The following is a 72,089-nucleotide window of genomic DNA, read 5'->3' as shown; positions in this document are numbered from 1 at the left end:
AGACAAGGAAGAAGAAGGCGGTGGGTATGAGATTGTTGCCAACAAAATATCTTTAGTGGCTACTGTCTTGAGAGAGAAAAATGAAGTGAGAGAGAGAGAGAGAGTGTGTGTGTGTGTGTATGTGTGTGTGTGAGAGAGAGAGAGAGAGAAAGAGATGAGGTGAATTAGTTAGGTGGTATTTGCAAACTAATGATTAGTATGGGGTCACCGAGAGACCTCTTCAAAATTTTCAAAATGATCTTTTAAAACCTAAAATTACAAGTTCATGCCCTTGAAATGTAAAAAAAAAATAGTTACGGTGGATCATTTAAATCAATAAACTAAAGTTTGTTGGACTAGAGTGACAACAACCCTTTTTTTTATTAACAAAAAAAACTTTAAAATCTTTAAAATAATTACTTATTATTTCATTCCATCAAACATCTAATTACTAAGATCTTTTATTTTTATTTTATTTTAATAAATTTAATAAAGATTTAGTATAATTTAATTTATTTTTTAAATCCTTTTTTGGCATTTTTTAAAAATGCATCAGAAAATCCAAATTTGAATATTTGACCCGGTTTTGACTTTGCATTAATCTTTATACCAAACCCGGATTTATACCAGTTTTGACTGTTGAGAAAAACTGTTATATGACAGTTTTGACAGTTTTTCAGACAAGGAATGTATATAACCAATTTTTAGTCAGTTTTCTGGTACTCACGAAAATTACACCATCTCATTCTCTCTTTCTTTCTCTTTGATTTTATCTGAGTGTTATCCAATTGAGAATTTGGGAGTACCACCCAAATACTTCGATTTGAAAGTGATTATCACGATTCTCAGATTTCCAAGTGCCACTAAACCATATTTCTAACAAAAGATGGTCCCAATAAAAAGGACAAAATCGGCGATTTTAACCAAACCGCATGTAATTTACTCTTTTTGTTAATAGGAGCTCTTTGATTTTTATCTTTGTACTCGTCGTTTCTTTTTCTTTTAGGTGTTATTGGTTTTCATCCATGTGATAAGCTTTCACTTCAAAATAGTAGTACGGCTAAAAGTTATTAAAATCAAAATCTTACCTAAGATCGTTTTACGGGATGCAAGATCGTAATCGTAAGATCGGATCGGGATCCAAAGATTATACCAAAATGAGCTCATATTCAAATAGTTCGCAAGATAGTGTAATCAACTTTAACTTATTAATCACCACCTATATCACATGGATCACTGCATGATGGGGAAGGACAAAGGTCCTAAACACGAAATCATTTGATTAAAATCTATACATTTGAAAAAAAAATGAATCTTGATGAGCGATACTTACTTTGTTGCTCAACTTCTCGATTTCTTTCGTATCAATCACGACGATTTTCTTGTTCACGAAGGCAAAATCGGTCCAAATAAAGACCCTAAATTCTCAATTGCCATAAATCGCTCTTAAATCCCCTGACAAGTTCTACTTTTCCCCACTCAATAGCTCCGATTTCTCTTTCTTTTCTCTGTAAATCAAATTTTCGGTGATTATTTCTTGATTAACTCGAAAGAAACTTAAAGGGTTAAGCATGGAGACACCACAGTCATCACAATGAATCACAATATCACAAGCTATGGCTATGGATTTCGAGAACAACAAAAGCAACAACACTAGTGTAACCATAGCATCATGTGAGTTTTCTATCATAATTTGATCTCGTTTTTCAATAGTTACATAAATGGGTTTCGTGTTTTGATTTTTTCGTCTCTGTTTTAGTAGATGAAAACAACGAAGCTATGAAGGATGTTGAAACTGTGAAAACCGTAGTCATCACGAAGAATCAAAAGCTATGCCTATGGTTTTTGAGAACAGCAAAAGCAACAACACTAGTGTTTTAATCTCGTTTTTCAATAATTACTCAATTGGGTTTCGTGTTTTGATTTTTTCGTCTTTGTTTTAGTAGATGAAAATGACTAATCTATGAAGGATGTTGAAGTTGTCGAAACTAGACTAGAGAAATTATCTACGAACCACTTGTTGTGATGCACCCACGTGTTTATGGAAATGTAGGGAAATGATCCACCGACTACAAAAAAGGAAGGGATGATGGTGTGTTACATGGTGGTGGATGATGATGGGAACGTTGATGGATGAAGACAAGGAAGAAGAAGGCGGTGGGTATGAGATTGTTGCCAACAAAATATCTTTAGTGGCTACTGTCTTGAGAGAGAAAAATGAAGTGAGAGAGAGAGAGAGTGTGTGTGTGTGTATGTGTGTGTGTGTGAGAGAGAGAGAGAGAGAAAGAGATGAGGTGAATTAGTTAGGTGGTATTTGCAAACTGATGATTAGTATGGGGTCACCGAGAGACCTCTTCAAAATTTTCAAAATGATCTTTTAAAACCTAAAATTACAAGTTCATGCCCTTGAAATGTAAAAAAAAAATAGTTACGGTGGATCATTTAAATCAATATACTAAAGTTTGTTGGACTAGAGTGACAACAACCCTTTTTTTTATTAACAAAAAAAACTGAAAAATCTTTAAAATAATTACTTATTATTTCATTCCATCAAACATCTAATTACTAAGATCTTTTATTTTTATTTTATTTTAATAAATTTAATAAAGATTTAGTATAATTTATTTTATTTTTTAAATCCTTTTTTGGCATTTTAATCGAATATATATATATATATATATATATATATATATATATATATATAGAGAGAGAGAGAGAGAGAGAGAGAGTGTGTGTGTGTGTGTGTGTGTGTGTGTGTGTGTGTGTGTGTGTGTGTGTGTGTCTGGAGGACGTGTGCACCATTTTTTCTCAGAGTTGAGTTGTTTTGAACCTTCATCATCACATGGTCTCGAATGTCGTTATCTTCATCGTCTTCAAGTTCCGATCTAACGGTTTCGAACGTCGTCGCCTTCATCATCTCTAGGTTTCGAATGTTATCGCCTTCATCATCTCTGGGTTCCGATCTAAGAGTACTAGTGGTAGTCGGCTGGTGGTGGTTCTTGAGTTATTACCTGTGGTAGGTGGAGGTATTGGAGGTTAGAGAGGTGATAAGGAAGAGAGACAGAGAGAGAGAGAGAGAGAAGAAAGAAGTAGTGGTTTCGGCAATTTTTGGTGGCGGTGGGTAATGGATGGATGTCATGGGGTGAACAAAGGTGATTGGTGGCCTGAAGTGACTGTAGTTGGAAATGGGTGACCGGAGGTGGTTGGTGGCCAGAAGTGACTGTAGTCCGAAGTGGTTGATGGCTAAAGGGGTTGGAACAAATTTAAAGGGATGTTTCCTCTTTTTAAAATTATAAATAATAAAAAATAGTAGATGAGTTATAAATAATTCAAAAATAAATGAAAATGAAAAAAAGGATAGGGCAAGATAGTCATTTTAAATCTGTGATGGATGTAAGGTGCACCTTTGAACGATATGAGAGACGATCCGACTTAATTTTGAAAATACGGATTAAACGTGCATTTTGACATATACACGAGGGACAATTGTAATTTACCCTTCCTTTTTTTAACAACTAAAAATATTTTTTAAAGTTTTTTTTGAACTTAGGATTGTTTTTAACTTTCTGGCGTTTTGTTTATTTATCCAAAAACCAGCACTTCAAAAAACAAAATCATTTGAATCAAAATCCATAACTATTTTTTATGAAGCGTTCCAAAAATTAAGAGTAAAAATTTCCATTTTTAAATTAATAAAACTATTATCCAAAACATCATCATAAAAATCATGGTGGAACGATTCAGAACGATGTGATGTGTGCACTGAAATCATCCTGGGCTCTTCCTCTTCGAACCAGGAGTACCTGAAAACATAAACTGAAAATCGTAAGCACAAAGCTTAGTGAGTTCCCTAAAATACCATATACCATACGTAAGAAACATATATTGGGCCCAGCCCATCATCAAACCCCGTCCGGCATCGAGCCCCACTCGGTATACAGATTTATCAGTCATTGGGCCCTGCCCAGTATACATACAAACATATACACAGATAAACACATAAAAAATGCAATAATCACAGAGATAAATAGCATACATAATGATCATTGGGCCCCAGAACAGTAAACATATAAACACATAACCTATGCAAGACTAATGCCGGCATCTAGCATCCTAAACATAACAAACCATGGGCCGACATTGGTGCTTTCGACCGGTTAAACACAGTGAGGAAACTCACCTCTAGCTGCTGAAACACTCAAACGAATCTCGGTCTGCTAGTCCGGAAAATCCGTGTGCTGACATCATCAAAATAATATCCAATTAATAATTGGATCTTGACCCATAACCAGGGTAAAAGACCATTTTACCCTTTCTCTTAACTGGCCCAAAACCAAGACCCAACCCAACTACTTAAAAGGCCCAAATCCAAAATGGCAACCCAAAGCCCAATATGGCCCAATCTTCCAAATTGGGCACAAAACTCATCATAGGCTTAAATCCAAAGAAGCCCAATATGCTAGAAAAAGCCCAAAGTCAGAACTCTAATGGCCCAAAAAGGCCCAATCTTAAAAGTCCCAAGAATGGCCTAAATCCATGACCGCCAAGCCCATACATCCATCTGCTGAGTACCTGGGGCGTACTCAGCTTGTACACCCAGCGTACACCTCAGACTCCCAAACCACTTCATTAATCACTTAAACAGTTAAGACCTTTTTCCAAACTCTCAGATCTGGTCCCTAAGGGTGACTTAATACGTAAAGTTGGCAACTTTACACTCATGCAAGGCTTAATGAGACCCAACACTCAAAAACAAGCTTAATAAAGCTCTTAACACTTGCATAGACCAATATCTTTCATAAAGTTTGCATTTTTATGAACAAGGGGGATTCATGGAGCTAATATCTAACATCTATTGCTTCTGGAGTAGATCAAAAGATTAACTTTAACTCAAAAGACTCAAAAATGCCTAATTAATACCATAAAATAGATCTAGCACAAATGACCATCAAGGTGAGAGCTTTTTACCTCAAAAGGATTGAAAATATGAAGCTAACTTTGGATCTACAAGATCAAGTTATTCCTCCAAGTCTTCCTCTTCTTCTTCTTCACAACAAAACGCCAACAAACTCACTTTCAAGCTCAAATCTCACCAAATGCACTTAGGGTTTCGTTTTCAGGGTAAAGGGAGATGGAGACTGGTCAATAAATGTCCAAGAGGTGGTTTAAGTTGTTTAAATAGGGTGCAAACCCTAAAAGTTAGGGTTTGCCCAAACCATGCATATGCCCAACGTGCTCCCACATACGCCCAACAAACGTGGGTGAAGTGTGTGACCAGTCAAGATGCAAGTACACTATGCGTACTCAGAGAATATTCCCCATGTACTCTCTCCAATAACCAAAATGAAAAGAATTTTGCAATAAGCGCTAAAAGGAAACTTACCACATTACGATTGTTACAATTCTCCCTCACTTGAATCAGACTTCACCCTCAAAGTCTGTTGCCCCAAAAAACTTTGGGTAATGCTCCCTCATATCGCCATCTAGCTCCCACGTCCATTTTGAACCTTTGTGATGCTGCCACTGAACTTTCACCAACTCCACAACCTTGTTCCTCAAGTTTTTCGTCTTTCGGTTAAGAATCTCCAGTGGTCTCTGATATAATTCAGGAGATCATCCACATGAATATCCTCCAATGGAACCATCGCGAAATCATCCACTAAACACTTCTGCAACTGAGAGAAATGGAATGTGCTATGGATCTAACTAAGCTCCTTGGGAAGATCCAAGCGATAAGTAACCTGGCCCAGCCGGGCGAAAACCCTGAAAGGACCGATGTACTTGGGGCCTAATTTTCCCTTTTTCCTAAATCGGATGACACCTTTCCAAGGTGACACTTTCAGGAGAACCATGTCCCCAACTTGGAACTATAGATCTGATCGGTGCTTGTTGGCATAGCTCTTCTGCCAAATCTAAGTTGTTTGGAGTCTACACTGAACCTGCTTAATCAACTTGGTAGTCTTGAGTACCACTTCAGTACTCCCCATGACGTGCTGACCGACCTCAACCCAATATATCGGGTTCCTGCATTAACTCTCATAGATCATCTCAAAAGGAGGTCGATCAATGTTGGCGTGATAATTGTTGTTATACGAAAACTCTGCCAAATGGAGATACGTATCCCAACTCCTACCGAAATCCAAAACACACGCCCGAAGCATATCCTCCAATATCTGAATAGTCTGCTCGCTCTGACCTTCATTATGCGGGTGGAAAGTCGTACTGAAATGGAGATGAGTACCCAACTCTTCGTGGAATCTCTTCCAAAATTTGGAAGTGAACTAGACGTCCCTATCTGAAACCACCAAAACTGGTACCCCATGTCGTGCTGCGACTTCCATGATGTATACTTTAGCCAACTTCTCCGCAGAGATACTCTCCTGAATCGGGATAAAAGGCGACCTCTTGGTCAATCGATCTATGATGACCCAAATCAAATACACTTTGCACGCAGTCCGAGGCAACTTCGTAATGAACTCCGTGATAATCTCCTCACATTTCTAAATGAGAATATCTAACGACTGCATCTTACCGTGAGGTCATTGATGCTTGGCCTTAACTTTTCTACAAGTCAAGCATCTCTCCACATACCAAGCTACATCTCGCTTCATGCATGGACACATATAAACAAGATGAAGATCTCTATAAATCTTCGTCGCCCCAAGATGAATGGATAATCTCGACTTGTGTGCCTCCTCCATCAGAACCTGACTCACACCACCCAATACGGAATTCATACTCTCCGATGAAGAGTCAATAACCCTCGACTATCATAATAAAAGGAAGCCACCTGATCCACTATGTGCTCACTTTTCCAGTGTTCTTCCTTCATAGCCTCGATCTGAGCCTCTAGAATCCACTCCAAAAGCGGAGTGATCACGGCCATCCTAAAAAAATATCCATGATCGGAGAAGCGACCACCTTGTGGCTAGGAGCATCGGCCACCACATTAGCCTTCCCCAGATGGTAAAGGTGTTGGGTTTTGAGCATTCTAACACCTCCTAAGTGTACATGCAACCCTAATAAACCTTGGATCTATGTTTGTCTAATATACATGCAAATAATTAATTTTTCCAAGGTTTATATCCTAGCTAGCATGGCATGGGGAACATGAATCAAATAAAGCTAGAAGAAATACTTACCTTGAAGTTGTAGTTGATTGCTTGGAGTTTTTGAGCCTAGCACCAATAGTGTGGATGCCTCAAGTGGAAATCACAAATCACCACAAACTTGGAACTTTGAGAGAATAGTCACTACTATCTTGAAATTTGCCCTCACCTCAACAAGTGTCAACTAGTATCATTTCAAGAATCAAAGCCTCCTTTATATAGTGTGGAGGATAAGGGTTACATCCCTAAAACCCATGTCTCTTCATTTCCATAAGATCCATGGGTTAAAGCTCCATGGAGTATCCATGGACTTTTCCATGCAAGCCTAGCCCATTCCAAATAAGCTTTAGCTCACACTATATAAATATAGAAGCCCATATTTAATTAGTAATATCTTTGTTCTCTAAATTAATCCTAGATTAATTATAGATCACTACTAATTAAATAATATGATCTTATATTAATATATTAGAACTTATAATATATTAATAAATCATAACTTGTACTATTCTCAAATATTATCCATAAATTGTTCGGGTGAAGTGCAACCCAAATGGACCATGCCGGGTCGGGTCAAGTACATACCAAATATAGTTATGAACTTAGACACTATATCCAACAGTCTCCCACTTGGAAAAGTCTAATAACTATAGTTGCAAGTATGACTTCAGGAACCGATCAGCAATCGTAGCTCTTTAAACTCTGTTGAACTAGAACGCGCCATTTAAGATAAGTGATCACATAATCCTCTATTCTAGATATCAGCCGGACAAATACATGGAACATGGTCTTGCTTATTGTCCAGCATTTGTTTCCCGATTTCCGATTTGTTTGACATAGAACTTGACTAAACACATCAGTTTAGTTCTGACCGGGCCCGGTACATAGGTCAAAACAAAATCATCGAGGGGCCCAGATATCAGCTTCTAATCCAAGAAGGAATAGATAAACTTCAACTCATATGTTTGTTCTACCACTCATTGAATTACACACAAAAGCACGTTTTATAACATCAAGTTACCAATGCGTTTTCGTACAATCAATGCATAACCAACTTGTAAGTAACAAATCATATCTCTAGGTTTGAAGACTTATATGATATTACCGTCTCACGATCACTCGAGATAGAATTCCATGAAGTGATTCCAGTGAGTGTGGGTTGAGTCCAATGCTCAAAACTTATGAGCACTCATGATTGTTGTAGCCATGTCCAACACCTTAGACCTCTGCAACCAATCATGACAGTCTTGATTCATACCTACTTCCGACATATGACCGACTGTGGAGGTTTGAATAATATGATATACCAAACATAATTATTCTGGAAGTCAAAACATGCAAAAAGAAATAAAGTAAACGATTGACAAGAGATAGCAACACTTTACTCATAAATAAAACACCTTTTATTCATCATCAAATGTCAATTACACTTTACAAATTTCATAATTTATCTAACTACTAAAACTTATATCATCCTTCAGCCCTATGCTCCGAGCATGCTGGAGATGCTTAACCCTACTCAGTCCCTTCGTGAGGGGATCTGCTGGGTTCTCATCCGATGATACCCTCTTCGCCACGAGGATTCCTTCTTCTATTCGATGTCTGATGAAGTGATATTTTCTGTCAATGTGTCTGGATCTCCCATGATCTCTTGGATCCTTGGCTAAGGCAACCGCACTATTGCTGTCACAGAAAATCTCCATCGGCTCTTTTATAGCTGGTATAACTCCAAGGTCTCTGATGAAGTTCTTTAGCCATATAGCCTCCTTTGTTGCCTCGCTTGCTGCTATATACTCTGATTCACAAGTGGAATCAGCCACTGTCTCCTGCTTGGAACTCTTCCAAGTGATTGCTCCTCCGTTTAAGGTAAAGACCCAGCCCGACTGAGAGCTGAAATTATCCCTATCAGTCTGGAAGCTAGCATCACTATACCCTACAACTCTCAATTCATCACTCCCACCGAAGGTAAGGACCCAGTCCTTAGTCCTTCGCAGGTACTTGAGGATATTCTTTACCGCAGTCCAGTGTTCCTTGCAGGGTTCCCCTGATACCTGCTAACCATGCTCAAAGCAACGGCTACATCAGGTCGAGTACACGTCATAGCATACATGATCGATCCTACAGCAGAAGCATAAGGTATTCGATTCATTTCTGCTATCTCAACCTCAGTACTAGGGTTTTCTGTCTTACTCAATCTGGCATTACTCTGAATGGGTAACTCACCTTTCTTGGAGTTATGCATGATGAATCTTTTCAACACTTTGTCCACATAGGTGCTTTGACTAAGTCCAATTAGTCTTTTACTCCGGTCTCTCAAGATCCTTATCCCTAGAATATAGGCAGCTTCTCCTAGGTCCTTCATAAAGAAACACTTCCCAAGCCAGGACTTAACTTCCTGCAAAGTTGGGATGTCATTTCCTATGAGTAGTATGTCATCCACATACAATACCAAGAAGCTGACTATACTCCCACTAGCCTTGACATAAACACAAGATTCATCTTCACTCCTAGAAAATCCAAATTCCCTGACCTTTTCATCAAAGCAAAGATTCCATCTGCGAGGTGCTTGCTTCAATCCATAAATGGATTTCTCAAGCTTACACACTCTATTAGGGTACTCGTTGCTGACAAAACCCTCTGGCTGACTCATGTAAACATCTTCAGACAACTTTCGATTAAGGAAAGCAGTTTTGACATCCATTTTCCATATTTCATAGTCATGAAATGCAGCTATGGCTAACAGAACCCGAATAGACTTAATCTTGGCTACTGGAGAAAAGGTCTCATTATAGTCCACTCGAGGAATTTGAGATAAGCCCTTTGCAACCAGTCTATCCTTATAAGTGTGTACTTTACCATCCAGGTCGGTCTTCTTCTTGAAGACCCATTTGCACCCTACAGTCTTACGACCTGGTACATTCTCAACCAAGTTCCAAACTTGATTGTCATACATGGATTTTATCTCGCTATCCATAGCCTCTTTCCATTTCGCACACTCAGGGCCTGCCATGGCTTCCACGTAACTGTTAGGTTCATCCATACCTACTAGTGTCTCATCACTAATAAGTGTCTTACCTTCCGCAGTAATATGAAAACCATAGTAGTGCTCAGGTGCATTCCTAACTCTCGTGGAACGTCTCAGAGGTACAGAATCGTCAAATGGCTCAATAGGAGTTTCCTCCTCAAGTTGAGGGCTAGGGTTTGAAGTTCCTTCACCACTTGACTCTTGAAGTTCTTCAAGGTCAATTTGCCTCCCACTATCTCCTTGGCTTATAAATTCTCTCTCACGAAAGACTCCTCTTCTTGCTACAAAGACCACATTATCACTAGGTCTATAAAAGAGGTAACCAAAGGATCTTTGTGGGTAGCCGACGAAAATACACCTCTCGCTTCGGGGTTCTAGCTTATCATGAGACTCGCGCCTCATAAAAGCTTCGCAACCCCAAATCTTGATGTGGTCTAGTTTGGGTACTTTACCAGTCCACATCTCGTGAGGAGTTTTGGCAACTTTCTTTGTAGGGACTAGATTAAGGATATGGGCGGCAGTCTCTAAGGCATACCCCCAAAATGAGATTGGTAGCGAAGCTCGACTCATCATGAAACGAACCATATCCAACAAGTTTCGATTACGCCTCTCAGCTACACCATTCAACTGTGGTGTCCTGGGTGGTGTCAATTGTGAGACTATCCCACATTCCCTTAGATAGTCAAGGAACTCTGAACTAAGATACTCACCACCACGATCGGATCGAAGCATCTTAATGTTCCTGCCCAGTTGATTCTCGACTTCCTGTTTAAATTCCTTAAACCTTTTGAAAGTCTCTGACTTATGCTTGATTAAGTAGACATATCCATATCTACTGTAATCATCGGTAAAAGTCAAATAATAACGATTAGCATCCCATGTGGCATGTTTGAATGGTCCACACACATCCGTGTGTACAAGGTCCAACAAACCTTCACCCCTCTCACACGAGCCTGTGAAGGGTGACTTTGTCATTTTTCCAAGTAAGCATGATTCGCACCTATCATCTGACTTTAGGTCAAATGACTCCAAGACTCCATCCTTTTAGAGTTGGCCTATGCGCTTCTTGCTTATATGTCCAAGTCGACAATGCCATAACGATGCTTTATCCAAGTTATTATTATTAATAGAATCAATACACATCACATTATTTCCTAAGTTATCAACCACAGATACTGTTTCATACACGCCATCACAAGGTAATGCTTTAAAATAAAGAACATTATTAAAGAAAGCATCAATAGAACCAACTTCAATATTAAATGAAAAGGTAAACCTTGTTTATACAATGCATGAAAGGAAATAATATTTCTTGCCATTTCTGGCGAATAACTACATTTATTCAAATCTAAACTAAACCCACTACTTAGCGACAAAGTATAAACTTCAATCTTGGTGACAGGTGTAACTTTCCTATTCCCAATGATTAAGTTTATTCTTCCTTGCTCCACATTCTCACTTCTTCTTAGTCCCTGCATGTCACAACAAATATGAATACCACAACCGGTATCAAGGACCCAAGATTTAGAATGGGGTGAGTTATTAGAAATGATAGTGTGAATACCTGCATGGTACTTTGGGCAGTTCCGCTTCCAATGTGCCTTTTCATGGCAATAGAAGCATTCAGCCTCTTTTGAGTCAAAAGAAGGAGTGATGAAACCTTTCTTGGTTCCACTTGAAGAAGAGCCATCAAGGGTCCTAACCTTGGTACCCTTCGAAGAACACTTTCTCTTCTTCCCTCATCCTTTCCCGATTGCCAAGACAGGGGCGGAGTTGGTAGAAGTAGGAGTAGTAACAACCGCCTTACCCTTAAGACCACTTTCCGCAGTCTTTAAGAGTCCTTGAAGTTTGCTGAGTGTGACCTCTTCCTTGTTCATGTGGTATGTCATGCGGAATTGATCATAACATGAAGGTAAGGAGTGCAAAATGATATCTATTGCAAGCTCCTCAGGGAAGTTCACATTTAGCTTCAGCAAACGGTCCACAAATCTTTGCATTTTCTGCATGTGGCCCGTGATGGGTTCACCATCCTTCATGCGAGTTGTTATCATGGAGGAGATGATTTCATACCTCTCTTGACGAGCACTTTGATGGTATCTTTCCATCAAGTCTTGGTGCATTTCATAGGGGTAGAAATCTTCATAGGATTTTTGGAGATACACGGTCATAGTGGCCATCATGATGCATGCCACTTTTGTGGCATCCCTTTCATGTGCCCTAAACTCAGCGATCTCTTGAGGAGTAGCAACTGTCTCATCAATCTCCTTAAGCTCCTTATCGAGGACATATTCCTTGTCCTCGTAGCGAGTAATCATTCTGATGTTTCTGATCCATTCATTAAAGTTGGATCCATCAAAAGTGACTTTCCCACATAAGTTCATAAGAGTAAAGGAGCCATTGGGATTAGAGCCAGAAGCAGTAGTGTTTGCAGACATCTGAAAATGAAGAAAGAAGGTTTTAGTTTAGATATAGAGATAGTCCTTAATAAAACACCCAAATGTAGTATTAAGGCTAGGATCCAATCACAATATATTATAACTTAGAAGAGGTATGTCGTGGTATAAGTAATAACATATTTGAAAGGTAGGTGAATGACGATTCACCAATTTCCACCAACAAACGAAATAGTAAATATTAAGTTTTTGATTTGGTGCTTAGAAATTCCTAGATTCTTTTGGGATTCAATGAACTTTTCGAAGGCATGTTTCAATCTCGAGTGTGCCCTCCAAGTTTTGTGACTGGGATGCCGAGGATCACAAAAAGAGGTGTGAAGTAACCATGCAAATTACTTGGTACCCTTAATAAATTACCCCTCAATCGATGTGCCGGTTAACCACACACGCTCCATCGATACTATGATAAATATTAAGTCACCCTTTACCTACCTTGTTAAGTCCAAGTTAGTGTGCCGGTTAACCACACACGCTCCACTAACGACTTAGACAAAGTGTAAAGTGTAATTTCATGGATTAGCACCTTATTCACATTTTTCCTAAAGTAACTAAGATTGGGAATTTCATAAAACATTTAGTTACTTTATAATATTCATCATACTTTTAATGAGAATTTATAAGTCCTCGTCTTACCCGTTCGGCTAACGACCCTCCACCAGTCAAGCAAGCAGTGGGTGAGAGTGGACACCCATTAAGTTGCCATTTTATAGGCAACAACCTTATACCCACCTTATAGACCGGCTTCTTGAATGAGGCGTACTAGCGGTAAGACTAATTTGTTCTTATACATATATATAATTATTAAATCATAATAATATAAGTATAAGGGTTGAATTTTAACTTTTAAAATTCTAAGGGTTGGAACTAAAGATTAACTTGACTTTACTTGTTCCAAAACTTGAGGGCAAGTTTTGTAAACTTTCAAAACTTTTCATTTCTTGTAACTTATGAGTTTAATAGAGTAATAAAATGAAGACTCTTCATTTTTCTAACTCTTGTGTTCTTTTAATGGTTTTTTAATCCAAGTGACTTTTGGTTTTCCATAACTTGAGGACAAGTTATGGGCTCCATTAAAACACATTATGATCAAAATTAATCTACCACATAGGTTACAAATAATTCCTATGATCATCTAAACTTCATAAGAACAAGAACATGAATATGAACACTTTCATGAATCAAAAATTACACATAAAACTTTTGTAATTTTGATAACTAGTTGTTGTAAATGAATTAGCAAAGACATTACACCATCTAAAACAAGTTTTCAAGTACCAAAACAGTTTACGGTAATGTTTCTAATCCATTTCCGGCAACTAAAGTCGAAAATCTGCACTCTATCGACCCTACTCGCCGAGTGCATGAACCTACTCGATGAGTAGGTTGAAGATACAAGTGAACTCGACGAGTCCAGCAGTCAGACAGCAAGTTTTTCGACTTTTTCCAAAATATTGCAACAAGTATCAAACAAACAAGTCTAGGCTCTGATACCACTGTTGGGTTTTGAGCATTCTAACACTTCCTAAGTGTACATGCAACCCTAATAAACCCTGGATCTATGTTTGTCTAAGATACATGAAAATAATTAATTTTTCCATGGTTTATATCCTAGCTAGCATGGCATGGGGAACATGAATCAAATAAAGCTAGAAGAAATACTTACCTTGAAGTTGTAGTTGATTGCTTGGAGTTTTTGAGCCTAGCACCAATAGTTTGGATGCCTCAAGTGGAAATCACAAATCACCACAAACTTGGAACTTTGAGAGAATAGTCACTACTATCTTGAAATTTGCCCTCACCTCAACAAGTGTCAACTAGTATCATTTCAAGAATCAAAGCCTCCTTTATATAGTGTGGAGGATAAGGGTTACATCCCTAAAACCCATGTCTCTTCATTTCCATAAGATCCATGGGTTAAAGCTCCATGGAGTATCCATGGACTTTTCCATGCAAGCCTAGCCCATTCCAAATAAGCTTTAGCTCACACTATATAAATATAGAAGCCCATATTTAATTAGTAATATCTTTGTTCTCTAAATTAATCCTAGATTAATTATAGATCACTACTAATTAAATAATATGATCTTATATTAATATATTAGAACTTATAATATATTAATAAATCATAACTTGTACTATTCTCAAATATTATCCATAAATTGTTCGGGTGAAGTGCAACCCAAATGGACCATGCCGGGTCGGGTCAAGTACATACCAAATATAGTTATGAACTTAGACACTATATCCAACAAAAGGATCTCATAATCATAATCCTTCACCACATCTAACCACCCACGATGCCTCATGTTCATATTCGGCTGATCCATCATATACCTCAGGCTCTTGTGATCCGTGTAAATAGTACAACGGACCCCACAGAGGTAATGTTGCCAAATCTTGAGGGAAAAGACCACAGCCCCCAGCTCTAAATCATGCATCAGATAATTCACCTCATGAGGCTTTAGTTGCCTTGAAGTGTAAGCGTTCACACGGTCCCTCTACATCAGAACTGCACAGAAACTCGTAATCTAAGAATCACAATAAACCACGAAGTCCTCAATACCATCTGGAAGGGGCAAAATCGGCACCTCACACAATATTTACTTCAGAGTCTTAAAAGTTGTCTGCTACTCAAGCCCCTAGCGAAAAGTGATGGTCTTCTTCGTCAACTAAGTCATAGGAATCGCTATCTTATAGAAATCATGAATGAATCTTAGATAGTAACCTTCTAAACCAAGGAAAATCTGAATCTCATATGGAGACCTCGGAACCTCCCATCTCATCATGGCCTCGACCTTGGCCGGATCAACCAGAATACCGTTATGGTTGATAAGGTGCATCAGAAACTGCACCTTGTGCAACTAGAACTCACACTTAGAGAACTTTGCATAAAGTCTCTCCCTCCTCAGAGTCTCCAAAACCTTCCTCAAGTGCTCGTCATGCAGCTCCTGGATCTTAGAATGGACCAAGATATCATCAATGAATACAATCATAGACTGATCCAGCATCGACTTGCATACGCGGTTCATGAGGTGTATGAACACGGTTGGAGCATTGGTGAGCCCGAAGGGAATCACCACGAACTCGTAATGACCATGACGAGTTCGAAAGGCCGTCTTTTGTACATCCTCTCTGACCTTCATCTGATGGTAAGCCGAACACAACTCAATCTTGCAAAACCAAGATACACCATGGAGCTCGTCAAACAAATCATCAATCGTAAGGAGTGCATAATGGTTCTTCATCGTTAGTTTATTAAACTCTCGGTAATCAATACACATCGGATGATACCCATCATTCTTCTTCACAAATAGGATCCGTGCTCCCTATGGTGAACTGCTTGGACAATTGAACCTCTTTTCTATCAGCTCCTGCAGATGTGCAGACAACTCCTGCATCTCAGGAGGAGCTAACTGATACGATGCATTGGCTATCGTAGCCGCACCAGGAACCAGGTCAATCCTAAACTCCACTTGCCTCTCTTGAGGCAATCCAATAAGATCCTCTGAAAACACATACGGGTACTCCCGTACAATCGACACATCATCCACGATTGCCTTACCCTTATCGTGGGTGTCCATTACATAGGCTATAAATCAAGAACAACCTTGATGAAGATAACACCTATCCTTAGCCGTTGAACATAGAATTGGACCATGCTGATCTCTCTCTCTCTCCCTGAACCAGCAACTCTCCCCCAATTAGGGTCCGAATATGCACTAACTACTGATCAAAATTGATCACCGCCCCATTGGGGCTCAACCATTCCATCCCTATGATAACATTGTTCATGCGTTAAGGAATGTGAACCAAATCAATCGGATACTACTCGTTGAACATCTGAAGAACACAACCCTGATGAACCCTCAACATCCGGTTAGATCGATCATCTGCAATCTCAACATCTAAAGAAAAATCCAACTCCCCCAGAGCTCCAGCAAACCTCTTACAAAGCGCAAGTGATACAAAAGATCGGGTAGCCCTCGAATCAAACAATATCAATGCAGAGATACCATTCACGAGGAACGATCATAAAATAAAACACACAATTATAAGCAGGAAATACAACATAAAATAAAACACAAAATTTAAATATTTCAAAATTAAACTTTTAATCAAAATTTTAAACTCCAAAACTTGAGGGCAAGTTTTGAAACTTTTCAAAACTATCTAGATCAAATTACAAATAATTCAATTTATCAAATAATTGGTAATTATCTAAATTTTACCTAATTCAATTTCTTTCAAGATAATTCAAATCAAAACTACAAATAATTAATATTTATCTTATAAAACAAGTAAGTATCTAAATTTTGACAATTATCTACTATTTTGGTAAGGATAATCACACAAAATCAATAAAAATTGGATTTTATTAATTAGAAACGTTTTTGGTAATTATCCTACAGCAAAATAGGTCAATATCCCACAAAATCAGCCATCTGCAACTCTGACTCATCGAGTCAGCACTGGACTCGACGAGTTCAGTCATGGACTCAACGAGTCCAACCCCCATAAAACAAAATTTTGCGATTTAAAGCTTGAATGATTATGAAATACATCAAATACATTATACAAATAACCTAGGCTTTGATACCACTGATGGGCTTTGAGCAAAACATCAATCCTATGGTGTACATGCAAACCCTAAAGCTTTGGATCTAGTTTGTCTAATGAACATGCAATAATCATCCAAAGCTCATAAACCCTAGATCTAGCATACAATAATCAAATCAACATATGACTTAGAGTTTAAATCTTACCTTGATTGTTATATAGCAATAACAATCTCAATTCCTCTTGATCTTGACTCTTGAAAGCTTAGTGCCTCAAATGTTGCACCTCTAATGGAATCACAAACACCATGAGCAACAAGATGAACAATGAGAGAGGGAGGAGGCACCAAAAACGTCCTATGGTTTCTCTTAGAAGGTTAGGGACGTTTTTGGCTTGCCAAGGGTTCCTTTCATACTTAGGCTATTAGGGTTATCAAACAAGGAAATTCTAATTTGACTGCTTAAGCTCCAAGCAACCCATGGACTCCCTCCTTAGAAGCCTTGGACGAATTCTAATGGGTTTCCCCATAGATTTCATCCACTCCAACTTCTATGGAGTCCATTAGCCAATTTATGCAATTATTTTATAATTACAATATCAGTCCCCTTTATTTAATTAATTTCTTTTAACCACAAAATTAATTCTTAATTAATTCTTGACTAATATTAATTAAACAATATATGATTTTTTTCCTTTAATATATTATTCACATAATATATTAATAAATCATAATTAATCCTTTTTCTCCTTAGTTCATCCTATCAGTTTCTATGGTGAAGGCAACCCAAAAGGACCATGCTCGTAATCGGGTCAAGTACATACCAAAATAGTTATGAGCATAGACACCTAATCCAACAGATGCTACCACTGGTCCTGTTGGTGCCAAACTTGGAAAATAGACCTTATTGTGGCTCATCTGATTGCAATGGAAGAAAATCAGATCAGATATTGGGGTGGTGATGGTAGTAGTAGTAGCAGTATAATCCCTACAAATATAACTCGTTCGACCGCACTTGAAGCAGCCAAAACCACCAACCCTGCACGCCCCATTGTGCATTTTGCCACACTTTCCATAGCGGCTCTAGCCATGTTGGCCTCTCGATCTCGAATCAAATACCTTTGGACTGTTACCCAATCCCCCTGAAACCTGAGCCTGATCCGACTTCCTCTTCCTCTCCATCTCAAGATCAATCTCCCTCTCTCTGGCTCTCGCAATCATATCCTCTAGTGTCTTGCAACTAGATCAGCTCACAAACTGCCAAATATCACTCATCAACATCTCATGGTATCTTGCCTTCTTCATCTCCTCGTCTGTCACATACTTCAGAACCAACAATGCCCTCTCACGGAACATCGTGGTGATCTCATTCACCGTCTTAGTAGTATGATGAAGGTCCTGGAACTCCCTCGCCAATTTTTGCACCTCAATCATTGGTGCAAACTCAACACTGAATCTAGTCACAAAACCATCCCATGTCATCCAATCAACCGCCTCATTACCAACGGAGTGCCTGACATCCTTCCACCAATCTCGAGATCTATTTTTGAGACTATAGGAAGCTAGTATGACTTTTGCCCCTATCAGGACAACTTCTAGTATGGAAGTCATTACCGACATCAGCTAACCAATGCCTGCTCGCTATCGAGTCCTTCTACTCGAAGTACTCCAGAGCCCCAAATGCCTGAAACCCCCTGAAATTCAACGAACGTGCCCCAATTAAAGCCATCATCTTAGAACGGAAAGAGCCTAAGTGCTCCTCCAACACCTGCATGATACCCTCCTTGCGGGTAGTCTCAGATGAAATGAACTCCCATGTCTGATCGTCCAACTGCCAAACTCCAAAACCCGATCATGAACCCTCACCAGCACCAGAATCACCAATCAGTATGCCTCGAAGAGTCACCATACTAAAAATATACCATATAAACCATTATAATATGCATTAATATATATCGAGGAGTCTCATACTCTACCAGTTTCCTAGTTGCATCGCAGTTCTCCTTGACTCGAGTACAAATCCTCTTCTTCCAGTAGTACGGGCCCATATTACCTTCCACATCTATCCATACTTTCTTCAAGGATCGCTTTAAATCCTCCAAGTCACTCCTTATGCACACATACAATCCTCCAGAAAACAAGGCTCCCAACACTAAATCTCTTCATAGGTTTTTGTAGGGAAATCACAACACCACTCTCTGTTATCAGCTACAGAAGGAATTCCTACTAGCACCCTCTAACTAGCTCACTAACACAATTACATATCACTAACACCAGATAATTCCCCGAATGAAAGGCCTCACACTAAAATGGTTGGACTCAAACAAGAGCTGCTCCATAGAGTTGAAACCTAACCTTCTAAAATTATTTAGTTTCCGTAATATGTAACTTAGCATATACGATTACTAGTTGGCTGAAGTTAGTGAAAACTCCTAAAAAGCACAAAGAAAGAAACATTTGAGAATTGAGTAATCGTAATCAAGCATAACCTAATCAGGCCATCTTATTACTGGCTCATCAGTACTAGCATGCAAGTCTATAAGCTCATAAAACAGGCATATAAAGGCATATCTCCTAGCATTCTATCATGCAAATCCTGAGCAGATCCTTAGCTCTAACTAACACGCGATTCACAAATTCATAAATCAAAGCATATCATAAAATATGTATGGGTATTTTGGGAAAACTTACTCGAGCTCGGTCGATTGAATGCATCACACCTTTTTTTTATTAGAAACCCTTTTAAAAAAAAACATTTCTTTTTGAAAAAATCTACCAAACCCCCAGTTTGTGTTGAGATACACCCGAGAGTATATCTGAATCATTCAAACTAAGGCTGTAATACCAACTTATAACATCCCAAAAATTAAGACTAAAAATTTCCATTTTTGAATTAATAAAACTATCATCCAAAACATCATCATAAAAATCATGGTGGAACAAGTGTATCAACAACATCAGAGTAACATACAATGCAGAATGAGGTGGTGTGTGCACTGCAATCATCTCAGACTCTTCCCCTTCAAACCAGAAGTACCTGAAAACATAAACTGAAAACCATAAGCACAAAGTTGAGTGAGCTTCCCAAAATACCATATATCATACATAATAAACATATATTGGGCCCCGTTTGGCATTGGGTCCCACTCGGTATACAGATCTGTTAAACATCGGGCACCGCCCGGTAAACATATAAACACATAACACATGCAATAATCACAAAGATAAATAACATACAAAATGGTCATTTGGCGCCGCCCGGCATCGGGCCCCACCCGATAAACATATAAACACATAACATATGCAAGATCCATGCAGACATATAGCATCCTAAACTTAGCAAACCATGGGACGGGATTGGTTTCTTCGATCCGCTAATCACAGTGAGAAACTCACCTCTAGTTGTTGAAACACATAAATGAATTTTGTTCTGCTGGTCCAGAAAATCCCCGTACTGACATCATCAAAATAATATCTGATTAAGAATTAGATCTCAACGACTACCCATAATCGTCTCTTGTTCATAAGGTAAAGCAACCTCTTTTTTGTAACTTACTGCATGTGGATCTCTATGCACTGTGTAATGAACATTAATAATAAATACATCTTCTATCTTGTACTTGTTTGAAATCCTATATACCTTTAATATCTTACATGGACCACTTCCATTAACAACTAAGTTTCCAATTGTTACTAAGTTTCTGATTTTTTTAGAACAAAGGAACCGATAAGTAAGCCAATGTCATTAAATTTACTCTAACCTACAAATCCACTGACATCAACAACTCCATTTTATATTCATAAAACGACTTTCTATACATATCAACCAATGAGTGTTACAAAATTTTATCACCTCTGATGAAGAACAAATCAATGCGTACCCAATAACATCTAACCCCGCAACGCGGGGAGCTTTCCTAATTAACTATTAAAATCATTCAAATATATCATCAATAAAAAATAGTTATTAGGGTTTCGTGTTTTTAATTTGTGTCTAATAAATAAGAAAATATAATTTTAGGTAAGTTTCTTTTTATTTATTTAGAATGTTATTTAATCTAATTTTAATAAATGTAAAGACAAAACAAAGAAAAATATTATAAATACATTAGCTTTTAATAAATTAATGATATTTATTAAATAAAACAAATACAAATATAATTAATCTAATAGTTAAGATAACTAATCTAGTTTTAATAAGTTATATTAAATTAATTAAAATAAAACTAATAATAAATTATAGTATAAACATTAAGTAATAAAAAGTAAAAAATTTATTTTATAATATATTGATTATATTAATTCAAAAAACCTAATAATAAGATTTTTTTAGCACCATCCTTATTTAAATTTTTCTTGTAAAAACATCAAGTAAGCAAGAAGAATAATTTACGTGAATAGTTTTTTGAGTAAATTACACGAATGGTCCTATGGTTTGGGGTAATTTGCATTTTTGGTCCATAACTTATTTTTTTAACTTGAAAGGTCCCTACTGTTTGTTATTGATATATGTTTGGTCCCTATTGTTTGTTTTTGTTACACGTTTGGTACCTATCTTATATAAAAAGACCATTATTTAAATAGAGAAAAAAAAATAGGGTAGGTAAGGTAATGTGAGAGAGTGGGGTTGGGGTGTGTTTATTTAAATAAATTAAAAAATCAAGGAAAAAATAGACTTTTTATGTAAGACAGGACCAAGCGTGTAAAAAAAATAAACAGTAGGGACCTTTCGAGTTAGAAAAATAAGTTAAGGACCAAACGATCAAGTTACCCTAAACCATAGAGACCATTCGTGTAATTTACACTAGTTTTATTCTATATTTTGGGTAATTGGAATTACATGGAATGCATATTTGCATTATTAGAATATTCAGTGTTATTTGTTTTTTCGAAGTGAAAATATCTTAAGTTTGTCGACCACCTCTGCAACCCTATGTAGCAAAAGAGGTGGATCAAATTGCTACAACATGTAATAAAAAGTTTGTTTGTTTTTTCATGTCTACAGACTGCTACAATAATTTGAAATAAGGTGTGAAGAGTTTTGAAGCAGATGGTCTAGTGTTGCGCCACGCAGCACACGGAAAACGATTTTTAAGTTACAAGTCTTCTAAAAAAACAAACAGCTGCAAACGACCAAGTGATGCGCGTGTGCTGTGCGGTGCAACAATAAGTGGTCAGAAGTGGTTTTTTAGAAAACAAGAAACACCTTAGTGTATGTATAGCCACAATAGTTTTGAATAGCGTTTATTAGTTATTTAGCCCATGTATGTTTGTGGCCCATTTATGTTTTGTAAATCAGTATATATTTTCATATTTGAATGCAAAGGTAATCATCACAATTTCATGGTATCAGAATACACTAACAATTACAATAAATAGCGACTACGTTTCATCTCCGTTACATATTGTGAATATATAGAAATATTAAAGGTACGTACAAAGTGGTTGAGTAGGCGTGCTACGTTTACTTTATTTGTTTCATCTACCACCATTTTACTGATTTTGAATAGCTAGAAAATCAAGATTTACAGTGAAATGACTAAATACTTATTTGACACATTTTGTTCATTTGGTCACTACTGGGGCTCAGCAAGGAGACCCAATGGGACCACTTATTTTTGCCCTTGTATTGCACTCGCTCTTGCATAATATTAGAGACAATTTCAAGCTTTTTCTCCATGCATGGTACCTTGATGATGACACACTTATTGGAGATTCGGAGGAGGTGGCCAAAGCGTTAGACATCATTACGGTGATTGGCCCAAAATTGGGCCTTCAGCTGAATATCAATAACACCAAACTCTTTTGTCCCTCGTATGATGGTAGGAAGCTACGTGAGGGGCTATTCCCGACTGGCATCGGGAGGCCACATTTGGGGGTAAAACTTCTTCGGGGAGTTGTTAGTAGAGATGCTAGTTTCATTAGCAGCTTAGCCATAAAGAAAGCCAAAAACGTTGTGAATTTGATGCACCTTCTTCCACAATTGTCTGACCCCCATAGTGAGCTCCTACTACTTTGGTCTTGTATCGGTAGTGTTAAGCTTTTCTTTGGGCTGAGGACGTGCCAACCCGTTCACATGGAGGAGGTTGCAATATTCTTTGATAATGGATTGCGCAGGGTGATTGAGGACATTGTTGTCACACCCCCGAACCAGACGGCGGAAACGTCCGGGGGCTGTTGTGACTCAATTGAATACCATCACAATGAATATACATGAAACATAACATCATACATCACCAAGCATTGGAATAATACAACTGGTAGCGTTTACATTTAGTACATTGTTCCCTAACATTACATGCCCAAAAAGTAGATTGTTCGGTACTAATTTAACAAGCAGCAAAACGTCACTGAGTACACTTATCCCTTCGACTTATCTGTTACCTGAGAATACAAGTATTTTGAAAAACGTCAACATATGAAATGTTGGTGAGTTCATAAGTAATGTTTGAAATCCAATGTTTGTATCGTTTCGAAAACCACCAGAAAATCCGATATTTTCTGAAAATAGTATGGTAAAAAAAAATGTGAAGATCCGTAAGTATGCTTGTTTGTTTTCTATAGATGTAAGCGTACGGGTTGTAAAATTCGGCATGAAATTCGTAAGTGTATTAGTTGAAAACCCTAGGAAAACCCGACGTTTTCCTATCACTTTGCTTTACTTAGTTTGTGTACTGTTATTTCGTTGCGTTAGAGGTATTCGTTGAGCTCTGGAGGCATTGAGTATACAATGGGTGGTGAATTGTTGTGACGTCCGTTGATGAAAACGTCCAGTCGACAACCTTACAAGTGATCCCTTAGGCGTCACTCGCAGTTATTCACACAACTCAATCCTCCCGGACTTGTGTAGTCCCACGACCGGAGGGAAGGAGAGAAGGTGCGAAACCCTTGGTATTTCCCCGCGTCGTTCAAGACTATTGCAATTGCGAAGGGCCCGAAGCCCAACCCGCAATCGTGAGTTACCGACTTTACTAGCAGCACTGAAGGACCCTTGGGGACCAGCAGCATGTTTGCCATTGAAAGTCCTTTTACGTTATGTCGGATCGGTAAAACCCAACACTTCGTAAGAGAGAGGTCTTCGGGCCTTAAGATCAGGTCATTGGGCTAGCTAGGCTCAACAAACAAGATTTTACACTTTGGGGCCCAAAGATGGTGCGTAGACGTCTGTGCACACTCGCATGTATAGTGACTTCCCAATCGTTATTAGTTATGAATCGTAATGTCGTAATGTCATAGTATCGTCGTGTTAGTAGTTTCAGATTTTTATTGGTTCGAGACCGAACCAATTCGTTTGACAACGACTTTTGGTCTTGTAATGTATTGTATTTCGTCGATAGTCGTGGTACCATCATTTGGTCAAATTGCATGTATTGAACTAGCCTTGAGAATTTTCTGTTTTCAGTCCCTCTTTGATTGTAAAATTTACTTTTTCAACCCCTTTATTTAAATACTTTACGGTTTGGTACTTAAATCAATTTTCTTGACATTTTAATACCAAAAAATTTTGAAATAAATATTTTCCATCATATTTTTCATAGAAAACAGCTTAAGCCCCTGAAATTTCAGTTTTCTCGGTTATAACCCATCCTTTTCGCAAGTTTGACAATTTTGGCCCAAATTGTAAAATTTTTGCAACTTTAGTCCCCTTTAAATTTAAAAAGCATTTTAAACCTTTGAAAAGGACTTGGAACACATATAGTCCACTGTTTTACAGAAAAATACAGTTTTGGCCCTCCAAAACAGAAAATTTCGCATAATCGGCCTCATTGGGCCGAAAATGTCATTTTTAGCCCATTAAGCTTTGAATTTATGTTTTTAACCCTCCAAATGGTATATTTTCAGAAAACACATTATGTAAACTGTTTTGACTCATCTCACCCATCAGATTTCGAAATATTTCATTTTAGACCCTTCAACTTTGTATTTTTAACATTTTATGTCAAAAAAAATGAGTCAAAACAGTTTACATAATGTGTTTTCAGTGTCATCTGGAATGCTCTCGCCTTTGGCTTTGGCGGAATGTTGGGTCTTGCTGCCTCCTTCTTCTTCGGACAATCCCTTGAGATGTGCCCCTCCTCACCGCAACCATAACAAACATTGTTGGTGAAGGTGCATTCGTTGGCATAATGCCCTGGCTTTCCACATTTGAAGCATGTGGTTTCCCCACCACACTTCCCATGATGCTTCTTCTTGCACTTGTCGCACCATTTCGCCTCTACCTTTCCTCCACTTCCTCTCGAACTAGACTTCGAGAATTTACTTTTCTTGCTGGACCCTGAAAATCCATCGATTTTCCTTTTCTCACCAACCTCTGACCTTTCTAGACCTTTTCCCTGATCTGGGTCTCAACATTTCTAGCAGCCCAGATGGCGGCTTTCAATGTGGTTGCTTGCTTAACCATTGGACCATAGTCCGCTGGTAGTCCAAGGGCAAACTTGTTGACCTTAGAGAGTTCTGTAGGCACCAAATATGGGATAAACTTCATCTTTTCCATGAAACTTGTAGCGTATTCAGTAACGCTCAATTTCCCTTTCTTCAAATTCTGAAACTCATTACTGATTTCCAGAAGGTCCTGCTCGGAGCAGTATTGTAGCTTTAGTTGTTCCACAAAGTCTTCCCAAGACATTTTGCTTGCTTCTCCCTTGGGCATAGAGTCAGCTAACAGCTTCCACCAACTCAACACGCCAGATTTTAGCAGAGGGATCGCAAGAGCGGTCTTCTGCCTGTTGCTGCATTCGCAACTTTCAAACATAGTCTCCATTTCGGAGACCCAGTCCATAACTTGCACCGGCGTCGGGCTTCCGGATAGGCATGGTGGTTTGGATGCCATGAAATCCTTATACTTGCACCCACGACCATCATTTCCTCCATACTGGTTATTGCGTCTAACCACTGGTTGTTCGTCTTGACCAATGATCCCACTAAAGTTTTCTCCTTCAGACTGCCCTCCATTATCCTCGGGCTCTTCCGCTTGAATTGACGGTTCTTCACGATTCTGCCTAAGCAGGCGTCTTGTTTCTTCCATCTGACGATCTAACATCATTTGAATAATCATTTGTACACCAACCATTATTATCGGCTCAGGTGCAGCAGCTACGACAGGTACTTGTTCGATTACATGCGGTTGATTCCTGTTTTCATTAGCATTTCCAACTCTGCTTCTTGTTCTCACCATTTTGATCTATACACCGAATAATTTCACCTTATTACTCCAAACGATTACATGCTAGTTTTAATATCGTACATATACGCTTAGAATCCTAAACACATAAACCTTCAGATCCGGTTGGCAATAAACCGTAGATCCGAACAAATAATATCATATATGGCAACATATAACATTTAGCACATAAAAGCATTTTAGGCAACTTTCCTAAAATAAACTAGTGCTCGTGTCTAAAAATTTATCAGACACACACCTAACAATCTCCACTTAGCATCCTAAGTTTAAGTTTAGAAATCCTACGAATTCTTAATTCGCTTAAACTAATGCTCTGATACCAACTGTGACATCCCCAAAATCTCGGCCAGAAAAGACCGATTTCATTTATGCTTTTTAAAATAATTTTCAGAGTAAATCCTTTTAATTTTAAAAGAGATGCGAAATTTGTTCCCAAAAACAAAACATGATAAAATAGATATTTATCAAAACATTTCATAAAGAAATATGATTTCATTTCATAATCAAAAGTCGGGATGTCATGTTCCGATACAGGTCATAAAGCATAAACGATAACATTACAAGTCGTTCAACAAATATATACATATACAGACTTGTAAACAAAAACAACTTGATGTTCGCCCATCTTAAACTCTTGCGCCACTTCCTGTAAAATAAATCAACTGAGTGGGTCAGGATTGGGAGCCTGGTGAGCATATAGGGTTTTCAACCCACAATAATTATATTTAATTTCAACAATCAACAATAAACCCGATTACCCATTCCCGTTATCCTCACCTTACGTTCCTAAAAATAACGTCTATTATAAGGAACCTAATTTAGGATTTTTCATCGGGACGGACATTACTGCAGAGGGGTTTCCTCAACAATAAGTATCCTAAAGGCAACCATGTGGGGGATAGAGTACACCGGTGAACACGTCGTTCACAACACCTACAGGTAATGAGCCTACTAGTATTCCACAGGACAGTCTAGAATAGTCCGTGGTCGTCATCCATACTCTGCTGAATGACTAGAATAACACCAATAACACCGAGGCCTCTCATCTGTTTATTACACACCAATTACCTACCCATGTTCTACCCAACATATTAGTAGATAAAAATATACATTTTTATACATTGTTTAAAAACTTGTATAACATGCATTAAGCAATACATATTCCACATAACAGATGAGGCATACACACATAACACGTATTTCATAGAGAATACATCAGATCTATAAGATAGAAGAGAGTGAATATACACTCACACGTATAACAACCAAATATATACACATAACACGTATTTTATAGGAAATACTTCATAATATTGCGTTGGAATGAAAATAACTACACACTCACTTGATCAGAAGATGATCGGGCAGCACTACGGCTTGCAGAAGAGGTTTTTCTCCGTAGATCTGGAAGATCTTCACAAAACCGGGCTCCTCACGGGCAGCGTTTCGGCTCGAGAAGAACGCTCTTCGGGATCCTCGGGGCTTCGGATCTTGCTTCGGGGCTCGGGAATGATACCGGGGCTTTGGGGCATAAACGACATGCAAAACGAGGCAAAACTTAGAGAGAGGGAAGAGTTTGAACAAGAGAAAATGGCTGAATTCGAGTTCTATTTATAGGCTGCTGGGTCTGGGATTACGCGGGGCGTAATCTCAAATTACGTGGGGCGTACTCAGTACGCGGGGCGTACTTTGACGTCACTGCGTGCGTCGACTGGTGGCACTCGAGTATTGGTCAGACAAGTTGCATCCGACTGAGTACGCAGGGCGTACTCAAATTACGCGGGGCGTAATTGACTTGTCAAACTTCTAAATTGCGTAACTTTCGCATACGAGCTCCGTTTTCGATGTTCTTTATATCCACGCGAAGGTCAAACCATACTCTACAACTTTCATTTAGACTCCGTCGGCTAATTTTGACTTTTATTTTTATTATTTATTTTTAGAAGGCCGGGACAGAAAAACTTCGTTATAAATTCATAACTTCTTCGTCTGACGTCCGTCCTCGCCTAACTTGTCATCGTTTCGCTACTAACAACGAGATCTTCGTTTCTCATTTAGATTGTTTCGGCTAAAAACCGCTCGATCTCAAATCGAGTATTCGGGCTGCATACTGCCACGTCGAAACTTCAGAAAATCATAACTTCCTCATACGAAGTCAGATTTGGGCGTTCCTTTTATGCACGCTCTCGGTTTAACGAAATCTACGACTTTCGTTTAGATCGCTAAGGCTAAATATCGCTCTATCTTAAATTCATATTTTACGTCACTCGGCGTCGTACCGGTTCTGTCTCGAAACTTCGACAGGTCATAACTTCTTCGTTATAACTCGGATTTTGGCATTCCTTATATCTCCGGAATCCTTGTTTCAACCACTACAACTTTATGCAAAGATGTCAGGCTTATCTCACACTTTAATTTTGACGCTTATTTTATTCTTAATTCATTAAATTATAAAAATTAGGAAAATACACACATAAATCACATAATTCAAATAATTCACAAATAATACATTCTTATTATTTCAAGTTGAGTTACAAGGTTAACCTAGACTATTATATTGTTAAAAATGGCAAGCCTAGAAACACGGGCGTTACATGCAACAAACTCTTTGCAGAAATTGGCCAAAATACCCCTTAACCACCTGATGCTATTTTGGCACTAATGTATTTCCAATTTTACCCTTTTTTGTAGCATACATGTATTATAAAGGTAGCAGTGTGATGGTTAATTTTATTGGGTTGTGATTGCTATTTTATGGTTTATTTACATTTTAGTTTGTAATAATTTAATCATTTTTAACAAGAAAGTTAAAAGGAAGATTTTCCACCTTGAATAACGAAAAGTGGTTGGATAATGGAATGGTTATATTACCGTAGATGGTGTTCAACACTAAAAGGTCATGCCTATTTTAGGACCAGCACCTATAAAGCTAGAAGACCATTGTTATCTTTTTGCTACTTTGAGTATTTTCAGTAAAATACAATAAAGATTTTGTTCTTATTCTTCTTTTGAATATCATTTGATTGGCAGGTCATAGCAGGTCTTGACACTTCCTGATAAACATATTAACATAATCTGATAAACATATAAACATATTTTTAAATTCTAATATGTAATAAACATAATCTAAGCAATAAACATAATCTGGTATGTAAAATTTCGGATTTCTGGGACAAATCGGAAAAATCCAATTCCGATTCAAGGCTTTGAACAAAAAGAAAAGTAGAAATCAGGCATTTACTAGAAAGTCATGCTTTTACCAGAAAATCACACTATGGTTACTGATTCTGATTTCTGAATCGTTAAGCCTGAACGTAAATCACAGAGATGGTTGTTATTCATTATATTTTTCTTTGTGCATCTTCTCACTTTTGGCAGTGCGTCTTGTGGGTGGTCTACAAATTTTCATTCCTTCACCCTTGGGCCAACCTGTAGGCTATAAGTGTATAGTTTAAAAAAAAATTAAAAGAACGGGCCCCTAAAAATTTTAGGCCCTGTACAGCTGTACATGGTGCCCCTGCTCTAAACCGATCATGCTTCCGGGGTTCAAATACAGGCACGATATGGTTAGGGATGTTTTGTTTGACACATTTAAGCGTGCTAGAGTTTCTGCTAAGAAAGAAGCACATGTTAATTTCTTGACTGACCCGACAGAAGGAATGTCAACCCTCAAACCGACTAACATTGATTTTTGGATGGGTCGGGGAAAAACATGCATGTGTGGACCTTACAGGGGTATCCCCTCTTCTGGGCTTCAGGGCTGGGGGTTTCACAGCAGGACAGGCTGCTTTAAAAGCTCCTACAAGAAAAGTCACCAAACATGAGAAATCGTACATGTAAAATCAACACTTGTTCATACAATTTGCATTTGATACATTTGGTTTCCTCTCGTCGGATGCGGTCGAGTTTCTTAATAGAATACAACGGATCATGCATAGCAATGTTCTATCCCCTAAATCTATGGATGTTGTTTTTAAAAGAATTAGATTTACCATATAAAAAGGCTTAACGGCGCAGCTTGTTGCCCGTTTGTCATCTCACTATTGTACCATGATAATTAAAGAAAACTATTTGATAATAAATATATAACATAGAAAAACATTCATTACTATGATAGCTTAGATACAAAATAATATCTTAAAAATCATGAATCTAACTCATTTTCAGAAGAAAATTACCATTTCTTGATTCATATTACAAGATCCCCACAATCAAAATTAGCCATCTTAAGAAAAGCACTAGGTGTATATTTTGAAAACCACACTTTCCTCAAGAAACTCATCATTATACCCTTACTCTCTTGCATAAACCCCACACAATAAGCAACACTAATCAAACTAAAACTTCTCCACCTCCTTTCCTTTCCATATTTCTTCAACCCCTTTTCAATCCTCTCAAACTCATCATCTTTTCCATCAACTTTTTTCAAAAGAGCCTCCCCAATACATCTTCCAAGGACCACCGAGTCTTCTAATGATGAACACCCACCTTGACCTATATCAGGAGTCATCGGATGAAGGGCATCCCCAGCTACACAAACATTGTCTTTCACTATGTCTCCAAATAAAACATTCCATGGTAATCTGAACTTTAATGGCGACAAAGATATGCTAGTTATCAATGTTCTTTCCACCACGTCTTGCGCTTCTTGAGGCATCTTGTTGATCCGACTCAATACAAATTGCTTCATTTTTATAGGGTTTTCATACCAATCTTCTTCATCTATAAGAAAAAAGTGATTCTTGAATCTTGACTCTAAATATAAGTATATATAATATGTTTTATAACTCATATTCAAAAACGACTTACAAGATGGAACTTGAGATGGGGTGAAGGTGCAAAACCAGTAGACAGTCTTGTCATCAACGGGAAGAAAACCATAGCGTACACCACCTCCAAAGTTGACATGAAACATAGGATCAAAACCCGACCCATTTGGGAACTCAACCAAGCCCCGAATAGCTGACCTCCCCACACTTACGGGTGACCCGAGACCCAACCATTTTGCCACCACTGAGTTAACTCCATCGCATCCAATCAAGACCTATACATTGATACATTAATGAATGAGATATATATATATATATATATATATATATATATATATATATATATATATATATATATATATATATATATATATATGATTCATCAAAGTAAAACCGTTTAAAGAAAATATTACTTTGGTTTTGAGAATGGTGCCATCGGCTAAGTGCACGAGCTTGAAGCGATCGTGTTCATCAATGGTGACGACCTTGGAAGAGTATCTAATGGTGCCTGGTGGAAGCTCCTTGACTAATGTCTCCATTAAATCCTTTCTCTTAACACATCGGCTTTCATAACCTTTGCTATAAATTAATCGAGATTAATTTACAGTCACTAGAGTTTATATATAGAAAGAAATACCACACACATAAATAAATCTCTGAAAAAACGTAATGTGAAATGATTTGAATTGTGTCGTTATCATAAATATATAAATAACTCACAATTTTCCATCTTTGTCGAGAGCTTGCTGTGAAGTAAAAAGACCAGTATCAGGAGATGCGATCTTGAATCTGGAACAACAAAACTGAGTTGATTATAGAATTACTGGAATAACCCTGGTTATAATGACTATTTTACCCTTTCATTTGGGTAGACTTTTGTCTGAGGGAATCCCCGATTCCAACCGCATCGAGTGCCTTCCAAGCATTGGTCCATAGTGTAAGGGCGAATCCGGTAATTCGCAAGCTCTCTGATGACTCCAACACCAAGCTCTTCAAACCCAATCTTGATGAAAGAAAAAGAAAACAAGGTGAACATTTGAAGCGCAAATTCAAATACATGAATACTGTACAAGTAACTAAGAAACAAAGGAAAGAGCTTTTATGAATTGCTTCAATCAGTGGTGAGTGAGTGAGTTTTCCCGATGGTGGCGATTGGATGAGTTGCAGGGTACAAGTGAGTGAAGCGTGCAAAAGAGATGGTAGAATTTGAATACCTGTGAAGAGACAAGGCAGTTGTGAGACCAGCTAACCCAGCACCAACAATCACTATATCTTCATCTTCATAAACCTCCATCTTTGTTCTGTTGATTTCTGACTTTCTGTAGTGTTTTTTTGTTTGTATTAGAGGAAAGGTGAAATCATTTGAGGTGGAGGACTGGAGGAGAAAGTGTATGTGTTTCTGCCTTTATATATATTACGAGACGTGACCAAATAGAACACTTCAATCCCCTATTCAATATTGTATTATGATCATATATATATGATATGTGAGGTGCCCGGCAGGCGGCGGGTCCTCATTTTCTAGCAGGATATATGACATACGTCATACGATACGTAACTCCCAAGGCAATCAAAATTCATAAAAATAACTAGAAAGGTTACCCCGCTAAGCCAGGCTAAAAGCTTTCAATGTTGTTTTCGAATCGATAAATATGACAGACATAGAAAATGTAAGGATAACAAGCCCGGGCTTTGCCCCGGACCGTTTTGTTCACGTTTTTATGAGAAAATGTAAAAGTTTTGACTGCAAGGACTAGAAGTGTGAAAATGGCTAAAGAATTAAAGCGTTAAAATTAGCAAGTTTTTAGAAAATAGATCAAAGTTGTCGAACCGTTAAAGTTTTGTGGCCAACTTTAAATATTAAAAGGTTCCTAAATAGAAAATGGATCAAAGTTGTCAAACCGTTAAAGTTTTGTAGTCAAACTTTAAATATTAAAAAGTTCCTAAAAAATGTAAAATATCGATTATAAGGACCAAAAGTGTCAAAATGGCTAAAAATGAAAACCAAAGTTGTCAAACCGTTCAAGTTTCGTGGTCAAACTTTAAATATTAAAAGGTTCTTAAATAGAAAATGGATCAAAGTTGTCAAACCGTTAAAAAATATCGATTACAAAGACCAAAAGTGTCAAAATGGCTAAAAAATGAGGACCAAAGTTGTCAAACCGTTTAAGTTTTGTGGCCAAACTTTAAATATTAAAAGGTTCCTAAATAGAAAAGGGATCAAAGTTGTCAAACCGTTAAAAAATATCGATTACAAAGACCAAAAGTATCAAAATGGCTAAAAAATGAGGACCAAAGTTATCAAACCGTTAAAGTTTTGTGGTCAAACTTTAAATATTAAAAGGTTCCTAAATAGAAAAAGGATCAAAGTTGTTAAACCATTAAAAAATATCGATTACAAAGACCAAAAGTTTCAAAATGGCTAAAAAATGAGGACCAAAGTTATCAAACCGTTAAAGTTTTGTGGTCAAACTTTAAATATTAAAAGGTTCCTAAATAGAAAAATGATCAAAGTTGTTAAACCGTTAAAAAATATCGATTACAAAGACCAAAAGTATCAAAATGGCTAAAAAATGAGGACCAAAGTTATCAAACCGTTAAAGTTTTTTGTGGTCAAACTTTAAATATTAAAAGGTTCCTAAATAGAAAAGGGATCAAAGTTGTCAAACCGTTAAAAAATATCGATTACAAAGACCAAAAGTGTCAAAATGGCTAAAAAATGAGGACCAAAGTTGTCAAACCGTTAAAGTTTTGTGGTCAAACTTTAAATATTAAAAGGTTCGTAAATAGAAAAGGGATCAAAGTTGTCAAACCGTTAAAAAATATCGATTACAAAGACCAAAAGTATCAAAATGGCTAAAAAATGAAGACCAAAGTTGTCAAACCGTTAAAGTTTTGTGATCAAACTTTAAATATTAAAAGGTTCCTAAATAGAAAAATGATCAAAGTTGTTAAACCGTTAAAAAATATCGATTACAAAGACCAAAAGTGTCAAAATGGCTAAAAAATGAGGATCAAAGTTATCAAACCGTTAAAATTTTGTGGTCAAACTTTAAATATTAAAAGATTCCTAAATAGAAAAATGATCAAAGTTGTTAAACCGTTAAAAAATATCGATTACAAAGACCAAAAGTATTAAAATGGCTAAAAAATGAGGACCAAAGTTATCAAACCGTTAAAGTTTTGTGGTCAAACTTTAAATATTAAAAGGTTCCTAAATAGAAAAGAGATCAAAGTTGTCAAACCGTTAAAGTTTTGTGGCCAAACTTTAAATATTAAAAGGTTCCTAAAAAATATAAAAATATCAATTACAATGACCAAAAGTATCAAAATAACTAAAAAATAAAGATCAAAGTTGCCAAATTACAGTTACCAATTTTACCAAAAAAAACAATATAAAATGCAGGAACTAAAATAAATAAAAAATATGAAAGTTCACTATTCATAAGAAACAATTTCCATTATATATATATATATATATATATATATATATATATATATATATATATATATATATATATATATATATATATATATATATATATATATATATATATATATATATATATATATATATATCATTCTTAACAGTTTTTACCCATCTAAAACATGAACGTAACTTCTTAAGAGCTAAAGGGGTTGTGCCCCACTATTTTTTTTAAGTAGTCCATATACTATTAAAAAATTTATATATTAGGCTTACAACTAAAAAAATATTGTGGCCCACTGTTTTATTATATTTCCAGCCCTCCAACTCAAAGGTTCAATGTCCGACACATTCTAAAATCAATCAAATCAAAATTTTAATATTTGATTTGACATTGCTTTTTTCTTTTTTGTTGTGTTTTTTTTCAATTTTTTTTGTTAATTATTATTATTATTATTATAAATTTTGCATAAAATTTTAACATCCAGAAAACAATTTAAATTTGATCAGCTATATAAAATCGGTTTTTTAAATATTTTTTTATATTTTAATATTAACATTATTAATTTTATAAACTTCGAACAACGTTTTATAAATCGGACATTATAAATTCGAATGCTTATATAAAATCGGAAGCATTGAATAGTGTTCGACTAAATGGTATCAATCTGCATAACGCAACACACAATTATAATACCGTACCAATTAATATACATAATTAATAGGGATTAAACTTTATTTTTGTTCCAACTTTATATAGTCGTTCAAATTTATAATGTTCGATTTATAAAATGTTGTTCGCAATTTTTAATAATAAAAAAAATATTAATATTAATATTAAAATATAAAAATATATTTAAAACTAATTTTATATAGACGTTCGAATTTATAATGTCGTCTGAAAGTTAAACTTTTGTGCGAATTTATAATTATAATAATAATAATAATAATAATAATAATAATAATATTATTATTATTAATAAAAAATTAAAAACAATAAATAAATAAATAAATAAAAAACAACAACAAAAAACAAAAAATCAAATCAGATGATGGAATTTGAAAATTAGAGGGGTACTTAAAAAATCTCCTAATCATATTTACCCCTAAAGTCATTCAAATTAAAATTTTGATATTTGATTTGACATCATTTTTTTTTATCCATTGTTATTTTTATTTTTCTCCTATTTTGTTTGTTTAGTTATTTTAATTCTTTTTTAATTTATATTATTATTATTATTATTAATTTTATTTTTTATACGAAATTTATAATAATAATAATAATAATAATAATAAAATATAATAATAATAATAATAATAATAATAATAATAATAATAATAATAATAAATTAAAAAGAATTAAAAACAACAAATTTAACAAAATAAGGAAAAAATTGACAAAAAATCAAATCAGGTGTGTGAAATTGGAAAATGATAAGGGTATTTATAGAAAACCCCTAATAATAATAGTAATAAAAATAATAAATTGTTATTATTAATATTATTATTATTATTATTATTATTATTATTATTATTATTATTATTAAATAAAATTTAATAAAAAAACTTTTAGTTTTTAAAATATATTAATTTTAGTATAATGTTAGGGAATACTACAATGTTGATTTTTATGATTTTATTTTCTTGTATAGTTAGACATTTAAAATTAGTTTTAATACCATTTTATAATAGTTTTATAGTTTGCCAAATAAATTTTCATTAATAAAAATATTAAATAAAAAATCAAACAATATCCCACTCCTACTTGTCCCTATCCCCTACCATTTTGAGTTCCCCTTCTTAACTAGGGATGTTAAAAAGAATCATGGAATCTTGTTCCTCCCCTTTCATTTAACATTCTCCTATGTTTAACCTGACGACACACTATTGTCGGTCTTTCTTTCCCTTCTAATATACACCACGCCATCCCTTTAACATTCTCTTTTCGTGATTGAATAACTCAAAAAAAGGAAAACACGTAAGGATGGTAAGGGGGAAAAAATAGTAGTTCTACAATTGCTTAGTATACTATGATTTTGGTATGAGGAGACCATCAACGATGTCTTGAACGGCAGTAATAGTGGTTGTTTCATACAATAAAAAAACTCTTGCATACATTGATTTTTTTCCAGACATTGCAAAAGATAGGTTACAAATAATACCATTCGTGAAATTGTCTTATTATTAATGAAAGTACATTGATAAAACAAGCTGAAAATAGAAAGTACGGTGCTATATTTCATTAAATCGTTCATGCCTTATACATCTATAGTAGCCCAAACTCAAGAAATAAAAGTAAAACTCAAACTTTCAAATAGACTTAATTTTATTCCTCCTCATTACTTATCTCATTTGCTTCCCAACTCAAACTTTTCCATTTCGCTTTCTAAACTTATTATAATTTTTTTCGGTTCCAATCTCTTACTATGAACCTTTAAAATGTTTCAATAAAACAAAATATTTTTAAGGTTTAAACTTTAACCCGAAACCCGATATGAAATCGATACGAAAATAAAAGAGTTGACATACACGACACGATAATTAAACGGATCGGGTTAGGGTTAAGACTTTCAACTCAAATATAACATGTTTAATTATATATAATTTTTTATAAATTTCATATTATAAATATTTTAAATATTATATGTTTGTAATGGCCCAAATTCAAAAATTAAAAGTAAAATTCAAACTTTTAAAATAACTTAATTTCACTCTCTTCGTTACATATCTCATTTATTTCCCAACTCTAATTCATTCCATTTTTCTTTCTAAACATATTATAATTTTTATTTTATTTTTTCTATAAGGTTTAGACTTTAACTCAAAACCAAACACAAAATCATAACAAAAATAAACGGATTAACACGACACGATAACTAAACGGATAGGCAAATAAACAGACTGACACGACATGATAACTAAACAGATAGGCTTAAAGTCAAACGCTTTCAACTACACGTTTGTGAGGTCTAGTATCAACCCAACTATAACTTATACATGAAACATATATATACCATTACACCAACAAGTTCGTTTAAGAAAACAAACCACGATAAATTCATAATATATTGGGTTTTTTTTATAACACAATATTTGTTGATTTCTTAAACCTGTTAAACTTTAAGTTTAAAACACGTTACCTTCGATCTAAGGTAGCAAATATGACGAAATTTGAAGTCACGCAATCAACTACTAGTGTTATTTTTAGATTATGTGAGGTTAAAATACTATTTAGCAAATCAAGAGTCGAAATTGCATGGTTGCAATACTAGAAAATCAAACGCATGAACTACAAATCCTACAGCCAAAAATCAAGAACAAAAATTACAATAAAAATTGAAAAAATCAAATAACAATAAAAAAAAAGTACTAAAACTTAGTCTACACTTTTGGTACAAACTCATTTCCTAAGTCAAATTATCCCAAACTTTTAATTAAAAAAAAAATTCAAAAACCAAACATAGAAATGCCAGGCATCATCATCCAAACATTCATCATAAAAGAAAACATAGCCACCTTTTTTTTAATCACCACCACCAACACCTGCACCTTGATTTGGCCTGTTTGACCTGAACCCACGTCCCCTGCCACGTGTCCCCCTCCCACGACCACGCCCTATTCCATCCAAAAACATTAATCAACCATAGTAATTTACATTTTTCGTCCCTTCGTTTCATTATACTTTTCAATTTGGGACCAAAACTAAGAACTTCAACAACAGAAAGGGTAAATTTGTCAAAAAAAATAACATACCTCGAAACTCTTGATTATACCCTCCAACATCTTGTTGATTATCCATATAAGCATTATTATTATTATTAATATTATTAATATCATTATTATTATTGTAACCACCACCACCCCTTCCACGACCACGAAAATTACGTCCTCTACCCCTGGGAGACTCTTGATTGTTGTACCCACCAAAATCTTGTTGGTTGTTTTCCATGTAAGGGCCATTGTTGTAGCCACCCCTACCACGCCCACGGAAATTACGACCCCTACCCCTGGGAGACTCTTGGTTGTTGTACCCTCCTACTTCCTGTTGAGTGTCCATGTAAGGGGCATTATTGTAATTTCCCCTTCCACGCCCACGGAACCCACGTCCCCTTCCCCTTCCCCTCCCCCTGGGTGGATACCCACCAGGACCATCCCAACCCCCATCATCATACTCATCTGGTCCGTAACCATTTCCTGTTTATCATTTAACAAAATAAAGAAATAGCAATTTACTTTATAATCTTTTAACAAATATTTTTTAAAAAAAAATATATTATTTATTTTTTACCTGGTGCGGGTCTAGAACGCCCTCTCCCCCTTCCACCACGACCTCTGCCCCTTGCAGTTGGTGATCCTTCTATAAAAATTAAAATAATCAAAATATAAATATTCTAAAAAGTTAATAATATTATGACATGTATAATATAAATTTATACCTCCATCATATTCAAATTCAGTTGCCACCTTGACCTGGTCAGCTGGCAATGGTGGTTGATATCTGAAAAAAGGTTAACCAAGTAAATTTTTAAGGGATAATTTATAAATAATGATAATGCAAAAGGAAAAAAGAAAAAAAAAATGAATTGTTATTTGTTAACTAACTCACCCAATAGATGATGTATTGAGCTCCTTCTTGGAGAGAGTTATAGTGATCATTGAAACATGTCTTGTGGTCTCGAGACTGAGAAAAGAAAAAAGTTTAGAAATTTATGAAATGTGGAGAAGTGGAATATTGAAAGTGTGTTTTTTTAAGAAGTGTGTGTGAATGTTGGCTTACGGAAGTAATCCTTCCTCTAAAGGTTCCCATGTGTCAGTTATGTCTGTGGATCCAATGGATGTGTTTTGATGAAGCCCAACAATTCGCCTCTAAACATATATGATGAAAGAAGATGGTGATAAATAGTAAAAATTTGGAGAATGTAATATAAGTGTGTAGATAAAAAAAAAAAAAAAAAAAAAAAAGTGGAAACCTTTATCAATTCCACAATAGTAACAGTCTTGTTGATGGCTCTTCCCATTGCTTTAAATACAATCTCTGATGATCCTTTTTCCTGGAAAGCACATAAATCATAAGATTTAAGTTCATAGTAATTAGTAAGTACTATTTACATACATCAAAGTTTATAAAACTTGAAAAAGATGAAGGTATTAGTGAACTAGAAGATGCTGTGAGTTTAACATTCATGAAGAGTTTACCTGAAGCAATGTCATTGCATAGGTGATATAGCTTCGCATCCTTCCTTGGCTAGTAATTCGGATCTCATTCTCATCAATTGGTTGCTCTGCTCTAGGCTTCTCAACCTTCTGATAACGATCCATCCTTCAAAGAAGAAACATTTACAGACATTGAACACAAATTAGATAAAGCGTCTCCAAATCAATCTAGGGTTTTCTCAACAACTATAAAAGGGTCAAAGAATAGATAATAGTTAGGTTAAGCACACAGCAAACAATTGATTGTTGATAAATCTTAGGAGCAAACATATACATCGACAAAAAATTGAGTCTTTTAACTTTTACATAAAGTAAAAATTGCAGCTAATGAACTTTGTAATTAGTATAGATATGTACAGATACGATCAGCGCGAGTAATGAAACATCAGAATTACATTCCTCCAATTTATAATTACATACAGCATAACCGCAAAAAACTAGGGTTTTCGGTTTTCTCATACACCAAAATGAAAAAATTAGAAACAAAACACAATCAAAGGGAAAATCAACGACTAGTTGTTGCCAAAATAAACCGAAAGACAAATAATTTAGAGGATTGAATCTGTTAAGTTGAATGAAAACAATATAAATCAGTAATCAGCGCTTACTTGTCAGATATTCGAGATTAAATCATCAACGGTTACCTTTTGTTTATTGGACGATTTGGATAAGACAGTACAGCTCCTTCCTAATGAAGAGCCCTCTTCTCCGGCTTCAATTTTCTTCGTTTAAGCCCTAAACCGTATGGCTGTGGAGTTTTTCTGTATTTATATCACCTGTGCCCTAAACTCTTATCTAAACCGTTGAACCGGGGTCGGTTACATTATAACTTTGGGCCGAGCTTTGATCAGAAATTTTGGACCGGGCCGAAATCTAATGGAAAATGGGGTTAGCATTAAGCCCAAATCTGTGTAGGATTTCATTTTCTTATCAATGGTTACATTTCATAATTCCATTTTTGGTTTTTGGATTTAAAATAGTCTATCAAAATTAAAAAATAAATAGATTATGTATTACGAGGGAGAGAATTATTAGTGATTTAATATCATCAATATTATTTAAGTGTAATATAATTAAATTTGTTGACAAAAAGTGATCATTATGAATATGGAACAAGTTAGGATGGTGTAGGAGTGCACATTTGTTCAAGTTTGCTAATATTCAAAGTACACTGTTATTTACGGGCAAACCCCTAAACGAACGGGGGTCTGGGGGCAACGCCTCTGGGAGCGGGGTCCAAGGGGCGGCAGCCCCTAGCGAGGTCCAAGGGGCAGACCCCCTGGCTCAGCGCGGAAATTTTTTATATAGGATATGTTACTATATAAAAATGCATCAGAAAAAAAAAAATTCTTCAGAAAATTGACCATTGGTTTGACCTTTATCCAAATACCCGTTTTTTATGTTAGTTCTTATGGTGTTATGACAGTTTCAAACATATATCATAAATCCGTTTTTTGGTCATTTTTTAGTACATCTTGAAGAATATTTTCACAAACATTCTCTGAATTTCATCCAATTGAATGTTCAATCTGTACCATCGCAATACTTCAATTTGATAGTGAATCGCGGCTTTCATAGAATCCAAGCAATCAGTTCATCCCCTATTTGTAACAAGAACTAGGGTACACAGAACTAAATTGTAAGGGTGTTAATTTGGAGAGTCGTATTATGTTTTTATATGACAAGACACGGTAGTTTATATAACACAACATGAAACGATATTAATAACTTTTAATTAACACGGAAAACGATACAATTAAAACAAAAAGATAACATAAATTAATCATTACTTTATTTAATTCATATATAAAAACGCAGTAAATACATGCTAATATTATCTCAATTTATTGTTTAATTTTCTTATCAATGTTTACATTCCATAATTCAATTTCTGGTTTTTGATTTAAAATAGTCTATTAAAATTAAAAACTAAATAGATTATGTATTATGAGGGAGAGAACTAGGGTACATGGAACTAAACTGTAAGGGTGTTAATTTCTAGTCGTATTGTGTTTTTATATGACAAAGCACAGTAGTTTATATAACACGACGTAAAACGATATTTGTAACTTTTAATTAACATGAAAATGATAGAATTAAAGCACATCAAAGATAACATGAATCAATCCTTATTTTATTTAATTCATATTTACTCATAAAAACACAACAATTACATGTTAATATTATATCAATTTCGTGTTTAATTTTGAAAACGACATGACACGACACGACATTGTTTTTTTACTTTCAACATAAACACAAATTTGAATTTCAGTTTTGTTTCATGACGTATGTATTTGTCGTTTTGTTCCGTGTCATCAATTGACATCCCTACCAAACTATAACCATTAAATTAAATTGATAATGTCATTGGTTAGGAAATATTTTAAAAACAATTTGGTGATGCTTAAAACTACTAGTGAAATAGTTCATTTGGATCAAACCTTTAGGTGAAACCGAAAAATACTGAAACGGAAAGGGCATGATGCGTCAAACGTCCTATCACATTTTGTGCTTTGTGTTTTGCATATGTCTCGAGTTGAGTCCATTCCTTTGGTCTCCTTAACTTTTATCCTTTATATTAAGACACTTAAGGTTCATTGTGAGCTTAGAATGATGATTTGACCCATAAAAGGGTATATTGATATTTCTTACAACATTGGATTTGGATTGATGATAACATAGTAGGGTAGTATGATAATATGATTGGTTATGATATATTTGAAAAACAATTTGGTGATGCTTAAAAATAATAGTGAAATAGTTCATAGTTCAAACTTTCTTTTGAAACTGTCAAATACTGAAATGGGAAGGGCATGACGTGTTAGATGTCATGTCCCGTTTACCGCTTTCTGTTTTGCTCATGTCGCCAGTTGGGTTTATTCATTTGGTCTCCTTATGTAACATCCTCATTTTCACGGTCAGAAAAGTCCGATTTGTTTATGCTTTTTTTTATAAAATCAGAGTAATCTTTTAAAGAAAACAGTTGCGGAATTTGTTCCCAAAACAAAATATGATAAAAATTATCAAAGCATTTCTTTAAAGAAATGTATTTTCATTATATAACAAAATCTCGGGATGTCATGTTCAATACAGACCAAAAGCATAAACATAACAAAATAGACCTTACAACAGTTATTCATAACTACTGGCCTATAATCTAAAATCTCTCGTCAAGTCCACCAACTTATACTCTTGTGTCATTACCTGTAATGCAAAGAAAACTGAGTGGGTCAGGCTTTGGAGCCTGGTGGGCATATAGGGTTTTCAACCCACAATAATATAATTATTATATTTAATTATCAAACAATCAATTCAAATACCCACCCCCATTATCTCCATTTATTTCTTAAAGATTATCCTAAGAACCAATTACCCTTCTCTCATTCATTCCTAAGGATTGCCCTAAGGAACTGACACAAAGTCTAGTGTTACCAAGGTTGTTAGATTACCTCTGGTGAACACACAATTCACAATAATTAATGAACACCTAGTTCAAGAACACCTAATGAACACTTAGTTCCAATATTACCCAATGAACACCTAGTTCACAAACACTTAATGAACACTTAGTTCAATTATCCCTGATGAACACTAAGTTCAAATATCTAATGAACACTTAGTTCAAATATCTCTGGTGAACCTAATCACCTAAGGAACACAGAGAATGAAAGCTCTTAGTTCAAACAACGTGATAATAAAGTATATCTCGATCCTGCGAAACCACTAATGTTATAAAGACATATAAATTATATTTCTAAAACAATATATCCCATCCCGTCGATCCCCCACATACTGACCCTATACAATGATCTTACGAGATCTAGCCTAAGGAATCGATATGAACCACAAACTGACGAAGCTGCTTCAGAAATTCCCTGGCAGCAAAAGAGGATCAATAAAGACATCAAATGAGGGGAATGGAATAAGTTTCACCACGAACCTTCGTTCGTAAAAGAAAGAACCACAAGACATTTTAAGTCAGGGGTAGTTATCTAGATAACAATGCCTAGGTGTGGTCCAACTATCATGAGGTATTATACCCCCAGACTCTACCTATCCCAACATCGAACTTTGTCTAGCAGTGGCTTGAATACGTGAGGTATTTCACCCCCAGACGCACCATATCCATCAATATAACACCAAACATACCTATCAGTGGTCTATTACCGACACACTTTATTAGGCAGTCTACGAAGTTCCCTTAATTACTTCGTGAAAGAAAACGATGACATATGAAGCTCGGTCGATCACCTCATAAGAGAAACGCTGACTCCAAACCTCTCTCAAAATAAAAGTATGTGGAAATACTACTAGAGTACTCCCGTACGCTCCCGTAACCGACACACAAAATTGTCAAAAAGACTTTGTACATGATAGTACTTCTGGAACATTATATTACTCTGATATGCGAAAGAATCGTACCCGAGAACATAATAGTACCCTGGCACAAGCAGCACCCAAGACACAAAGCTTTGAAAAATACTTTGTACATAAAATGTACTTCTGTACGTAGGACGTACTCCACCGATCATAAATCTCGCAACGCACGTACTCTTAATAAGAGACTACCCAATGTCCAAACTTAGTTGAACTAAACATCCCATTTAAGTCTTAACCCATCCCTAGGCAAACCTACAATACTTATAATCAATTTTCGATACTATCTTCATTTAGGAAAAAGACTAACTAGTGTATACTTAACACAAAGTTTTAAGTAATAATATATATATATATATATATATATATATATATATATATATATATATATATATACATCTGAACACATATTGAACCAAAACTGATTCGTATGTTGTATATCATCAAATATATCTAACACGTATTTCGGAAAATAACAAATACTTCACATACATATGTATATTTCATACTTTGATCAATTCTTGTATTAAAATCACGTTCCTAAAAGGGACTATACACATGATACCTTATCGAATGAACACGTAATTCAAAAATACATAATTCGTACTCCCGGATCTAAAATTAACCTCTTGATCTGATCCATACTCTCGAATCTAAAACTAATCTTTTGATCTGATCCATACGCTCAGATCTAAAACTAACCTCCTGATCTGATCCATACATCCAGATCTAAAACAAGTTTATCTCTTTATTCTTTTATCTCATTGTCCAACCCATATTTTATCACCTACCAACAACCCCATCTACTCATGTTCTACCCAACATATTTTTAGATACAAAATACATATATAGTTTAACTCATTAAAACTTATACACTTCATCCATTCCACAATCATCTCAAATAAAAAACAATATATTATACATATAGCACGTATTTCATAGCAAATACTTAATATTTATGTGTTAGAAGAAAGTAACCACACACTCACTTGATTAGAAGATGATCGGACAACATTACGGCTTGTAGAAGGAGTATTCTTCGGTAGATCTGGAAGATTTTCACAAAAACCGGGCTCCTCACGGGCAGAGCTGCGGCTCGGGAATCACACTTCTCGGGATCTTCGGGGCCTTGGGACTTGCTTCAGGGCTTGGGAATGATACCGGGGCTTCGGGATATTTCTTGCATGAAAAACGATGCAAAAACGCGAGAAAAATGGAAGAAATGAGCAAAGAAGTCGGTTTCCCTCGACACCCTTTTATAGGGGACTGAAACACGAATTACGTTGGGCGTAATGGGGATAAGAACGCTGACTCTCCCCCCTTCCGGATAATATCAAATTTATATTTAAATTAAATATCGAAAATATTTAATAAACTTCAAAACTTAATATCTTTCTTATATGAACACCGTTTTCGACGTTCTTTATATCCCCGTGTAGGTGAGACTACGCTCTACAACTTTTGTTTAGACTCCGTTGGCTAATTTTGACTTTATTTTTATTATTTATTTTTAGTAGGCCGGAACAGAAAAACTCCGTTATAAATTCATAACTTCTTCATCCGACGTCCGTTTTCGCATATCTTTTTATCGTTTTACTACTATTAACGAGATCTTCGATTCTTGTTTAGATCGTTTCGGCTAAAAAGCTCTCGATCTCAAATCAAGTATTCGGGTTGCATACCGCTAAGTCGAAACTTAGAAAAATCATAACTTTCTCATACGAAATCAGATTTGGACGTTCTTTTTATGCCCGTTCATGGTTTAACGAACTCTATGAATTTCGTTTAGATTGATAAGGCTAAATATCACTCTAACGTAAATTCACTTTTTACGTCATTCAACGTCGTGCCGGTTCTGCCGCGAAACTTCGACAGGTTATAACTTCTTCGTTATAACTCGGATTTCGGTGTTATTTATATGCACGGAAACCTTGTAATATATACTATAACTTAGTTAAGATTATTCATTCTAAATAATCTTTCATCAAAAATTCATTTTTGACGCCTATCGTCTCTAAATTAACTAGTCCGGATCTACGGACGTTACACCTTAGCTTTCATCCTTCATATTAGGATACTTAAGGTTCATTGTGAGCTTAGAATGGTGAGATGACCCATAGAAGGGTATATTGATCTTCTTATAACATTATAAAGTCATATCATATTTTATTTTATTTTTACGATAAAAAATTGAATTTGACAAATGTAATATGATATAGTAAATTACTTATTTTTATTACTATAAAAATATTTAAAAAAAATATGTACATCTACATTAGTTTTGCGAGCATATAAAAAATGTAACTTTATAAAACATAAATAATCTTTGGTTTTCAATAATAAAGTCATATTATATTTAAAATCATTCGTTTTAATTAGTTATTATCACCAATAATTTTGAATAATAATTGTAAACTCATTTTATCAAAATCAATTATAAAAAATTATACCATGTCATTTACAACAAAATAAGCGATAGAAAATAACATAACATGTAATTAATAGAATAAAATACATGTTAATTAATGTTATCTTGGATAGAAAATAGACTGTCTTAACACAAAAAGAAAAAGACAACATAAAGATACATACATATTACCAACATCAATTGTTCTAACAGATAAACAGGTCAAATTTCTCTTTTTATGCACTCAACATGAATTTAGTTGCATTTACATTTGGAAAAGTTACAATTACTCTCTTACATCCATGAAACCACCCGCGTAACTCCTCAAACCTTAGCAAAATAATCTATCATTTTGTGTTGACATATATGTAATATGATTTTGTGTTGACATATATGTAATATGAAAGCTACAATGTTCTTACATATGCTAAATATTCACTTTAAGGCATCAATTAAATAAAATAATTTGAAGAGTTTTGAGAGTTACACATCACAACATTTCAATTAATCATAAATTAAACTGTATATGTTGAATAGTCTTAGGAGTTTCAAATGCATGAGATTCAACAAAAAATATTTGTTTTATAAGATATATAGATGATGATGATTTTAGGTGGTTGACTTAGAAGCATAATATTTAAAGAAATATACTTAAATATGGAAGAGTGTGGTATTGCTATCATTAGACTAAGGTGAGTTGCCGGGAATACACATCCCTAATCTTACTTTTATGATTTTATAAGTTTTGTTGGTTTTCGTTATATGATATTATGTATAAGCATTGATTGTTATGTGAACTATATGTGCATTCATGAAATGACATTTTGTGGAATGATTTGATTATAAATGCAAAAAGGTTATATTTTTGGAATTGTTATGATCATCTTACTTATGCATATCATGATAGGATGAGTTGTGACTATAAGATCTTAGGTATCAAATTTGACAAGTGTTTTGTATTGTTTGATGTGAGTTGATTTCTAGATAACCCTAAAGTGCACAAGTTAAGGCTAGACGCCCCTTGTGTGACCTATGTGGATGGCCCTAGTGCTCGTATGTGGATATAAGTGTAAAAGTCAACAATTTCTTCTAGCATGAGCTCTTCATATCCGGTCATCAAACTTTGTTGTTATATGTTACTGCAAAGGTTAGCAGTTTCGTCTGGCATGAGCTTTATTCATCCGATGTTTGTTAGTGAGTTGAACTTATGAGATTAACAAATATGTGTGTGTAGTTGCATGCATTGCATCATACATATTGTTATGAATTTGTTATCCTTTTGTATTTTGTTGGACTTATAAGTCCGCTTTTTTAAAACTAAAATGTTTAACTACATTTTTTTGGGCAAGACCTTTGATTTGATTTGGAGTTATTGAACCCAAGTTTTTTTTGTTTGATTTGAACTAATATTGTTTGAAATCAAACTTTTGGTCATATAGACCCGTTATCGATGTGGGTTTTTAAACCATAAGTGCTATTTGTGTTTTAAACTGATTTATTTAGAGCTGGTTTGAGTAATATTAGATTGTTATCCTTTACGTTAAATGAACCAATCTCAGGTAACTTAGTGGACAAATATATTGTTTAACTTATTTTGATGTGTTTATATTTAAGACCACAACTTAAGTTAGGGATTAGTTTAGACTATTATAAGGTCACGGAATGTGTGGTGAGCTTGAATCATATTTTGATATGTTTACCAATATTGCTAGTTTTCACATTTGAATTAAGTTTACTATTTTGGGACATTCCGCAAACTCAAATTCTAAATATTTTTAGGAAAACCTTAAGTACGACTTTAAATAGATTATAGCGAGTAGCGACATTCAAGGTGTTTGGTAAGGACAAAGATGCATACTTATCAACAAAGAAGTGGATTACATACAACAATAATTCTTATATTTAATATACAGATTAAACTTGACAGATTCATATTGTTGGTTAAAAGTATAATCATAAATGTGTAGAATAAATACAAACTTATTAACCAAGCACATACAACACTAACTTACGTTAAACAAAAAGTAAGATGCAAAATTATGTTTGATAGTCCTAAAGTTTTAAAGGTTCTAGAAAATAATTTAAAATTTCACATTTAACATCTCAAACTTGTATATAACTTATAAAATGAAAAGGGACATGAATAAGAAAAGGCATAGATTACCTTATTTGGTTATTTTCCTTTGACGTGATGTTGATTGTTGATACTTGGGTATCATTAGTCAAAAGTCCTTACTCTTATAGTCCTTAGAAGGTTGTAACACTAAAAATACTATAACTTAAACTTTTATACACATCAACCTATTGAAGGAATTCGTTTTTTTACCAAACTACACGCTCCTTCTAAATTAACTTTTTTCATAGTGTTTCGGAATTTTTATAAAAATATAACTAGTTTCCAAGGTTCCTCGATAACATATCTCAAATGTCTTTAGTATCATTGTCACATGTCAAAGCATAAAAGTGGCATTTAAAGTTCACGTCACGTAAGCCATGATCATATTGTCTCTAAAATGTCCATTAGTCGAATTCAAATTGATTGGGACATCGTACAACTAATTAAGCACAATAAAATAAAAACAATACAAATACACATACAACCAAAATTTAAAATTAAAGAAAAATCCAACTTTTATCACACTACTAGCTTTTTTACATTCAAACCGACCAAGGCAATTTGTTTGACTTGAAAGTTACCAAGTCAATTTGTATCATATGAGATTATGCCAAGCTAATGTGTGATTTAGTTTAAGATATCAAATGACCAAGGTAGATTGTGCCAAAGCCAAAGTGTGTCTATAGTAATTGTGTTCAACTTGAGCCCTCCAAAGTCACTTGATGTTATGACTACTCAAGGAGGAATCGACCAAAATTAGTTCGAAGTGACATGATCACTTTAAACTAATTAGACATTCTACATCGCGTCTTGCAAAACTAAATTGCAATACCACATCACAAGAATCATATGTTATGTGTATTTTGTCTTTCACGTTTTGCAAGACTTGCAAATTTTAATTGTATCAATATTTTAATATAAAAAAACTAGTAATTCAACATTAAAACCTATTAATTTTTCTTTCCAAAACGATAAATGATAGCGAGTTGGCATTTGTTTTGCAAGATATTAGCATCGATGTGAGTGCTCTTATAACTGTTACCTAATAATTCATAATTGTTTAGAACATAGTTATTTTTTAACCATCATTTCATAGCATTTATACATTTCACGGGTACTATATGTATATATACTAATTATATACCATGTTTTGGGTCGCTAAGATCTCGAACATTCTTCTTTGTCTATACAATAAGTTGCCATTTGTTTGAATCATCCTACATACACAATTCGTTCGTGATATACAAAAATATATAGGACCGAATTATTATATAAACACATTAAACGAACACCATGCACACAAAATTTAGAAACATTGATTATCACACACCTAAGTTTTTCCTCTCACTTTCAAGAAAAACATGTATATAGGGAGTAAATTTCAATAATTTGGAAAAAGAAAGCTTTCACTGTTATTTCCAATAAAGGTGAATAAAGTACGCGTAAGAAGGTGAGTCATGGGGGAAATATGATAAAATAAGATTTTGGAAGAGTAGAAATTTGCATAATGCAGAAGTTCAGGGACTAATTTTTAATATTTCGAAATGATTACATAAACATCGATAAAAAAGAAGAGAGAATTGTAGAAAAAGGTTAATGGTGGGTGTCCAAGAATAATATATGTTTTGGAAAATAAGCCGCTTTACCACCATTTTATTCAAAAGGTGTCATTGATTTCACCCCTTTAAAAACACAAATGCAACGGTTATCGTAATTTTATGATTTTCAACTTATTATATATAGATAAAAATCATTATTAGTATATTAACTTGTCTCAAAATTTATGTCATAGAGACAAAGACATTTTAAAAATAATTCCTAAACTAAAACAAGTTCATTAAAAATATACTTTTTGTGTAGCTTCTTTTTATCTTTTATTAAAGTTGAAAAAGTAATATGTTTTTTTAAAGAAAAGTAACATATGAATATTTGTTTGAAGTTAAAGTGGGGGAATATTAAAAAAGCAAACTCCAAAATGAACGGCGCGTAACATACACACACATAAAATAAACTAACGGCTCACTGCATTTCTGCCGTTTTTATTTCAATTTATGCAAACGGTAAAGTCAACGCCGTTAGATCAAAAAAGAGACACGAAAGCATGGTGTTCTCGTGAGATTTCTTGTACCTCACGCTACACGTCACCGTTTTGCCAATTAGCTATTTATATTATAATTTCAAATATGTAAAATAATTATTATTATTTCCTTTTTAATTATCCTTGAAAACGTGAAACGAATTCAAACCACAATTTTTTTTTTTTTTTTTTGTTATAACTCAAAAACACATAATTTTGTTTTTGTTATTTTATTGTTTTCCCTTTATTTTTATAACTTTCGGTACTTCGAATTCAAATATTTTCAAATGATAAGAGTTCAAAACCAATAAAAAAACATATATATATTCAAAAAAAAAAAAATTGGTCACCCAAAAAATTAAGCCATGTACAGCCCCTCAACGCCCCCATAATAACTTTAGACGTATGGGAGCGGGCAACACTTTTAGGTGTAATTCCGACGTGGACGAAAAAAAACAGCGTTATATGACGCTATGTACCCCCGCCCCTTGTGTTTTTTTGTGTTATGATAAGAGATGTTATGGTGGTAAGATGGAGAAAATGAAGTATTTGATTGGAACGGTCACATTTTTTACTGTTTCCAAAGGGTCACGATTATTTAAAAAAATCCTTATTAATATAAATACACAACATTTTTATCTCCATTTTACCTACAAAAACTCAACAAATTATTTCAATAATTCATATTTCTCTTAATTTCATTTTATTTTCTAGTGCTCTGTTTAATTAAAAAAATGGATCATTTTGATCCGTTTCATCGATACAATCATGATATGAATAAGGATGATATGTTTATGGGTATGATGTACCGATGTGTTACGGACATGCTACCCCTAGAGCCAACTCCACTACTGACCAGACATGCGACGTTGAACAGAGATCGTGAAGAATGGCATAGACGTCTATTAGACGATTATTTTGCGGATAATTGTGTCTACCAACCTAGTGATTTTTAAAAAAAAATGTTTCGTTTGTGGAAAAATGTGTTTCAACGAATAGTCAATGCAATGGAAAGCAGGTACCATAATTATAGTTGTTTTAAAAATTAAATACATGTTTCTTAGATTGTTAAATAATTGTTTACAAAATTAAATATATGCTCTTTAGATTATTAAATAATTGTTTTAAAATTAAATTTATGTTTAGGTATGAATATTTCCAAATGAGGTATGATGCGACATGTAAACGAGGTTTTACATGGTTGCAAAAACGTGTTGCTGCAATCAAGCTTATGACTTTGGGGAGTTTCCCGACTCTATTGATGACTATATGAGAATGTCAGAACGAGCTACACGATAAAGTTTGTATAGATTTGCGAGAGGTGTTATCGAAACCTTCGGTGATAAATACTTGCGCAAACCTTCATTAAATGACATGCAACAACTATATACTGCACATGAAAAACGTCATGGTTTTTCGGGTATGCTTGGAAGCATTGATTGCAAAAAGTAGATATAGAGAAATTGTCATGTGGCGTTCAAATGTCAATACAAAAGTGGTCATTTTGGATCGTCTTCGTTAGCATTATAGGCTATTGCATCACAATACTTATGGATTTGACATGTTTTTTTTCCAGAGTTGCGGGTTTTAACAACGACGTAAACGTTCTTGATCAATCACCAATATTTCAGGACTTTCTGACAGGAAATGCATCAGATGCTACTTTCACAGTAAATGCACATAAGTATAAGTTCGGGTATTACCTCACGAATGGAATATACCCACCATATTCTACGTTTATGAAGGCGTTTCGATACCCGATAGAACCAAGAGACAAATTTTTCAAGAGAAGATAAGAAGAAGCATGTAAGGACTTGAAACTTGCTTTCGGATTTCTGAAAGAAAAACGACACATAGTTGAATATATGACATGACTATATAAGTTGGACACTCGTAGAGATATTATGTATGCATATGTATGCACGTATCGTAATGCATAACATGATGATTGAAGATAAATGACAAAACAACATAGAGTATCTGGACACATTCAATTTCAAACAGGAACAACATAATACTTACATAGAGTCGTTGATATTCAAGAACAACGAAAACCCAAACAACTTCGAGAAGACTTGACAAATCATATTTACTATAGCACTGAAAATGACTAATTTAGATAATTTTTTTTTTTGGATTTTAGTTTTTTAAATGTTTTTATCATTAGTTGTAATTTTGTTTTATGTCGTTTTTAATTTGAGATTTAAAATTTTATTTATACTTTTTAAATGTTATTTTTAATTTATATGACAATTACAAATATTATGACATAAATAAAAAAAAATGGAAATATACAAACTAAAAACGTCAAAAATTTTAAAAAATAAAATAAAAAATAATGGGTATTATTATATGTTATTTAGTTGGATTGTACCAAAAAAGAGGTGAGTGTGGGCAACGCCCACACGAGTTACTAGGCTAAAAAATAAAAAACGCCGTCACCAAATGTGATAGTGGTAACGAGAATTAACGCAAAATCATTTAACATGTAATAACAAGAGAGATGAGCGGTGTTTATTGACGTTATCACGTGTTATGAGGCACAATAACGGGAGTGAGCGCACTCCGAGTAGTCTAAATGTCACTCTTAACCACCTTTACCCTTTAAAGTCAATCATATCAAAATTTTGACATTTGATTTGACATCATTTTTTTCTCTTTTGATATAAAATCGTGTGTGTGTATATATATATATATATATATATATATATATATATATATATATATATAATTTGTTTTTCTAATAGGGACAAACTTTGTTTTTGTTCTGATTTTTTTTACACAAGTTATTACCACGTAATTGTAATACTGCATCAATTAATAGGGACAAATTTTGTTTTTGTTCCGATTTTATATAGTCATTCGAATTTATAATGTTCGATTTATTAAATGTTGTTCGAAATTTATAATAATAATAACAATAATAATATTAATATTAAAATATATAAAATATTTAAAAACAATTTTATATAGACGTTCGAATTTATAATATGGTCCGAATGTTAAAATTTTATACAAAATATATAACAACAACAACAACAAGAATAACTAAAAAAATTAAAAGCAACAAAAAAAGACAAAAAAAAAAAAGACAAAAGACAAAAAAATCAAATCGGGGGAGGGATGGAACACCCATATATGACTAGAATGATAATATGACATTTTTTAGGTGTGATAATATACAATAGTATGTTGTCCACTAGGGATGAAAGTGGGTCCAAACCGGGACCGAATGGACCCGGATACGGAAAACCCTGAACCGGTAATGAGATTTTGAAGAACCGGAAACCGGACCGGTATGTAGGAACCGGTTCCGGGTAAAGTGCGTCTAGAACCGGAAAACCCGAAAACATCAAAGTTAGTAGGTTGGAACTAGATAAAGTGAGTTTAGAACCAGAAAAAACAGAAGTTTTTTGGTAATTACTTACTACTTAGTGGGTTGAACTTTAAAATTTTTCATATTGATATCCTGACTTTGGGGGACTGTAACTCATTGAATATTATACCAAAATTAACAAAATCATAGTCTATAATCATGTTCAAACTCTAAAATACATTTAGGAAAAAACCGCATGTCAATTCAACTTTAAACGAATGAGATATGCATATGTTAACATTTTTACAGAATACAAAATAAAAACAAATAGCTAAAAAGTTAAAAATTTCCAGTTTTGATATTCTGACTTTGGAGGACTGTAAATCATTAAATATTAAACAAAAAATGATAAAATTATAGTATAAAATCATGTACAAACTGTAAACTACAAGTTGGAAAAAGTCACATGTCAATTCGACTTCAAACGAATTAGATATACATGTTTTAAAACTTTCACCGAATACAAAAAAAAAAAAAACTAAAAAATTAAAAACTTCCAGCTTTGATATCTCGACTTTGGGGGACTGTAAATCATTGAATATAAAATTAAAAATGAAAAATTTATAGTTTAAAATATATGTTGGAAAAAATCGCATGCTAATCGGAGTTGAAACGAATGAGATATGCATCTTTTAAACGTTTCACAAAAACCGGTTTCGGTTCCAAACACAGGTTCCAATTTTTAGACCCGGTTTACCCGGATCCGACGAACCCAAACCCGGATTATCCGGATAAAGTCAAATTTTAAACTGGGAACCGGAACCGGTTTTATATATTCCGGTTCTAACGGTTCCGGTTCCGATTCCGGTTTTCCGATTCAAAATCGCATCCCTATTGTCCACGTCTAAACGATCTTAAAACTATAAAAACTAATTAGTTTATTTAATTTATTAAAGAAATAAAATTAAATATCTTGAGCTGCTTTTTTCCTCTCCATCAAATTCACGTCTTTTTCTATTCATGTATGTTTTTTTCTCTTTCATCAAAAAAACCCCCCATTAACCATGTGTTTCCCATTTCTATCTTTGCATGTTTTTCAAATGAAAGAGAGAAAAAATATACATTCAAGGTTTCTTGTTTTCTTAGAATAGAATTTTTTATATTTGGTTCAGCCTACTTTTCCCAATATCGTGTGCCTGGCGTTTTTTTGAACATTAAACAGGTTAATTGTTGTTTTTATACTATTATCAGGTAACAAAGTCATTGAATCAGGGTAAATGAAATTTAAAAAAACATTATATTTAAAGTACTTTCGGATTAACCATTGCTTTTTTACCCAATAAATACAGCTGCAACATTTTTTTCGATCCAACAAATGTCTAAAATATAGTTGTTCTTATGTGATTTGTCCCGTAATAAATATTTAAATCGCATGTATTGTAAAAAATCAATGATTTATTAGGAAAATATCTAAAATATAGTTGTTCTTATGTGATTTGTCCCTAGAATTTTATAAAATAATCATTTTGCTTTCAAATTAAAAAAAATAAATTCAACACTCCAAAAGATGCTATGCTATGGTTTTGTTTTGGTAAAACTTGTTTTTATGATAAATTCATACATCCTCTAATATTTTTTAAAATCTACATTGTTGTCCCAACAAATATCATTCCAATTTTGACGACCTCATCATCGTTGACATCCGTGCATTTTGTGTATTCTATTTCATACTTTTTCATAGAAAAACACAAATTTTCAATCAACTTTTAAAAGCACAAGTCCTTTATGGTCACAAATATTTTAATGTGCTTATAGTTTTATGGTGAATTAACATTTTAATCGATTTATATACCAATAAATTTGTCGGAAACCACACTATAGAAATTGTTGTTATAGCGAGGAAGGCTATATGGATGATATTGTGCCACATTATATATGTCTCTACAACTCAACAACACTTGGGACGGATGTTAATGAAGAAATTTTAACAATTATAACTAATCTACACTATTAACCTTTATATGATATTGTATTCAATTTTATTTGATTTTGTATCATACTTTGAATAGTTGTTTTTATTAAACTTTGAAACAAAATATATATAAGTTTCTAGTGAGTAGTTTGAGTTGTGAAATTCGTATCGAGTGTGATGAGTGTGGTTTGTTGGTGAATTAATTACTGTGGAAAAAGGAAAAAAAACGACGGGAGAGGTGGGGTCCATTTAGTTTTTTATTAAATATATATATCATTAAATAAATATTGTATGAGGAAAAAATATAAATATAAGAAATAACAAAATTAATGATGACAATCATTTGAAAGACTTCCCCAGTTGTATACTGCAATATACTGAGTTGTAATTTACTATTTCCATCACTTTCCCAGGAAACTTACCCTCGGTGCGCACCCTACCCCCTACCCTACCCCTCCCCCACCCCCCCTTCCGCCCTTTAAAACCCTTTCTCCACTGCTGTTCCATTCGTCGAGAATTCAGAACTCACAAGAACAACACTAAACCTCCGCCTCCGCCTCCGCCTCCGCCGGACAGGGCAGAACACCACCGGGAAAGGAATAAGGAAATGCTGATATCAGTATTCCTCGCTCTCTTCCTACCATGTGCTGGTATGAGCGCTGTTTTCCTCGTCTACATTTGCTTGCTGTGCTACGCCGCTCGCCACTACCATCGGGATGATCCGGTAAAACCCGCCACCGAAAATGGCCTCTCCTCCACCCAACTCGCCAAACTGCCGACCACCATGGGGAAGGATCTGGTGTTGGGAACGGAATGCGCCGTGTGCTTGGATGATGTCGAGCCGGAGCAACTTGCTCGGATGTTTCCCGGTTGCAACCATGGATTTCATGTACAATGCGCCGATACTTGGCTCTCGAAGAACCCTGTTTGCCCTGTTTGCCGGAATAAACTCGACGCCGATTTCTTTGTTCCTCCTGAAGAAAACCCATGTTGAAAAACTCGAATTCATAACTTATTCTAGAAATTTTGATAGGTAGTTAGTTCTAGATTTGATTGTCTCAACATCCTCTGTTACAGCTTTATTTTTTTAATTTTTTTTTCTCGTCTTGAGAATGTAAGAGTAGTAGTGATTATGATTAGTTGTTTCATTGATTATTCTAATTGAAGTTGAAGAGGATTGTTGTTGATTTTTGTAAAAATGTTAGATTTTTTTTTTTATAGAAGAAATGTGAAAAACAAGCCCGAGGTTTTTGGAATGTAGAAAGAAGAGAGAAGATCGGTGGCCGGAATTACGTGGGATTGAAGCGCCGCCGGTGGTGTTTAGGGTAAAAACTGTTTCTCATTGTTGGCATATAGCTGTAAATTGGTAATGAGGTGGCATTAACTACAATGTGAGGACAATTATGTAATTTACTCCTTTTTTTTTTTTTTTTTTCTTAATTGTAATGTAGAATGTTCGAATTTGAAAATTAAAGAAATTAAGATTTTACTAGAAATCTCACTTCGATTCGTAGGCATTTCAATTAATTCCAAAACTTATTTTTAATCAAGTTACTAAATTAAATGGTCTTCAACCAAAGCATATATTTTGATCAAATTGTATGAATGTGGTTTAATCATTGAATTTTTATTCTCTAAAAAAAGAAAGAATATGTTAAAAAAGCGATGTTGCACATACATTGTTAAGGTCAAGTGGTTAATAGTGTGGTTTAGTAAATTAAGTATGTAATTTATTTACATTAATGGTATATAATCCTTCTATTTATGGTGGAGCATTTTTCTAGTAAAACAATGGAAGATGGTGGTGCAATTTGAGGAAATAAAAAAGACAAGAATATATAGTTAGAAGAGCGGCTATGAGATTTACGTGGAAGACACGCGCCGTCGGTGAGATTATGGGTGCGGGTAAAGGTTTGAATTTGTTGCAGTATAGCTGTAAGGGGGAGATCGATGGTGATAGGTGGAGGGTGAAAAAGTACTAATTATTAATGACTTGGCTCTAGAATTTTTATTGGAAGAAATTAACTTGTAATGAGTTTCAAATTTAAGTGAATTGTAATCTTTTTCAACTCATATGTGATATGTGTGGTTAGCATGAAACGTACTGAAATAGTACTTTAGTTCTTTATAGTTTTATGTTTAATTAAATGTGTTATGTGTATATAGTAGTATTTTGGTTCCTTATGTTTAATTATAAATTCCTTTTTTTTTGTGTGTGTGTTTGTGTGTGTGAAAACAAATATGTTTTAGTCCACATAAAAGAAAAATACTGCTATTACTCGTTTTATCATTTCATGTAAACTGCTTGGAGGAACCAAAATTTTCTGAATAGAAAAGTGTAGGGATTAAACTTATAGATTTTTTATAAATTGCAGTAACACTTTTTTTTTTATTATTATTATTATTATTATTTTTTTAATTTCACATGGATTGTTCATGTAAAAAAACCAATGACATTTTCTATATAAATTACAAGGACAATTTTTATAATTTATTTTATGTAAATTAAAATTTTATGTGAATATAAAACCTTTGTTAGTGTCATAATGTCAAACCGGCAAAACTCCAAAAATAAAAAACATTACTAGCATATTTTATTTAATACTATAATTAGAAATATGTAAGATGCCTAGAATTTTTATATATGTATAATATAAGATCAAATTTATAGTATATAGTTTTGATAAGTGAAATGAATATATCTTTTAAACGAATATATAAAAATTTGGAAAAAAGATTTAAAAATAAAAACTAATTTGTAAAAACAAGGTTACTAATAAACATACATAAAAACAAAAATATAAAGATTTTATTTTATTTTATTTTTTTTTTGTAAAATATAAAAGTGTACAAATAGTTAAAGGTTGTATTTTTTTTTTGGAAAACACATATTAAAACCTAGCTGTAAAGATATTAAAAAAATCATTTTTTGGCTAAATTCGTTAAAAATAAAACTTAAGCCAAACATATAAAAAAAGTTGGATGATTAGATGTAAGAAACATAGTCGTAAACGATAAGATAAAAAGTATGAGTAAACATGAAAATTTTAGTAAACTTTGACAGTTTATTTTTTAAATTAAAGAAATAGAGAGAAAAAACTTATAACATTTTGAATGGTATATATATATATATATATATATATATATATATATATATATATATATATATATATATATATATATATATATATATATATATATAAGGATCATTCGTATATTCCCGAAGAGTTAAGAACTAAAAGTGAACCAGATAAAAAAAATTTAAAGACTGTGACTTTTTTATGGCAATCTTGTAATCAACAAAAGTGGGAATGAGACTTTCACATCCCTAAAACTCATTCTCTCTCTCCCTCTCTCACGTATGTCGTCCACTTGTCCTCACCGTCTCCCTCCTCTCTCCGGCCATGACATTTTCTCTATCTTTGCCTCTGTTGGTGGCGATAGTATCCTCGCCGAATCTAGAGGATTGTACATCAACTAGCGACCACCACCTGCATCGTCATATCACTTTCTTCATCGTCTCCTTCTCAGCTTCAGACAATGATCCATAATCGATCTATATTTCATAGTCATTATAACCGATTGATGTTGAATCTGAAATCCTCTAATGATTTAGGCTTCATTCTCGTTGATCATGAACAATTTCTGTAAGTATTTATTTTATTTGCATTTTGAATCTGAAATTATTTATAAATCTCTCTCTCAAGTACGTCCTACTCACTTCCTCACCTCTCCAATGAAGTTAGGGTTTCTTCATCTGTCATTTTCTGGTGATTGAAATTGGAATGTTGGCAAATTTCTATGATACTTCCAATCTCTTCACATATATTTATAAAATCGCATTTGTTGGTTTGTTAATAATTTTAAGTCACTCAGTATTTGACATTGAGAGTCATGTTCGCAGTTGTGTTAGAATCAGATATGGAGGAAGCTTGGTTTAAATTGTTGTTGGTCTTAGTGCTTTTTAGTTTATGAATTGATTAATCATGATTCATGTGTACTCGTCTCAATGCTTTATCCAACCATTTTGTCTGAAATGATTGTATTCTTGATGCACATTTGATTTCTTGAAATGCAGAATTCAACTTGAGTTCAAGTTGGAAATTTTGCTAGCATTTTTGCTGCCACTTTGATATCTGAGCTTGAACTAATGTTGAAACATAAAAATTTTACTAGGTTGTTCTTTTTCAATTCAATCCTACACTGTATTTATATCCTCCGGGTTGCAACTATTATCTTTAGCTCATACTGCACTGCTATTGTCACTATTTATGGGTGGTAAATTGAGGTTGGTATTGGAAGTATATCTATTCAGTATATTTATCATCTAGATAGGATTCATGTAACACCCCGTTCGGAAAAGCGTTCATTTATGGATCCAAAAGTCAAGGCTAGGGGACATTTTGGTCATATATGGGTCTTGAGTTTTATTCAAGAAGGTTTCGGGCCAGGGTGTGTTGTTAGAAGCATAGGGCTTCTCGCCACCTTTCCGTAGATATAAAGTTAATCAGAAACGGATCTAGAATGAAGGAGTCATGACACTTTGAAGATTTTGGCAATAATGGCCCTTATGGAGAAAAGTTCGCATGGAAGGCCATGCATGCATTTTTGGAACACGCATGGGTACGCCCAGCGTAAGCTGGGTTACGCCCAACATAATGGAGCAAGTGATCACGGTGTTGAGAGGCGTACGCCCAACGTATGCTCAGAGCCTCAAAACCCTATTTTTAGGGTGTGCCACTATATAAATAACATAATGGCTCCAACCCTAGCCTCCTTATCAGCTTCCCCAACTCCAGAAAGATCCTAGAACGCCCCAACCCTTCATTATGTGAGATATTGACCTTGGGAATCTTAGTTGGTGGTTTAAAGCTTGGAAGATAGAAGAAAAAGAGTGGCAAGGAGGAACCTTGGAGGCCAGAGCTTATAGATCTGGGATAACATCATCATTTGAGACACTCTGAAGGTAAAAAAGCTTCCAAATTTCCTCATAGAAGCTTAGATCTGGGTATAAGGAGCTTTGGACCTTTTTAGGTCCACAGATTAGGCCTTTATGGTAAAACTTTGTCCTTGAGCTTGGGATTGCCACCCTCAGAGCTAAAAGTGTCCCATGAGTAGTAAAGTTGTCATCTTGAAGGTGCAAATGAGTTCATGCATGAGTTAAGACCTTTTTCCATGGAAATAGATTATTGTTTTTGGAGTTTGAGCTTATGTGAGTCATGAAAGCCATCAAGTAAACAACTTTATGGTTTAAGACACGGAATAAGACTAGGATCTGAGTTTGTAGCTTCTGAATCGGGGTATTAAGCACTTATTAGAAAGTTGACTTACCAGGGTTGTATGTTGGGCGTATAAGGAGGTACGCACGGTGTACAAGCCATCAACCAGTACGCTCAGCGTACCTAGAAGTATGCCCCATATATGTTTCTAGGTTTGGGCCTTGAGTATTTGGGCCTCGGTGTGGGCTTTGCTTTGGACTATAGGTCTTTGGGCCTTAATGGGCCATCAGGAGTCAGTGATTATGGGTCAAGTATATATGTTGGGCTTAAGTTAAGGCCCAATAAAGGGATTGGTCCCAATGTAGCAAATTAGGCCATTAGTGGGCCACTAGTGGGCTTGGGAAGCTTACATAATGTTGGGCCTTAGTCTTGGGCCTTAGATATGGACCAAGTTGGTTTAGGGGTAGAATGGTCATTTTACCCCCGAAAGGGTTTTGTATTTGACTAAGTGATGTTTGGTTTTGGTAGTCGAGAAGCCGAAGGGTCAGCAGTTCGGGAATTGGCAGTCAGCAGCCAGAGGAGTATCAGCAGGGTTCTGCTGTGCGAGGTAAGTTTCCCTTTCGTGTGAATGGGTCTACGGCCACAATGCCAGCCCATGTAGTTATGAGTATGAAGAACCGGGGTTTAGCCTTGGTAACTGTTTGCTAGTATGATATTCAGGACCAAGGTCCAATGTCGGGCTGGTGCCCAAGGAATGGTTTGCATGATAGGGTATACTTGCTGTCTGTGTGATACTTGTATATGCCTGGTAGGAAGGCGAGTGTGGGTGAGGTCCTGTAGCTCACCATTATCAGAGTATGGATGGGGTTCCATATCTCATTAGTAGCTGAACAAGGGCGAGGCCCGAGTTAGGAAAGAAGTGAGTGTGGGCTGGGTCCGTATCCCACTATCAGCAGGAGTATGGACGGGGTTCCATGACTCATCAGTAGTAAGATAGGGGCGGGGCCCAAGATAGGCAAGGCCTTAGGACAGTAATGCAGTAGGGTATGTTCAATTTATGTGTTATGTGCTATGGTTATATGTTTGCATGCATTTAGCGGGCGGGGACTAAAGTAAAAAAGATCTGCATACCGAGCGGGGCTCAGAGATAGGCGGGGCCTGGGATTAGGCGTGGCCCAATGCTTGAATATGTGATTATGCATGGTATGTGGTAGGGTGAGGAACTCACTAAGATTCGTGCTTACGGTTTTCATTTTTGGTTTCAAGTACTTCCGGTAGCGGAGGGAAGAGCTCGGGGTGATTGCATTGAACACACCATTGTTTAGTCAGCCTGGGATGTTTTACTCTGATAATAAGAATATGTTTCGAATTAACACTCTGATTTTATGTCACAATTTATGTTATGGATTGACAAATGTGGTTTAAGTAACGTTTTAAAAATGAAATTTTTATTCATGATTTTTAGGTCGTTATAATTCAGGTGAATTATTATTTGGAATATGAATGACCTGTCACTACTGATGTGTTATGTTATGCAATGTTGCTTATCAACAATTGTTAGGTACTTTCCTTTCCTTATAAACTTGCTATTAGATTGCATATTTCTAGAAGTCTATCTTTCTGATTATCGGTGAGCAATCACCTTTAAATGAAGATCTTATTGCCAATACTTTTAAGATGCTTGCATCAACAACATATTACCAGGTGTGCTTTAACTCTTTTTTTTTTTTTTTTTTTTTTTTTTTTTGCATTGATATAAAGAATCATTGTTTCATGACGAGATTATTTAATCTTATTCTATGATTTCCTTCTCAACTCGCTATATTTTATTTATTTAATTTTCTTTTGTGTACATCTTGATTGGTCATATTACATATTTAATTGTAGTATTGTACTCTTGTGTACATCTCAACTCACTTATTGTATCTGTATGCTCTGTTTTATATTCATCATTTGTTGATGATGCTTAACAATTGAAAAAGCAAGGCTATTCCTTTATCACCACTCCGTATGCCAAACTTAGCACTCTTCCCGAATTTGAGTATATTTTATTTGGTCAAATGAAAGAAATGACAATAGCGGAGGTGATTTAGTTTCTCTCAACTTTGGAGCTATTGATCATGAAATTAAAATTATTTAAAATTTTGTAGAAACAAAATGAATGCAAATTGGAAGTAAATGTGGGAGAGAATGTGAAGGCAACAGTTAGACCCTTCTTGATGGATGTCATTTATTGTTGGTCAAAAGTAAGATATAACACAAATATGTTTTAATAAATTATCGTTTTATTTACTATAACAAGTCTATATTAATTTATTATAATCGTTAGTTTTATATTATTCCGGGGATCATCATTTTCTGAAGTTATACAAATGACCGATATATTTGAGGGTGTATTATCAGACTATCAAGAAGGCTTGATGAGTTTCTAAATCAGGCAAGTAGTATGTGCCTACTACGGAAAACTATATGATGTTGGATTACACCATCCCAGAAGGCACAGGTACAACAAGATACACTTTGTTTATTTGTGATTGCAAATTACAGACCAAATATGCATGTCTAAAGTATCTTTATTTCTTTAACTATTAGCTATTTATGATTCAAAGCCAAAATGCAGGTAATTTTCAAGTTGACTAAAAAATTTCATTTTTTAAAAAAGAATTAAAAAAGTTACTAAAAATTGTTCCTTTTTTATTGATTAATTATTGTTCTTGAATCACATGTAATTCCTTTATACACAGTTAGTTACATTACATGTTCGATCGATAAAAATCACATGTAATTCACATATGAATCGCATATAAATCACATGTAATTCATAAGTGAATCACATATGAATTATATGTGATTCACATATAAATCACATGTGATTCACATATAAATCACATGTAATTTACATATGAATAACATGTAATTCACAAACGAATCACATATGAATTACATGTGACTCACATATTAATCACATGTGATTCACATATTAATCACATGTGATTCACATATAAATCACATGTGATTCACATATAAATCACATGTAATTTAAACATGAATCACATGTAATTCACAAGTGAATCACATATAAATTACATGTGATTCACATATAAATAACATGTAATTCACATATGAATCACATGTAATTTACTAGTGAATCACATATGAAATATAAATTACATGTGATTCACATATAAATCACATGTAATTCACATATAAATCACATGTAATTCACATATGAATCACATGTAATTCACAAATGATTTAAATATGAATTACATGTGATTCACATATAAATCGCATGTGATTCACATATAAATCACATGTAATTCACATATGAATCACATGAAATTCATATGTAAGTCACAAGGGAATCACATATGAATTACGTTTAAATGCACACATGAATTTTGTGTGAGTGTTCTTTGTTTTTATTTTCTTGTGAATTTCACATTTGAATTATAAAAGATACAATCACATGTGAATATCACATTATATAATCGCATGTGAATCTTACATGATATATACATATGCGTTTTTTGAGATTTCTTGCATTAATCATTTCTTCTGTAGATTTGACAGAATTTGTGGAAAATTTTGAAGATGCAAAAAGTGATAAATTGAAGAAAATATGAAAATCTTGATATGAAAAAATGATAACAATGTGAATCTTTGTAGCTTTTTTGTATTTTATATTTTACTTTGTATCGAACAAAATACTTGTACCATTATGTTTATAGATTACTTAATAAAATAAGATTTTTTGTGGAAAATACTTGAAGATGCAAAATACGTTGATTTTTTTTGTTAAAAAAATTAGGTTTTTTTATTTTTTATTTTTAACTACTGATTTTTAAAAATTTAATTTTTCAAAAAGTGCAGTTTTTTTTTTTTTTTTTTTTTTTTTTTTTTTTTTTTATATTTTAAATTACAGTTTTTTTGAAAAAAAATATGCAACTTTTTTGAAAAAAATATAATTTTTTTAAATTGCCATTTTTTTTTGAAAAAATTATTGTTTTTTTTAAATTACCTTTTTCAATTTATTTTTAAAAATTCATGTTTCTGAAAAAAAATAAAAAACCTCCAAAAAAAAAAAAATCAAAATTTATTTAAAAAAAATCTGAAATTTGATTTATTATGTTAATTGTGTCCAATAGCACAAAAAATAATCATTAAATGAGATCGGTAACATTATGATCATGTCCTTAATAAGTTAATTTTGATCTAACGCTTCACCTTTAGTTCTCAGGTTCTCGAGAAACTATGAGTTCTCAACTAGGACTGGAAACTGTGTTGTGTTCGGGTTGGCGTGTTGCGGGTTGGCGGGTCAAAGTATGCCAACCCAAACACGACCATTTAAATATACAGGTCACGAGTTGAAGGGTTTGGAAGATAAACTCATATATGACCCGCTAACCCATTTATTTATACGGGTTCATAGGTTGGCAGGTTCGCGGGTCAGATTTGGGCTCGTGGTTTAGATTCCGTAAATAAATTTGACAATGAAACATGAATAAATTCTTGATGATTGATGCAAAATATCCGAATTTTAAACACTTAAGTCTTAAACATCAAAATGAAAATTAAAAACATTCATAGAAACATATTCAAACTAAACATTAATACAAACATAGATAATTAAAGTGCTAAAGTAATAGCCACAATTCCCATTTTTTTTCTCCCAAAAAACAAAGTCAATTCTCCAACACCATTTCGATACTGGATTTCGATCACAGAGTAACTGAGGGGAAAATGGGACTATGGGAGATTGGAAGTCTGGAAGAGGGAGATACGCTCATACGCGATTTGATTTTTGAGATTATTATTTAGGACAAATGGGCAAAATGGTTATAGACATAGCCTTACAGGTTACGACTTACGATCTTAGGCCATCCACCACGAGTCAAAATATCAAAACACTCAAATGGTCTATAAATCAATGGTATATATTATATAATACTTTTTAAATATTACTACTTGATACATAATAACATTTAAAAATAAAATAATTTTTTTTTCTTAAAAATATAAACGGGTTGGCGGTTAGCGGGTTGGCGTGTCGAGAATTATCAGCCATATTCTCAACCGATCTCACCCACCCACCCACATACACACACACATACACACACACACACACACACATATATATATATATATATATATATATATATATATATATATATATAACACTCTAAATTATGGTCACTTTATTATTTTATTTATTTTTTAACATTTAGTTAAGTAATATTTTTAGACTATGTTTGACGTACTAGCTGTTAACTGAAAGTTAGTTAATAGTTGAAAAACTAACTATTAAATAAAAAGCTAGCTCATATCTGAAAAATTCATTGGTAAATACTAATATTTGGTAAAACTAGCTGAAAAGCTAGTTGAAAGATATAAAATAACATTTAAAAGAATGTGTTTCTACATTTAATTAAATGATATATTTGAAAAAAAAATTAAAAACTCCTAAAAAGCTGGTCTAAGTAGATTTTTAAAAAGTTAGCTTATAAGTTACTTTTGACTTGCCAAACATAACAACCTAAAAAAGCTCGAAAAATAAGCTAATTTATGTAACGCCCGTAGATCTGGGCTAGTCAATTAGAGACGTTAAGCGTAAAAAATGACTTTTTGATGAAAGATTATTTTGAAGGAATAATCTTAACCAAGTTATGGTATATGTTACAAGGTTTCCATGCATATAAAGGACGCCGAAATCTGAGTTATAACAAAGAAGTTATGACATGTCGAAGTTTCGCGGCAGAACCGGCACGACGTTGAATAGACGTAAAAAATGAATTTACGTTAGAGTGATATTTAGCCTTAACAATCTAAACGAAAGTCGTAGATTTCGTTAAACCATGAGCGTGCATAAAAAGAACGCCCAAATCTGACTTCGTATGAGGAAGTTATGATTTTTCGAAGTTTCGACTTAGCGGTATGCAACCCGAATGCTCGATTTGAGACCGAGTGGTTTTTAGCCGAAACAATCTAAATGAGAATCGAAGATCTCATTAATTGTAGTAAAACGATAAAAGATAGGTGAAAACGGACGTCAGATGAAGAAGTTATGAATTTATAACGGAATTTTCATGTCCCGCCTACTAAAAATAAATAATATGAACAAAGTCAAAATTAGCCGACGGAGTCTAAACGAAAGTTGTAGAGCATAGGATATAAAGAACGTCGAAAACGGAGTTCGAATGAGGAAGATATGAATTTTTGAAGTTTATTTAATAATTTCGGTATTTAAAATTAATTAAAAATATCCGATATTATCCAAGGGGGGGGGGGGGGGGGGAGTCAGCGTTCTTATCCCCGTTACGCCCAACATAATTTAGAATTACGCCCAGCTTAATTCGTGTTCCATCCCCCTATAAAAGGGTGTCGAGGGCAACTGAGTTATTTGCTCATTTCTTCCCGTTTTCTCGCGTTTTTGCATCGTTTTTCGTGCAAGAAATATCCCGAAGCCCTGGTATCATTCCCGAGCCCCGAAGCAAGTCCCGAGGCCCTGAAGATCTCGAGAAGTGCGATTCCTGAGCCGAAGCTCTGCCCGCGAGGAGCCCGGTTTTTGTGAAGATCTTCCAGATCTACCGAAGAATACTACTTCTACAAGTCGTAGTGCTGTCCGATCATCTTCTAATCAAGTGAGTGTGTGGTTACTTTCATCTAACGCATAATCATTAAGTATTTAGTATAAAATACGTGTTATGTATATAATATAAAGTTGTTTATATGTGTGGGTGTATAGTCCCTTTCATAAACACGGGTATAATACAAGTATTGTTTGAATGTATTAAGTATATGTTTGGGTGAGTGTGTAGTTACTTTCTTTTAACACATAAATATGAAGTATTTGTTATAAAATACGTGCTATGTGTTTATATATTGTTGTTTATTTGAGATGAGTGTGGGATGGATGTTTTATATAGTTTTTAAATGAGTTAAACTGTATATGTATTTTATATCTACAAATATGTTGGGTAGAATATGGGTTGATGAGATAGTTGGTACGTGATAAAACGATGAGGTATGAAAGATGATTAAGAATGATATTGGCAGATGCACCAATTAGAGAATATCATAATACTAGCAGATACGTTTAAGAATAATATCGGTAGATGCACCAAGTAGTGAATGTCGTAATCCTGGCAGATGCGCTTATAGGATAATCCTGGCAGATGCGCTTATAGGATAATGTCGGCAGATGCGCCTAAAAGAGAATGTCATAAACCTGGCAGTCGCGCCTCATAGTGTATGACGTAATCATGACAGAGGCGCTTAAAGGATAATGTTGGCATATGCGCCTTATGTAGCAATGGAAGTTTGTGCTAATTCCTTAGGTTAATCCTTAGGAATGAATGAATGACGGGTAGTTGAATTCCTAGGGTAAAATCCTAAGAATTAAATAAGATAATAGGGATGGGTAATTGAGTTGATTGTTTGATGGTTGAATATAATAGTTATATTATTGTGGGTTGAAAACCCTATATGCTCACCAGGCTCCCAAGTCTGACCCACTTAGTTTTCTTTGTATCACAGGTATTAATACGAAGACATATTTCACAGAGAGATTTAAAGGAGATATAAATCAATTGTGTAATTAAATGTAAGTTCTGTTTATGCTTATATGTCTATATCGGAACATGACATCCCGATGTTTTATTATTAAATGAAAATACATTCTCTTCGAGAAATGCTTTGATAATTTTTATCATATTTTGTTTTGGGAACAAATTCCGCAACTGTTTTCTTTAAAAGATTACTCTGATTTTATAAAACAAAGCATAAACAAATCGGTCTTTTCTGGCCGTGAAAATGAGGATGTCACAATTTATCAGCTAGTTGTGACACGTCAAACACAATGTTAATAGTAACTTCTTCATATATGCAATCTTTCTAATAGTTTTATTCACAATATGTAACATTTTCTACATTCAAAGGCAACCTTTGTTAAGAGTTTAAGTAAATTTTGCAACTTTTGTTTACGATATATGCAACCTTTATTATGATTTTTTTAACACCAGGTGCAACCTTGTTTATACTCACATGCAACATTGTTTTTTAATTTTATGACGCTAACAAGACATTTTTTATGTCGATACATACACATAGGGGTGAGCATTTGGACCGGACCGGACCGGACCGGCTCTTGGACCGGACCGGTTAGGGAGAAAATCGTGGACCATGGACCGGACCGGATGCATCGTGTCCGTGTCCATGTCCGTTTCCGTGTCCGGGTCCGGGTTTTCCGGTTTTTGGACACGTTTGGACCGGTACCACTTTAGTTGCGTAAAGTATAAGTAATCTACATTGATGTAAAATATTATAACTTGCAAACTTAATTTTCCAAATAAAAACAACTAACATATATTTCAAGTTCACCAACAAAAGTTAACAATTTAAACACAAACATACAAAAATAATACCATAGCAACAAAAAACATAGTTTAAAGTTTAAACTTTAAAAGCAATCAAAACAACAAACTTCATAAACTCGTAATCTAATCTTCCATTGGCTTCTTCCCCTTATCATTGTCATCAATATGTAATATATTTAAAGCTTGTGCAATCTCTACATAAACACAAATGAAAATGTTGTTAGTATTTAATAAAAAGTAATATTGTATAAAAAAAGAACAAAGCTTGTAATTTTTTTTTACCCAAAGCTATATCATCATCGTTCAAGATGTCATCAACGTTGTCAATTATCGGATTTGTAGTTTTTCTCACCCAATCTTGGGTGCATAACAAAGCTTCAACTATCAACGTCGATAAACTAGTCCGATACTGACTTACAACTCTACCACATGTGCTAAACGCGGACTCGGACGCTACACTTGAGATTTGTATCGCCAATATATCTAACAACAAAGAATTAAATTGTAATAACATTAATTTATAAATAAATTATGAAAGTATAAAAAAAGTAATCACCTTTCGCCATCCGAGCAATTGTTGGGAACCTAATTGCGTTTACTCTCCACCACCCGAGAATTGAGAAATCTTTTTTATAATTAACTATATTCTCTTTCAAATAAGTTCGTAACTCGTTATCCGTTGGATCCGAGTTGCTACCTCCCGTACAAAGAAAATCACCGAAAAAATCATTATCATCATCAACATCAATGGCTATTTGACTCGCTTCTTGTTGAGATGATCCACCGCTGTCAAATCGTTCCAAGTAGGTCATAAATAAATTTTCCATCCTATTCTCAACCTCTCGACCATTTGACGTGCTTTTATGTCTATGCTCGCGGGGGTCAATGATGGTTCCATGTACCCGATCATTTTTTTAAAAGCATGTAACAAAAAAGGTGATTTGGTGGTAGGATCAAGTAAAACCGCAAAGTACATAAAATCATTCATCTTGTTGTATGCACCCCAATACTTTTCGTATTTCGTCCTCATATCTTTTACCATATCGAGAAACATTGGTTTGGTTGACCACTTTCTTAGATGTATGTCCACATCTAAGACTTCCCTGATAAAAAGATTTACCAAAGGTTTTGATGTAGCCGAAACAAGCTCTGTTTTTGTTTTGAATTTTTCAAAGAATTTCACCATTTCGGTTACAACTTCAAAATCATAATTTTCCGGTACTCTACCGAGATCCCTTTCATATGATTTATCTGTCAAAGATACATAAACAAACAAAATTATAGTCTAAACAAAATCTTAATAATTTTGCTGAAAAGATGATATATAACTTAAAAATAAATATTACCTCTTATGCCAAATTCCGTAAATGCCTCTCGTAACTCATATGCGGACTTCAATAACTCGAAAGTCGAGTTCCATCGGGTAGGAGTGTCACCACATAGAAACTTCTTCGTTTGTAAGCCACAATCTTTCATCGCCTTCTTGAACTTGTTTATTCTTTGTGGTGACAATCTAATGTACCGTACCGCCTTTTGGATACACTCAACATGATAGTTTTGGTATTTTAGTCCATGCAATCAAAACAAAAATGTTTTCACAATTAATCAACAAAATATAGCAACATACTTTATAACTTTCAACAAATATTAACAAAATTCAACCAAAAAACATACCCTTACTTTACATACAATCACAATAAGTTTTTTTTACCAACAAATAACCTAAATATAACAACATACTTTATGACATTCAATAAAATTTAACAAAAATCAACAAAAAAATCATAACCCTAGTTTACATGCAATCAAAACACAAACTTTTTCACAATTAATCAACAAAATGTAGCAACATTCTTTATAATTTTCAACAAATATTAACAAAATTCAACCAAAAAACATAACCTTAGTTTACATATAATAACAATAATTTTGTTTTGACAAGTATTCAACTAAATATAACAATATTGTTTGTTATTTCAACAAAATTTAACAAAAAAATAACCAAAAATCGTAACCCTTACTTGAATTTCATCATCATCAAGTGCAATCCAATTAGCGATCCCGGTTTTTGATTCCATTAATTGTGAATCGAGACTTGAGTGAATCGAGACTTGAGAGAAACCACACTTGAGAGTTGAGACTTGAGAGAAACGAATTGGCTACTTGCGATTTGAGGTTACAGATTTCAGATTTCCGATTTCGCTTGGCTGCTTGGCATCGACTAGAGTACTAGACGAGTAGAGGACTATTGCTTGGCTGCTTGGCATCGACTACTAGACGACTATTGCAGTATTGCTTGCTGATTGCGATGCCATTCAGATTTCAAAAAAGACCATGGCCGATTAAGGATTTGAGATGATCGACTTCGAACGAGGGTTTTTTTGGTTTGCAAATTATCGGTAATACTAATAGCCGTATCACGTGTTATGGGAAAGGGAACGATCGTTTTTGCTATGGTATAATAAGGCCGATATATATATATATATATATATATATATATATATATATATATATA

General features: G+C 34.4%; 3 protein-coding genes and 1 pseudogene across 5 annotated transcripts; 1 reads left to right on the top strand and 3 right to left on the bottom strand.

Annotated features, from left to right (window-relative positions):
- Positions 1–29,463: 29,463 nt before the first annotated feature.
- LOC145011520 (FAD/NAD(P)-binding oxidoreductase family protein) lies at positions 29,464–32,511 on the bottom strand. Of its 3 annotated transcripts, XR_013664139.1 has the most exons (8): positions 32,286–32,511; positions 31,928–32,074; positions 31,792–31,860; positions 31,485–31,650; positions 31,112–31,346; positions 30,481–31,024; positions 29,986–30,101; positions 29,465–29,911 (listed from the first exon to the last, which is right to left on the bottom strand). XR_013664139.1 is itself a non-coding variant. In XM_078970251.1 (7 exons), exons 1-6 carry the CDS (start codon positions 32,363–32,365, stop codon positions 30,492–30,494), a joined length of 1,230 nt encoding a protein of 409 aa, XP_078826377.1. In that variant the 5' UTR covers positions 32,366–32,511; the 3' UTR covers positions 29,464–30,101; positions 30,481–30,491. The 3 variants fall into 3 exon arrangements, 2 of the variants coding, with proteins under 2 accessions (XP_078826377.1, XP_078826378.1); XM_078970251.1 differs by having other exon boundaries at positions 29,464–30,101; XM_078970252.1 differs by lacking the exons at positions 29,465–29,911; positions 29,986–30,101 and having other exon boundaries at positions 30,438–31,024.
- Positions 32,512–37,809: 5,298 nt separating this feature from the next.
- On the bottom strand, positions 37,810–40,490 carry LOC145011700 (uncharacterized). Its single transcript, XM_078970427.1, has 9 exons — positions 40,357–40,490; positions 39,695–39,818; positions 39,469–39,549; positions 39,276–39,364; positions 39,105–39,179; positions 38,935–38,996; positions 38,787–38,855; positions 38,252–38,692; positions 37,810–38,113 (listed from the first exon to the last, which is right to left on the bottom strand). The coding sequence occupies exons 2-9, from the start codon at positions 39,815–39,817 to the stop codon at positions 38,022–38,024; spliced, it is 1,032 nt and encodes a 343-aa protein (XP_078826553.1). The 5' UTR covers position 39,818; positions 40,357–40,490; the 3' UTR covers positions 37,810–38,021.
- A 16,097-nt stretch (positions 40,491–56,587) lies between these two features.
- On the top strand, positions 56,588–56,974 carry LOC145009526 (E3 ubiquitin-protein ligase ATL23 pseudogene; annotated as a pseudogene).
- A 13,053-nt stretch (positions 56,975–70,027) lies between these two features.
- LOC145009525 (zinc finger BED domain-containing protein RICESLEEPER 1-like) lies at positions 70,028–71,050 on the bottom strand. Its single transcript, XM_078968208.1, has 4 exons — positions 70,921–71,050; positions 70,477–70,825; positions 70,174–70,360; positions 70,028–70,057 (listed from the first exon to the last, which is right to left on the bottom strand). The coding sequence occupies exons 1-4, from the start codon at positions 71,048–71,050 to the stop codon at positions 70,028–70,030; spliced, it is 696 nt and encodes a 231-aa protein (XP_078824334.1).
- Between the last annotated feature and the right edge of the window lie 1,039 nt (positions 71,051–72,089).

The sequence above is a fragment of the Lactuca saligna genome, chromosome 8 (assembly GCF_052625555.1).
Source record: "Lactuca saligna cultivar CGN05327 chromosome 8, ASM5262555v1, whole genome shotgun sequence".
NCBI lineage: Eukaryota > Viridiplantae > Streptophyta > Magnoliopsida > Asterales > Asteraceae > Lactuca > Lactuca saligna.
The sequence above is the reverse complement of the archived record's forward strand: the minus strand, read 5'-3'. Positions and strand labels throughout refer to the sequence as shown.

Bases quoted from the DNA above. Each gene is read 5' to 3' on its own strand.
- LOC145011520 (XM_078970251.1), bottom strand. From the start codon at position 32,365: ATGGAGGTTTATGAAGATGAAGATATAGTGATTGTTGGTGCTGGGTTA. The intron at 32,075-32,285 runs GTATTCAAATTC...TCTTTCATCAAG, and splicing joins ACTGCCTTGTCTCTTCACAG to ATTGGGTTTGAAGAGCTTGG. The intron at 31,025-31,111 runs GTAAGTCGTTTT...TTTTTCTTATAG, and splicing joins CCCATCTCAAGTTCCATCTT to ATGAAGAAGATTGGTATGAA.
- LOC145011700 (XM_078970427.1), bottom strand. From the start codon at position 39,817: ATGGATCGTTATCAGAAGGTTGAGAAGCCTAGAGCAGAGCAACCAATT. The intron at 39,365-39,468 runs GTTTCCACTTTT...ATATATGTTTAG, and splicing joins CTATTGTGGAATTGATAAAG to AGGCGAATTGTTGGGCTTCA. The intron at 39,180-39,275 runs GTAAGCCAACAT...TTCTTTTCTCAG, and splicing joins TTAGAGGAAGGATTACTTCC to TCTCGAGACCACAAGACATG.
- LOC145009525 (XM_078968208.1), bottom strand. From the start codon at position 71,050: ATGAAAGATTGTGGCTTACAAACGAAGAAGTTTCTATGTGGTGACACT. The intron at 70,826-70,920 runs GTAATATTTATT...TATCTTTGACAG, and splicing joins TACGGAATTTGGCATAAGAG to ATAAATCATATGAAAGGGAT. The intron at 70,058-70,173 runs GTAAACGCAATT...CTTTGTTGTTAG, and splicing joins CAATTCTCGGGTGGTGGAGA to ATATATTGGCGATACAAATC.